A 50,888-nucleotide genomic window follows, 5' to 3' on the forward strand; every position below is an offset into this window, starting at 1 on the left:
TCCCATCAGGGTCCTCGATGCCCGGATATCAGGCGTTTCTCCTATTGCCATTAATAACCTCCAAGTGTAATCTAGCCAAATTTATGACTGGCCGATACTAGCACGTGATTCTTTTTAGACGTCCCATATTTGGGCAATGGATTAAAAAAAAAGTAAAAAAAATACCCCACCTATAAATCGTTGTCATTTTTAGGATAAAACCCCATGAACTTCAAAAGAGCTACAAATCAAACGCAAACGCAATAACAATACCACACCGTCATAACTGCTATCTGTACATATTTTACAATTATCGTGTTACGTCAAAACTTTAATGCAATAATTTAGTCCGTATAAATGCTTCCATTTCGTTTCCTTAGGGTTTTCTCTTGAAATGAGCTCTTACGTAGCCAACTCGTTGTTTAAGCAAACTCACGATGCGTCAGCTTTCGCTTTGCACAACCATGGCTACGGATCTAACCCTGACCTCAACGTGTCCGGCTACAGTGGTTATGGAGGGCATGATCACCGCGGGTCATTTGCGTCCCCACGGTCCTCGAGTTCCATTGGCATGGGAGAGATGAACACTGTGCTGCGTGGCAATCCTGGCGACCTTACACCACCGCCAGAGTCTTCCACAGGAGACGCTACCCAGAGACACCTCATGAACGAGCAGACAAGCGGCCAGGAATCTCTAAATCTGGGACTGTATCGTCGAAAACCGGTGATGAACTCAGATTTGAGCGAAATGCCCATCCGCAAGACACAAACAGGAGAGATCAAAGTCGGAACTTTGCAACCCGTCCAGCCAGTAACGCTAGCAAACCATTCGACTCAGCCACAAACCAGCGAGCAGCAACCGCAAATATATCCCTGGATGACTAAACTACACATGGGTCACGGTAAAGTTTGATGTTTCTTTTCGCTTTATTTTCTACAGAAGGGAAGTGTCCCTCTCACTCTCTCTCCTCCATGTGTTCTATCTGTTTTACCCTCTTGAGTCCATTCACACTTTTTATTCTATGAGTTTTATAGGTCGTATTCGTAAATAATAAAACTCGCAGTCATAAATTGTATGACAAAGGCATCAATTGCTCGTAAAACTGTCCTGTTACAACGAAGAGGCGATCTGCGTCCAAATTTATGACAGGGTAATTGGATAAGGGAGACACAAGTCTCTGCAAACCCTCAACAAACAATGTGTGCGTTCTATCTTTAGAACCAAAACAACGTAGTATGATAAACATGATCCTTATTTTCGAGGATATTTGAACTGAAGAGTGAAATTGTGGATTTCACTGTATAAACTTTAACTGAACGTTTCTAATGTAATAAAATATGTATATAGGCTACTGGCCTTGGCAAGTTATTGTTTGTTATACAACAGGGCACGTAGGCTACTTTAGAGGGGGAAAGGATATTTCTGTAACTGTAATGACTCTTTCCCTTGTTTTAGTTATTGTTAAAAATACACATTTGCTTTATAATAATAAAACTATTATTAGTCATAGGCCTAATAGTGATACAATCACTGTAGTTTCATTGAGTAAACCCGAATGGACACATTTTGGTAACTCATACAGCTCTATATTGATGATCATTTATCCAGCCATCCAGCCATCCAGCTATCCTTACGTTCATTAGGCCATACAGTAACTTTAAAACGTTAAAGTAATCTATTGACATGGGGATATAGTCACAGAATAGTGACTTACAGGCTGTGTTTTGCTATTCATTCGTATCTATTGGTAAACTGCAAGTCATTGCATGTCCATTGACAATTTAAGATATATTTTAAGTGATAATGTTTACTCTGTTTTTATATGAATATTCACATTTCCAGTGCGGTCACACATTTTCTCTCAATTACACCACAGAGGCTGACGGCAAAAGGTCAAGGACGAGTTACACACGCTACCAAACTCTGGAGTTGGAGAAAGAATTCCATTTCAACCGGTATCTGACGCGTCGTAGGCGCATCGAGATCGCGCATACGCTCTGTCTGAATGAGAGGCAAATCAAAATCTGGTTCCAGAACCGACGAATGAAGTGGAAGAAGGACTCAAAGCTTAAAATGAAAGAGTCCATCTAAAACAAGGGGGCATTTTCAAACGATATCAACGTTTCTGTTTGAGATTCAAAGACTCTCATCACTACCCGTTTCCAAACCGTGACTTTTGTGATGCGATGTTTCAGTGTGATAATAATGAACATTCTTCGATTATGGATCTGATGATGTAATATATCTGTCATTTTGTTTGAATATTGTACTGTTTTATTTTATACCTTGGAATATGAACTTGTTCAACAGAGTCCTATAGAACTTGTGAGAATGTAAACGCTTGAAATAGATTAATTATAGAAAATATTACTTTAATAATTTTAACGTTTCATCCCTTCCCCTCTTATTCCTTAAATTCATTTCAAGTTGAAAGTTATTGATATTATCGTATATTCCTGCTGTACTATCAACATTGTTTTCTCCGTGTGAGTTTTCTATTAATTTATATAAAACACAACCACGAAAGGTAAATTCATTGTAGTTAGCCTACTCTTCAAACTTCTTGTATATTTTTGTTCTGTTTGTGTTTTGTAGTTTTTTTTATCAGGCCCGTTTAAACATCCAGGGATCTTAAAATGTAACAGACACATTTTAGTAAATTGCGGGGACTATATCATTCTCAATGACGATATTGTATTTGAAATGTTCCACGTAAAATTGTTGATTTTGGCAATAGTGTCGTGAGAACAGTGAGATACTCGTACAATCTAAATAGTTTCGATAAAACATTAAACCTTACTATACATTTCGTAGTTAACATCTATATTGTGAATGGTTTCCTCATATGAAAGTTATATTGGAATACATAACTTGCCAGTCGGCAGGAGATTCATATTTGGGGGAATTTGGCTTGATTGTTGACTAAGATCTGACTCAATATGCCAAGTATGATCATGGGATGAGTTATTTTAGCCTCAGCATTACAGTTGTGACAAATCATTATTAACAATTTAGAATATATTTTGTAAAACACGAACAATGCATGTAATAGAGGATTTCTGCTGAGAATTGGACCAGTGTTCTGGTCATCCTACATTTCCTGCAAATGTCCCATTATTTTGGAACATGGAAAAATATACATTCATTTGCCCAATGTTTGAAAGTGAAGAACACAGAACAGGCCACCAACTAAGGTGAGATGTTGAGTTCACATAAATGTTGTCATGAGGCAGGAGGCTCATGTCCACAATGAGTAGCTCATGTCCACAATGAGTAGCTAACAATTAAACAATTTCCTTCTCACCCTCATTTCCAACGTCTGCCACAAAACAGTGTTATGTCAACCTTTTCTCATACTCTGCAGGGTTATAATTGCTCACAAAGAAAACGTTGAAGGCCTTGTAGGTAAAACGATTTCACATATTACAGTTCACATGTTCTTGTCAAATCCCTGTTTCACTTTGTGGAAATCTATTCAGTGGTAGAATGGGGGTTGATCCTCTGGAACAAAATGCACTGGAATTATTTAATGGCCTATTAATTCATCTAGAACAGTTAGCACCATGGTAGAGCCTATATTTTAAATTGCTCACCTTGTTTATTAGATAGCTGAATGAAGTGTTGTCTTTGAAGTGGACTGAAATCTTGAGAAGAAAGGCATTCGTTAATGTTTGTGTTTTAAATAATGAAATAAAGATGGGTGAACATGTGCTTCATACCACTGTCTTTTGACGATGTCACGGGGAAAACGGGCTGTGCTGGGGAAGTATAAGGCTATAGGCCTACTGGAATTTTGTGCAGCCAATTCAGTAGTCGTTTGATTACTCCAAGAAGTGGCTGCTTTTTTACTCTTTGGCCCTTAGCAATTCTCAACGTGGTCTCGGGTTTTGATCCCGGTTCTCTGCCAGCCTCTACTTCCTCAGTAATTATTTACAGTACAGTACAGACGGATGATGCCTGTAAAGCTTTATGGCCCTGACGCATCATAAAACTTTACTGCTCTCCCTAACACCTCTCAAACAACGACAATTGTTTAACTAAACAGATGCACATTCAGCACGACTCTTGAATCTGAATACATAAGAAAACGCTATTTCCATTGAATGTAGCCAATCTGTTCACTTAGATAAAATAATAAATGAATCACCCAAGGTTGATGAAATGAACATAATTTTCCCAAGGAAAAGTAAACTTTTAATCAAAATCCCAAGCTGCAGTTGAACTTTTGAAGTACTTTTAAAATACGTTCTACTCCTAGGCTATTTCCAGAAACATTAAACACAATATCTAGGCCTAACAAACTTACGTGATAATGTTTTCTTTAGTCGTTTTGAATGATCCATCAGCGGCAACCTTGTACCAGAAACGATAATTTATCCGTAATAATCAGTTCACACGACTACCGGTACTCAAAACAGGTCCAAACAGTTCTTCCACATGTTGTCCATATCTATGTTTCTGACAGAAATTTCTACACAACACACATTTCAGAAGCCACTTTGGATGGAAACGTCCACTAAACGTAACTTGTAAAGTTGAAACCGATGCATCGATCATTTTCAAAACCTCTGTTCAAAGTGAATTTTAGTTTGGTTAAATTTTTAGGGTCAACTACCATGTCGTTCCTGGAATAGTACCTACATGCCTTGCTTCCATGATGTCATTGGATGTGTCCTACACCGGGAGCAGTATGAAACCAAGTAAATCCCCTTAAGAGGAACTCTTGGAGCCGTCATCACACAGCATCAACCTTACTGTCTCCTCCGTATCAACACAGACAGGTAACAGTGCTGGACAACCCCACCCCACCCCACCCCTCTTCATGCCCTTTCACTTTTGAAGTAGCCTTTCCATTATACTAGACTAGAGGGAAAACTCTTGTCTAGTTATGCAGTCCTCTGCGACTTCTTGGTACAGTATTTCCCAAACACTATTTACACGTCAAAACCCCTGCTTCCACGTGAGAGAGAGAGAATGAAAAAAGCATTACTCACCGCTATGTTATTGTGGTTATAGTTCCTCAGGACGTCCTGCGTCTGACATCCCTCTCGGATATGTCAGTTGCAAGCTTACCGCATGGAGTAGGGTTGATTTGGTATTGGATACTTTTTTGTTTCCGTCTGTCTTTAAAAAAAAACTTTAAAACTTTTGGAGGTTGTGTATGCTGAAGGCCCTAGGGCGCTGACCCTGAGTGGCTCACGGAAAACACGTGATGTCATTAAAGTACATTTTATGGTTTGGGAGAGCTGACAAACCAGCCCTCAATATATTTACATCATATATAATCTTAACTGTCGTGAATCCCAGCTGTTGGGTCCTCTTATCTGAGTGGTCGGAGAAGTATGAGGCGTTTAGTGAGGATTATCTAGCCCCCAATGCTCTGCACTCACATCGTTCGACTCCGGAAAATTGTTCCCAGACGATGCAGTAAGTTAATAATCTTGTTTATCTTGCTTTATAATGAAATAGACACCTGCCTCTTGTAACACCCAGCTAAGATTAAATGAATGCTGTAATTTAATGTTAGCCTGAGAAATGCCTTGGTGGTCTGTCGCTAATGGTTCTCAATTAGGCTCTTGACATGTTGGCATTTTCTCTAAACTCAGATTACCTTTAAAAGTAGACTACTTGCTTGTGATATAGATGTGATGCTATGGGCGTTAACAGTTCAGTATAGGCCATGTGCGTTTCCTTCAGTTAGTGTAGCGTGTAGCATATCGGAAGCCCCCTGTGTTCTCCTGACATGTGTGTATATGTGTGGTTGTCATTACATAATTAGACTTCAACATTGCAATGTTTTTGTTGAGCATTTATACTGCATTTATACATAGGCAACTTGAACATAGAACAAAATTAAATTAAACATGAAAGCATGGCAATTGTAGGCTATCAATTGTTAGTTAATTGTAGGGGGGATGCCAGGACTCCAAAATTTGGGCTAGTTATAATTTCTTTGCACCTTCTGGTATGAGACAATAGCTCATACAATGTCGACTATAGACTATTAGGCTTAAGACTATAGACTATATTATTGTACTGAATAATCCAACCCAAAATGTGTTTAAAATGTGTATGATAATGGTTCGAATGTGAATGTGAATTTTGCAGCTGACAATTTTTGGAAATATTTCATACTTAAATTAAGTATTGACTTCAGTAGCAGAGTAAGCCTACGGCCATCCCCATCCGCAACGCCCAAGCAAGAAGCAAGCATACTTGATGGTAATAGCTCTCACCATTGCCCCTAGTGGGAATCTCCTCCTGGGCGAATGTCGAATACAGCACTGGATCTGGTGTGACTTGGCTGAGCAGGCGACTCAGAGATAACAATTATTCCCTCTCAAATTGTTTTAGCGAAGATAACAGCAGGTTGGACCATTAAACCCTGTGATGCCTGCCAGTATCGCGTGAACCCCATTCATTCATTAGAGACTCCTATACTGAACACAGGAACAGATTGTGTAACTCTAATTTTCCGGACCTCTCAATTTAACTTTAAAAAGTTCCAGGTGTGTTGGCTTCGTGGTTTCCTTGTGTTTTACGTTAGATGGCGGCTTGCTTTTAGTTCAATAGACAGTTTTCACAAATGGTAATTTGTTTAATTATTTGTTTCATGTTTGTTGTGAATTGTACCTTGAGTACCATAGATTAGGCTTCACCAGTAGCCTAAGAAATGTAGACACATGTTCCTAAGAGCTAATTTATGAATTAATTGAATATCAGCAAGCATTTAAATGTTTCTGGACTTAAAAATGTTACATGACAGATACAGTCAGAGCCAGATCCGGTGTACGGCTCAGGATATAACTTAGTTTAATTAGGTCACGATTGGGTCACGTGACGTCATGTCCGATTGACAGCTCTAACCAGACTGCTGCAACTCATGGCCTCATTGACATTACATTGGACTGGCACCTGTGATATTCAATATTATAATAGGTCTTAAAAAAGTCCACCGCTACAGGCCACCCCTACAGGCCACCGCTACAGGCCACCGCTATACATTCAGAATAATCTTGACTCTAAAAGGCGATGTTGAGTGTTTTATGAGGTTTCGCAGAAGTGTAACCTTTGTGTTCATATTGGGGATGTTAGCTATAGTGTTGTAAAATGTAACAAAAAAACTGCTGGCTTGATGTTTACTTGATCATGGCACTCAGCCTGTCTTCATGGCCATAATCACTGTTGGTCTCCTTAACTCTCTCTCTCTCTCTCTCTCAAATGTACCTGATTAATTAGGGTTCTCAATTGACTGGAAGGTGATAACCTGGTAACATAAGCCTTAAACATATGCTGATTGAATAGTAGGCTATGTAATGATAATAATAATACAACATCAGGCCTGAGACAATGCATCTTTGGTGCATGAGGTCAATAGTAGTTGGGTCACGTTTGATGAGATCTGGTAGGCCTAGCTATTCCATTGCTATTTGTGGGAGCTAAAGCAAATTGATATCGGATCTTGATAGCGACCATTCAACTGGAAGGAAAATGGCCTATGACTAGAAACAATGCCTCCCCTGTAGGACGGCCTTTTTTTAGAAGTAATTATCTCGCTACTTGGAGAGAAAGATCCTGGAATTTCAGGCAAGCGGGAACTCTGATGATTGAAAAAAGGCAGAGTGTATCTATTTAGTTTGCAAATATGATCATTCAAATTTTGCAACACATATAACTAGGATATTATTTAGTTATCATTCCATTAGGGAACTAAATGACATTTTACAACAAAATCCTGTTATCCACATTTTCAGAATCTTAATGCGGAAACAATTAAGAGTATATATCAATGTTGTATGTACTTCAAATGCCTGGCTACAGAACCCACTTCTGAAATTATTACATTGCTGATCCCACACCAAACGTATGATTACTGTGAATCAAAACTATTGCAGGGAGCTGTAACATCCTGACTAGAAGAATTTGAAAGTACCTTAGTCTTCCAACTTGATCAAACCGCATCGACGAGAACTGAAAATACATTACAAAACCTTGCCCTGGGATTTATAATCCATAATACGCCAATTACCTGCAAATGTCTTTGTTGGTTACCTTATTGTTTTTTTCTATCGCTGAAAGCTATGGCAACATGTGAAGGACTGCTCAGTCAGCTTGTCTGTTTGATTGAATAAAATGGCATGTCGTTGATCTATTACTGCAATAAATTGAAAGTGTGTTTCACCAGCAAGTCACAACGTTTTAGATAAATGGATAAATGTATAGTCCCTGCCCCGCACAGTACCCCCCTACCCGGGGATAACTGTGGAGGATTGCAGACAGAGTAGTGCTGATTTTTTCCAAAAGCATGCGTTGAGTTGAAGTAGCGTACATATTGCAACAGAGCCCATATAAATTCAAGGAACGTCATTTTGCCAAATCTAACACGATTTAAGATTAGTTTACTCAAGGGGTTAATTTTTCCATCTCTACCCATACTCAGTTATTGAGCGAGGTAACAGATCTAAATGGCATTTGTGTGGAGACTCATTTCATTGGTGATTCTTCATCAATAACTCCTTGGCAGTGAACTATTGGAACGAGTCAAATGCAAGAGGTGAAACACCAGTCAATCTGTCTAACTAATATTAAAATGAGCCTTCAGCGAGAGAGGGTGAGAGAGAAAGAGGACTGTGGGGGATGGGAAATAAAAACGATAGTCTTTCCCCCCCATAAGCCTATTGGAAGTAACTTCATAGTCACGGGACTCTCAGCCTATTCGTATCAAGCAGACTAAGGTTATCAAATATTAAATAAACACATATAGACGACGGCATATTACTTATTTTGTGAAAATGTTGATTACTGTTATTCTTCATATTAATATTGTTATTGCTCTTGAGGTTTATATTTTTTCATTGTAGCTTATATTCAATGTATTTTTTCTGGGGAGTTCACTTTTGATATCTTAGGCATAGGCATAGTCTATTGAGTACGTTCAGCGCGCCACACTCGGGTTACCCAACGGTCAGTATGGTAATGAAGAACACAATATACCTCGGGGATAATAGAAAGTTATTTTTCATCTCTACTGTCACGTGGCCCCTTTGTGTCCTCCGTTTTTCCAAACTGAATATTTATGATTAGGAAGGGGTACCCGCAAGGTTATATTCAGGGACATGTTGAATGACTTTTGATGATACATTTGACTTTTGCGCATGCATATTCACTTGTTTGTTGTGTGTTTTGGCTACTTCTCGAAGTTCCTTTGTGTAGCCTATACATTCTAGGTGGAGGCCAAACATAGGACATTCAGCTAAAGGCATACATTTTGTGCAATGAAAGATTTAAGTCTTGCCTCTGCTTAGTAATTTGTGGGTCTAATAGACACTTACCGCGTCTCACAGTGTGTTGCGGAAATTTCTCAAATGTTTTTTATTGTTGTGTGCATCATGTTTAGCTGACACTATGATGACAGAAATGTTAAATTCTATATAATTATTAACACTCTACCATCATGTGCACCCATTAATTAATAGCCTATAACATATTCAAGATATAGGCCACTATGTGGTGTGTTATGTGTATTGACGCTTCATAACCTATACGCTAGGCTGTGAGAAAGTTTCTACGAGCTGAATACTTGCTATCTCTAAAATATGCCCGCATGACATTGGTCTACTTATTATTCTGAGTGGGATTTGTTAACAGTTATTTCCAGTTTTCACAATCACAGCTTGCAGCATTGGAATGCAGTACAAGTCGTCTATATGCACCCTGTAGAACCGAATTTGTGTTTACAATTAACAACCGCAAATTCGCCTCTACGGGAATATATGGGCGATTTCAATACCTCTGTGTCAGATAGAACGTAGTAGCCCATCAAGAACATCTGATAATTCTTCAATGGATGTAAGCAAACGTCTAACATTTGGAAGATGGAGAAGGAGAGGGAAGGTGAAGAGAGAGTGGGAGAGACCGAGCGAGATAGAAACCTGGAGAGAGAATGTTCTAGGAAACCATAAAGCGGGCGTGCGAGCGGGAATCATTTGAAGCGATTGATTTACTGCATTTACAGCCTAATAAAACTCAAACAACAAGGGGGGTTCTAATAAATAAGCCATTCTAACTTTTATGTGTCGTTTTTATTTTTATTCAATAAAAACTGACACGGCAATGATGCCTGTTATTTAGGAAGTAGACAGTTAACCTGGAGGTTCAGCTCTCAGTCTCTCTGATATAGATCGTGAGGGGGACTCCGTCTGTAATTCGCCAGGCCATTATCACTCAAAGGGTCACTATACAACCATAACTGCTAATCCATTGCAACTACAGCTGCCAACTACTCCTTATTTTACCAGCAATACCACGACCTAATGCTATATTCTATTCTTCGGTTTACACAAGATTAAAAATTGCAATGGCAATATTGTTGTTGTTTTAACAAGCCTACAATAGGTTAGTAATGGCCTAATAGCCTACTAAGCATATTAGTGTAATTATTGGCCTATTCATATCGTGAAAATTAGCATTAGAAGTATTATATTATCATATTAGTAGCATTGTACTGGTAGCATCATCTCCATTGGTTTACAATGGTTGAATTGACCCTGTGCGCAATGGTCTCCAAACGATTGGCTTGTCAATGATCAATATGGCCCAATTAATTAGACGTGTGCTATCTAAGAATGTTGCCCTGTTTTCCCTAAATCCTCCTTTTCTTCAGATAGCTGTTATCTTATATCATTGTTAGGGTGTGATTGTGAATGCATTCTGCTGTCATGGTTTAAGAATAGAGTGGTTTATCTGTACTTAACCGCAAAGTTCACACCAATTTATGCCATTGTTACTTTGTTCTGTTTGTTTTGGTGTATATTTCTTGCTCTCCTCAGTCCCTGCCTGAGATGTGTGTATACATGACTGTCTGTTTCCTCACATAGCCTCCAACGGATCTTCGCCACTTTCTGCCCTATTCAATCATTTCATACTGATCTTGGTCGAAGAGCCGAGGCCTTGCCTGGAGAAAACACTCTCACACAAAGGCTACAAAAATATTCGAATAAATGTCTGGTTCCTTATCCGGTAACAACCTCGCCAGCTGCCATTGGACTGCTGTGTCACGTGGTTAAAGTAACTTTACAGGGTCGCTTGCTAGTAGGAGGGCTTTATGGACCAGAAAAACGACAAAGGTAGAAAATATATTTTTCACTCCAGAAATTAATGATCATGAGCTCGTATTTGATGGACTCTAGCTACATCGATCCGAAATTTCCTCCTTGCGAGGAATATTCACAAAATAGCTACATCCCAGAACACAGCCCTGAATACTACAGCCGCACGAGAGACACCGGCTACCAGCATCACCACCAGGAGTTGTATCCTCCGCGAGTGACCTACCAGGAGCGCCCGTATAACTGTGTAAGCATCCCCGAGCCCGAGCCCCAGACCGGCCATGGGCTCACACACTCGGGGAATCTGCTTGCGGGGAAGGCACATACATCTCCATGTGAACCCTTGCCACTGTTACCCACATCCCCTACCACCCCACCGATTGCGCCGGCTGCCTGCATCCAAGCCGCCCCGGAGCAACCCACCAGCTCTGCCTTGGCTAAGCAGCCTGTAGTGTACCCATGGATGAAGAAAATCCACGTCAGTATCGGTAGGCAATCTGTGTTGTTATTCTCTTTACTCGCTCTCCCTACCTCTCGTGCTCTCTCTTCCTCTCTTTCACCCTTATTTTACCTATATTGCCTGGCCTATAACCGGCTCGTGCTACGTACGTTGAGAGAGCAGCCCCTTTGAAATGGCACATATGATGTAGATTTACGAGTCAGCATTGGCAATTACACCCGCCATAAATTTTATAGCGGAGGCACTAGTCTGGACAGTTGTATTGCCATGTGGCTTTTTCTGTTATGTATGTGTCAGAGGGAGGAGAAAGTGAGCGAGGAAAAGAGGGCGAAGGATTTAAAAAAAAATATATAATGTAGAATAAATAATTCAGCTCCTCTCTCGCAGTGGAGAAAGTGCTACCCATTGTAGAGCCCACGAGTCGAGTCACTGTGAAATATTTGATTGGGGATTAGATAATAGTGATTTCATTCTCCATTCACATCGCTATTTCTTTTCATATTTCAATTCACGCCAATCTTGCTTCCCTCCTATTTCTCCTTCTTTTCCTTTCCCTTTCTCCTATCTTCTACTGACCTCTACAAACCTCTCAGTGAATCCCAATTACAATGGAGCAGACGCAAAGCGGTCCAGGACTGCTTACACTCGCCAGCAGGTCTTAGAATTGGAGAAGGAGTTCCACTATAACCGCTACCTAACTCGGCGAAGACGCATCGAGATCGCCCACACCCTGGTTCTCTCCGAGCGCCAGATTAAAATTTGGTTTCAGAACCGAAGAATGAAGTGGAAAAAAGACCATAGGCTACCCAACACGAAAGTGAGATCTTCCTCCTCATCCAACACTAGCGCGACCTCCGGGTCCAACACAGCGTCCACAACAGCCAGCACTCTCCCGCGTGCTGTGGGCTCCAACACCATGCCAGCTTCCCAGGAACTCTCTCGAGTGTCCGTAGTCGAACGAGACCAGGATATTACAAGGTTATAGACACAAAATAGTATCTGACAAAGAGGATGAAAAAACAACGGATTATTTATTTAACAAAAAAATATTTTCTTTTTATATATATATAATTGTTCCTATAGTGTTCTTGTGCGTAAACGGGTTTTTCTTCTCAGTCCACAGTTATTCAAGTATGCATGTTATATAGCATGGATTACTGCAGATACTGTGCCAACGGATTATTACGGTTATCAGGGTTTATTTATTTATTATATAATTTCAAAAAAAATGTTAGTAAGTTGTTCTGACGAATAATAATAGATATTATCAAAGTATTTGCCTGTGGCAGAATACGTAGCTGTCAGTAGACTTATACAAACACAATCGTTTTATTTATTCTCTGAAAAATAATGTTAGGGTAATCTATTTATTTAGGCTATTCATCTCAGAGGTGACAGTAACAATAGCCAGTTTTTATTTTTCAATACATGTGAATCAGTGAAATGTTGTGATTTATTTTTCAGCACAACCTCTTATCAAGCAAAGTCAGTGAGGGTAGTGTGTTTTGTGATTACATTTTGTGATTTAGATCTATTTTAATTGATCATTGTAAAATGCAACATAATAAGTTGAGTGTTTTTGTGATAATCGTAGTGTTCAATAAAACCGTGTCGAGTAGTTTAGAATACATTTGAGTCATCTTTATTTACGTATTCAGCATAAAAACCTATATTCTATTTACATGTGACCTACACCATGTTTTGAAAATGTATTAATGTAAGAGATGGGGAACCCTTGATAGTCCCCATTGCAAACGAAGAAGTGCTCGGACCTTAAAGTGGTAGTAGGCCTTGGCCTATATGTCATCGGAATAACTGATTGATAACTTCCCTTAGAGTAGTTCCATTATTCTATGAGTAAGAGGGGCAGAGGGTTTTCCGAGTCATCTCACATGAATAGCCCTTTCAGAGTTCACCAAAAGGTTGAACATGTTTTCCCCAAATTCAAATGCACATTATGCTTAGTTTAAACTTAAACTAATGACATAGAATGTGTTTGCAAACAAAGTTTGATTCATACGAGCACAGGTGACGTGTTCCAACCAGGCTACCAACAATGTTATGGACCTGTGTGCGCATTTCCATAAGCCTACGTGCAACTGTTTTGCGCATATGGACTATTAAACATAACTAGACCTATGAAAGCCTCAACAAATTGTGTATATGTGTATATTGTATTATGCTATTTCAAGACACATTTTTAATTGTAGAAAACAATTACAAATATTTTAATTGTAGAAAACACTGAAATCGTCTAATTATTCTATTTAAAAAAAGATTAATGCACACACAGTCGTACCTCAAATCAAACCAGCTAGTATGTCTCTTCAATCTAAAGTGATTTTAAAATGTATAGGTTAGACTGATATTAGCAGCGTTATAAAACTCACTGCAGCTTCGTAGCCTACAGATTCACTTTCAATCTACAATTTGCATGAGTTGTATTCCAAGCCATTTTCACATGCAAATAACACTTGATATCTTCTATAGGTTATCTGTAGTGCTCAATGGGATGACATTCCAAGCAAAAATACTTTTCAAAACTGTTTACAAAGTCTGATATGACAACAAAATCATAACTGTTTTGTTATAATATAAGTTAATAAGCATAAGTTAATAAGCAGCTAGATGTCTACAGATAGTGGCGTTAATTGCCTAAGGCCCAAATACTGCTAGTGAACATCACCATATAGACTGAAGTTGTAAGCCTTGATATCTTAAAGGATAAGTCTTAAGTCTTAAAGGAAAAAGTCTTAAGTCTTAAGTCTTAAGTCTTAAAGGAAAATACCACTCCAATATATTTTGGTATTTGTTTCATTAGTCCACCTTTGATACATTCCCCAAATGTTTTGCATGTCAGTAATTAGGTTTTCAAGATATAGAACTGTCAAAATACAGAAAAGGTGATGATGAGGTATGATGAGTTTTGCAGTTTTTGAGTGGAATATTTCTCTAATATACATGTTCCTATCTTAGCATGGATCTCTCAGCTCTTTCTTATAGAACAAAGCGACATGGGCCTTACTGAGTTTTACTTGGCCATGACTTTCGGGGAGAGTGGAACCCCTCCAGATCCACCCACCGTTCTGGCTGCCATTATACTCCCGGACACCGGTGAGAAATGAGGGTGTATGCATACCAAAATCACTGCCTCCCAGTGATCTGTTTTCTAAAGCCTACCACTCTGTCGCCCTATAGAGCGGCTGAAAAGGGCAATCGTATTGAATTCTTTTTCAGGCGGACGGTATAAAAGACGGGTTCAGGCGGGGGACACGTTTTCTGTGCCATTAGCTTAATTCCAGTCCGGGATGCTCGACCTTTTCAACGGCCTGACATGACCGGTCAAGGTCCCTCGACTTGTAACTTCGACTTGTAACTTGTGTGTATGTCTTCATGGGGTTGCCTTGATTGTGGATGTTTGTTCTACGTTAATTGACCCGTGGAGAGTGTGTGTGATGTGATTTGTTAATTGTCCTGATGCTGTAACCTATCTGTGACTAACTACAAATATGAAGCCTAAAATCTCATTATGCCGTAATACCGTAAATGCGTGAGTAATGTCTGAAATGAATAGCCTATAACAAAGCTTCGTTTACGATTATTAACATGTAATACACCTGAGGCTATTTAACACACAAAAAAAACGTATAGGCCTGTATAAAAATATACAAGGTTTATGGGGGGAAATTGGTCCTGTGCTGCAAGGTCAGCATCGTGGGTTCGATTCCCACTGGGATCACCCATACCAAAATGTTTCTAAGCACTATTGTAAGACACTTTAGATAAAAGTGTTTGCTAAATTACTGAAGTGTATTTTTAGGTCTATACACTGAGTGTACAAAACATTAGGAACACCTTCCTAATATTGTATTGCACACCCTTTTGCCCTCAGAACAGCCTCAATTTGTTGGGGCATAGAATCTACAACGTGTCGAAAGCGTTCCACAGGGATTCTGGCCCATGTTGACTCAATTCTTCCCACAGTTGTGTCAAGTTGGCTGGATGTCCATGGGTGGTCGACCGTTCTTGATACACACGGGAAACTGTTGAGCGTGAAAAACCGAGCAGCAGCTGCAGTTCTTGACACACTCAAACCGGTGCGTCTGGCACCTAATACCATACCCCGTTCAAAGGCACTTGAAACTTTGTTCTTGCCCATTTACCCACTGAATGGCACACATACACATTCCATGTCTCAAGGCTTAAAAAAACTTCTTTAACCTGTCCCCTCCCCTTCATCTACACTGACTGAAGTGAATTTAACAAGTGACATCAATAATGGATCATAGCATTCACCTGGATTCACCCGGTCAGTCTATGTCATGGAAAAAGTAGGTGTTCCTAATGTTTTGTACACAGTATATTTAGCATTAAATCGTTTTTTATTACTTTTGGTCAAATGATACATAGTACAGCTAGTAGCCTAGCTTTAAATTGTGTTTTTAAAATGCAAGATTTATCTCAATGTGTCATCCTCTCACTACAGGCGTTAGCCTACCAAATATATATCCGAGCATTTTAGCGTACCAAATATATCCACTATTTTCAATGGGCCTATAGGCAGCACACGTGTTCATCCATCTAGTAGCCTAAAACTTTTACAGTATCACCTCCTAATACTTCCCAAGTGTCTTTGACGGGACAGAGAGAGATGTGTGTCTGTCAGGCTGGAATTGAAAGGCTACATCATCGGGTTTCTGCACTGGGTTTCTGCACTGTGTTTACGTTGACATTTCTGAGCGGTCAGTGTCAGTGATGAATACACGTCCATTCCACATTCATATTGGCAAAAATAATCTATATATATGACTAACATCATTGCATGTGCTAATGAAAAGGCTGAGTCAGAAAAGTGTTAAGGAACAATTGATAGGTTGTCAAGTTAATTTCGATGTAAGCAGCAACTCCAACAACGAAAACACACAATTGTCGTGATAAGAGCCTAGAACATGCCTATTTTATCAAATACAACTATTTTATGTAACAAATACTTTACTAAAATGATGTTTGTATTAGCTTATTCTTTTTTACTTCAGTGAATCCTTAAGGGTTTCAGAATGTCTTGAAACGGAATTAGCCTTTTTTTGTTTTTGCATCTTTGGTAAGTGAACATAGGTGGGGTGTGAGGACTGCATGTTTCTGGCGGTAGGGTCAAGTCTCTGGATTTTTCTGCTGTTTGCGAGCAATTATAAATATTTAAACACCCAATGACATGTTTACTTGTTAGTTCGTGTCTGGCAACGAAAAGGGTCATGACCCTACTTGAGACAGGGATGGACACTTTAGAGGAGAGGGAGGAGAAGAGGTGCAGCAGAGACGCCCTCGGTGCTGTGGTATGGGTTATGGACCACTGGCTGTATTGGCATGGCACACGGACAGACATTTGCTCTCGGGTCAACGAATCCTTCATTCAGATATGATGCGAGGAGTTTTATTTTTTTTTTTTATTTTACCTTTATTTAACCAGGCAAGTCAGTTAAGAACAAATTCTTATTTTCAATGACGGCCTGGGAACAGTGGGTTAACTGCCTGTTCAGGGGCAGAACGACAGATTTGTACCTTGTCAGCTCGGGGGTTTGAACTCGCAACCTTCCGGTTACTAGTCCAACGCTCTAACCACTAGGCTACCCTGCCGCCCCAAGTGATGAAGGATTGGATCGAACTTTGTCTTTTTGTAAAAGGATTTAGCCTATGCCTATAAACAATATGTTTTTAACTTTTAAGTTTAAATTGATTTAGTAGTATGTAGTATTTTGACTTTTCGTGTAATTTGGTAGCCTACAAAAATCCTTGTGTAGGCTAGGGGCTAGAAATAAACCATTATTTCTTAAGCCTAAATTTCCCAATAGGGGTCTTTATGACGTGATATTGTCATATCTTAAACAATATATCCGTCTTTAATTCAGACAGCCTCATGTTGGCAAGCACCCTTGATAGTTTTGTGTCTATAGGCCTAAGGCCGTTTTAATAGGCTGAGAAAAGTGCGATCAAACTTGCAATTAGCTCTATAGGCCAATTGGTTTAACCATAAAATTACTCAAAACATTCTGCTTTGTGTAATTCAGTGGGTTTATATACAGCTTTCTGTGTCGCTGCATGCCTGGAGGAGTCCCCACCCCCTGGGCTGTTTTGGAACTGTGCAGTGTCTTTCCAGCATTCCTCCTTCTCATTCTGATTTATGGCAAGTTTTGCTCTCATGTCCCTCAAAAATGCGGAACTCTTCCACAAGACATGGAATGGTTTTGGAATAGGCCAGGCTATGTGGGAGGATATATAGGCTTACAGCTGCCTATACAGCCGTTTTGGTTAACTTTATCAAATGAGCAAGTTATTAGAATTTTTCTTTCTATAAATAGTTTACCATTTATATTTTACATTGGTAGCTTAGCTGATTCCATCTCTATTGGGAGTTTGCCGATGGTTTCATTGTGCAGGAGAGAGAGTATTGTGTGCATCATGGCGGTAGTATAGGAGCCCAGGGTTGAAAGAGAGGTCGTCTGGCTATTGAACAAAAAGGGAGGCACTCTCAATGGTGATGTGTTATAAATCTAGCCGCTTCCTTATTCAAACTCCGAAGCACAGCAGATGTTCCCCTCTCCCCGGATGCGTGCGTGCGCGCGCGTGCGTGCGTGTGTGTGTGTTTATTTGTATTTGTGTGTGTGCTTGTGCGTGCGTGTGTCGTTTCGGACCTCTCCCTGTAACCCATCACACGTGATGTGATGAAAAATTATTCTTTAGCCTACATGAAACAAAACGATTTGTATATTATCATGTGTTATCCGATGTACTTCACAGTGTAAGGAATACTTTTTGCGAAAGGTGACTAGTATTTTCATATAGGTCTACAAATCCCCTCACAAATCACATACACACTCGTAAGGAAGTTTTGCAAGTCAAATAATCTGGTGGCTGTGTCAACATGTTCTCTCATAAAATATGTGGTCTAAGAGAATGACAGATTTATATTACGTGCTACTTTCAAGTTTACAAAATTGTAAGTTATTCGCCAATAGCCCGTTTTAAGTCATGTGATGGATGACAAATAGGATACTATTGCAAAACAAACTACTTGGCCTATCTTCAATATCTTTCCATGTCAGTTGTCCTTAAGATTATATGCCTGTAGGCTAATTAAACACTTTGGTGGCATTTTATTTAGATCCATTTGTTAATTGTTTTATTTTGAGGACTCAATGGAATGCCAAACATAAGGAAATTCAGTCGCATGGTAGCCGCTGGTCGTTGGTATTCCCTCAATGGATCCTCTGTCCACAAATATACACTTTACACTACAACTTTGCTTGTGGGTAGGTTTATGGGTATACCATTATATTCAAAAAAGGATTGTTTACATGAGGGTGGAGGTTGTGCTTCCTGAACCTTAATTCCAATTTAATACGGCTTATTAGGAGGATCCACAATTATGCCTTGACAAATAAAGTCTTGTTTGACTCTCCCTCCAGGCCCATTGGTGGAGAATAATACCCAGTCCCATCTAGTCCAATGGACAAAACATTTTACTATTTGAGGAGGAGGAGAATATCAAATAGGAAATCTCTATGTGAATGAGCAATACAGTGAGGTCAGTCAGCCTATTCATCCTATCCCGTTACAGATGCAGTGTGAAATATGTCAAAGGAAAATGGCACTCATAAGATATTTCCACTTCAGATGTATGGGTGTCAACAGTAATCAACAGTAGGCCCGTGCTCTGATACATAAAGCTTTCCCCACACAAACAGTCATGACTGTTTCATCACCAGTGATTATTCTGTCTTGTCAAGAGATTGAATGAAGATGGTGTGTGTTCAAGGCTCCAGCAGTTACTATGACCTCATCATTAGATGGGACAGTAGGGCTAACAGGTTATGCTAATGTCTATCAACTAAGTTTATCTGGGTAACACACACACACACACACACACACACACACACACACACACACACACACACACACACACACACACACACACACACACACACACACACACACACACACACACACACACACACACACAGTGGTGGAAAAAGTACCCAATTGTCATACTTAAGTCAAAGTAAAGATACCCTAAAATAAAATGACTCAAGTAAAAGTGAAAGTCACCCAGTAAAATACTACTTGAGTAAAAGTCTAAAAGTATTTGTTTTTAAATGTACTTAAGTATCAAAAGTAGTCCTCTAATTGACTTGCAACAAATGGTCATACTATTCCTTCATATCACACACAAATATAACAATTTAGGTCATATTTAGGTCATATTTAGGTCATATACTGGTATAGGACAATGTAGGACCTTTCAGCTATCACAATAAACTCCAAACCTATAGCCAGGACATGAGATAATAGTCATGTAATAACTGTTAATGAGGCCATTTAGAATGCTTATCTAGGTTAAGTGTGGATAATACCTTGTCAAATTAAAACAGTCCCACTCTTCCACCTGTATAAAATTCCTGATGTGTTGTGAATATAATTGTGGGTGAAGATTTCAAATTGCCTAAACGCCCAATTTAAATTAGATAACTAATTAGCCTACATACATTTTTTATTATAATTTAAAACCTGTGCTGTCTTGAAACAAGGATCTGTCATCCTGCGAAACGGTCTATCACGTTATTATTGGTCCAACACAACAATTGGTCTCCTCAACCGTTAGCCAACTCAAACTTTTTTCTTTTACTCGGCGTTGTTTACAGCAATAGAATGCGATGGACTCATAAATCTTACCCTGACTGCACAGAGACAGCACCATTTGTATGCATGGTTCTAACCACTACCTACCTTGCCTATTCACGTCTCCCCAGCTCGCCTCTTGCCTGCTCTCACCCTCAGGTCAGTCTGTACCCTATATAGACTATCATACCATTTGACCCCAAGGAGAGTGACTGTGTTTGCCTGGGGCTGAATCAAAACGTCTTATTGATTGTTTGTATAGTTCATAAGTCACTATCTGCCTGATAAATTCACTAAACAAATGAATAATAAACTAATTGTAACATGTGAGCCTTTTGTCTTATTGACTACATGCCCATAGTTACCAGCAGCACACAGCCAGTTTGACTTATTTGATTCAAATCTTCTTCAATATTTAATTGCAGTATTTTTTCTAATTCCTTTTTATTGATATTTCTTCTCGATGTCCCCTAGACCAGCTTAAAGGCAGGACTAGACATTATAATGGTTTGACAGGGTGAGCTAACGGCAGGCGCGAGTGATGGGAGAGAGGAGAGTAAAAAATGATTTATTGTCGCCATCCCAGTTCACACAGAGTTCACGAGGAGCTGCAGCCTGCATGTGCATGAAAGGACAGGAAAGGCTTGAGCTAGTTTAGCTCTCTGAAGAAAGAGAAAAACAAAATAGAAAATATCTTTGCAAATTATTACAATTAAAATGTTAGTTTAATGGTGTCATACTCTGTAAGTAATAATAATATTATGAATAATAATAAATGTATAGTTTTTTGTCAGTGTGGTCAAGCAGAATTGAGAGTGATATGGCAGAGTAGTTTTGCTACTTGAATGAAGAGATTGCGGGTTAAATAATTGTACAATATTTGCATGATTTCTTTAAGAAATCCAAGTGTTCACTTTAACAATATGATATATTTATAAACTTTTGCAAAATGTCCGAAGGCTTTGAGAAGGCACAATTTTGCATAGAATTATAATTATTTGACATTTGAGTTCTGATAAGCTCAATGTTAGGCAAAATGCCAAGAAAATGACTTTGTTTAGGCTTGTCTTTTATGGTGTTCATGGCACGTCAGTTATGAAGATTATTTAACATGGGAAATTGCTGTCAAACTTGGGAAATTGCTGTCAAACTTGCCTCTGTTTTGTCCAGGCAGAAAATACTTGTGGGAAATGTATGCATGGGCAGGGCAATAGCAAGTGCAATATCATTTCAATTTAAAATTAAGAAGTGTTTGAGTTGTGTGATTAGCATATGTAAAGACTTTTTAGAATTAATTTGCATATTACTTCTGCATACTTCTCCATTTAACTATTTAGCCCATACCTGTCATTTAATTTGGAGCAATGTAGGCATATTGTCAGGGCTGTTGTTATTGTTTGACGAACTTCCTGGTATTGCTTTCCTAGTTTAAATAAACCTGCCCAGCTTGTACTTACTCACCTGTTCTATCTTGGCAACTTGCCAAAACTTTAGAAATCCAAATTAGGTCTACTGATTACAACAATAATACAAATCACAGCAAAATATGTACAGTAGAAGTCAGAAGTTTAAATACACTTAGGCTAATTGACATCATTTGAGTCAATTGGAGGTGTACCTGTAGATGTATTTCAAGGCCTACTTTTAAACTCAGTGCCACTTTGCTTGACATCATGGGGAAATCAAAATAAATCAGCCAAAACCTAAAAAAAAAGTGTAGACCTCCACAAGTCTGGTTCATCCCTGGGAGCAGCAAAGCACCCCCACAACATGATGCTGCCACCTCCGTGCTTCACGGTTGGGATGGTGTTCTTCGGCTTCCAAGCCTCCCCTTTTTTCCTCCAAACATAATGATGGTCATTATGGACAAACAGTTCTATTTTTGTTTTATCAGACCAGAGGACATTTCTCGAAAAAGTACGATCTTTGTCCCCATGTGCAGTTGCAAACCGTAGTCTGGCTTTTTTATGGTGGTTTTGGAGCAGTGGCTTCTTCCTTGCTGAGCGGCCTTTCAGGTTATATCGATATAGGACTTGATTTACTGTGGATTTAGATACTTTTGTACCTGTTTCCTCCAGCATCTTCACAAGGTCCTTTGCTGTAGGTTCTGGGATTGATTTTCCTTCCTGCGCGGTATGACGGCTGCGTGGTCCCATGGTGTTTATACTTGCATACTATTGTTTGTACAGATGAACGTGATACCTTCAGGCGTTTGGAAATTGCTCCCAAAGATGAACCAGACTTGGTGGACGTCGATAATTACTTTTCTGAGGTCTTGGCTGATTTATTTGAATTTTTCCATGATGTCAAGCAAAAAGGCACTGCGTTTGAAAGTAGGCCTTGAAATACATCCACAGATACACCTCCAATTGTCTCAAATGATGTCAATTACCCTATCAGAAACTTCTAAAGCCATGACATAATCTTCTGGAATTTTCCAAGCTGTTTAAAGGCACAGTCAACGTAGTGTATGTAAACTTCTGACCCACTGGAATTGTGATACAGTGAATTATAAGTGAAATAATCTGTCTGTAAAAAAATCCTTGTTTCATGCACAAAGTAGATGTCCTAACTGACTTGCCAAAACTCTAGTTTGTTAACAAGAAATTTGTGGACTCCAACCTAAGTGTATGTAAACTTCCGACTTCAACTGTAGCCGAGTCTTATTTTCTATATTAATGACTGTCATTGCCTATTTATGACTATGGGTAAAGGAATATTTCCTTCTGTTTATATTGTGTTTTATTACATTTGCATTATTGTAATAGGGCAGATGTTTGACTATGTATGACTGATGTCTCAGGCCATTACTAAACTAAATATTGTAGAGGGATATCTGTAAACACACCATTCCACCATTCCCATCCAAATGTGAAATAAATGCAATTTAAGTTTTTCAAGGTCTATGGTTATGCAAAGACAGAAAACATCCCTGAGTAGAATTGAATAATAATAATTTTTGCACTTTATATCAACAAAACATCCTTCAAACCACTTTAGGGACTAAGAGAGTATCCCATTCTCTTCAGTGTGGAGGCTCCAGACATTCTCTTCAGTGTGGAGGCTACATACATTCTCTTCAGTGTGGAGGATACAGACATTATCTTCAGTGTGGAGGCTACAGGCATTCTCTTCAGTGTGGAGGCTACAGACATTCTCTTCAGTGTGGAGGCTACAGGCATTCTCTTCAGTGTGGAGGCTACAGACATTCTCTTCAGTATGGAGGCTACAGGCATTCTCTTCAGTGTGGAGACTACAGGCATTCTCTTCAGTGTGGAGGCTACAGGCATTCTCTTCAGTATGGAGGCTACAGGCATTCTCTTCAGTGTGGAGACTACCTACAGGCATTCTCTTCAGTGTGGAGACTACCTACAGACATTCTCTTCAGTGTGGAGACTACCTACAGACATTCTCTTCAGTGTGGAGGATACAGGCATTCTCTTCAGTGTGGAGACTTCAGGCGTTTTCTTCAGTGCGGGGTCTATAGGTGTTTCCATTTACCTAACATTGTGACTCAGGGGGTGGAAGGCAAGCTATATGTGGCATGAAGTCTCCCAAATATGTACACAATAGTTGTATGAAAGTGGCAAAGCAGGGTAGCTTGTCCTCTAACTGTGGTGTTGGTTCAAGGCCCTGGATGGAAAAAAGTATTTCTAAATAACCTAACTAGAATGCTTTGTAAAATGTGAAAATGTCTGCAAATACAAATGTTATTTTCTTCTGTAATACAATTTTTACAGAAATTGTGTGCGAAGCATTGCGTTGCATTATGTCACCAAAATGGACTGATAGTCCATAATTTCTGGTTTTGTATATGTAACCTCAACCCTATGTGTTTTCTCCCCTGCTTTCTATCTCCCTAGGAATGTCACCTGAGAGGCAAAGTGAGGTGGATCCTGTTCAATGACAAAGACAGCAGATGAGCCTAGTTCACCTGTTCCTCTTGGACGGCCACAGGGATGGATGCTGTGAGGAACCTGGCTCTTGGGCTCCACCTTGATATGATTCTTTAAGGGAGAATATGACTGCAGCAGCACTTCACTCAGTGCTCTGACAAGGACCTAAGTGTAGAAGCTATGGCCTGCACCAACCTCACTCCTGCAGCAAATGGTGCATCCTCTGATCCCCTATAGTAAACAGTGCTTCAGCGTTGGGAAACAAGAGGAGCAAACAAGGCTGAACTCTAGAGCTTAACCCCCTTAAACTCGATCGTTGTTGGATCAGCAGTGATTTCGAATTAAGTGATGTTGTCCGTAAGCACATTAGGTTATGATTAGTGAGGGCTGTTGAGAGCAGAGTGCTACACCTCTGAGGACTGTTGTCGACCGGCATGCTAGTGAACTCTCCAGCTCCACGGATCCTTACCCATTCCAGTCAGGTTAATATGATATGTGATGCTACAGTTGGGGCCTCTCACTATGACAAGTACCTCTGATAAGATTGTTTTGAGGACACACACACACACAAAATATTTAGCTATTTTGCAAACTACCAATATCCCGAGGCACATTGTGATTCCTCAAGTGAGTTGTTTTCTCATTGCTAAAGTAGATGAATGCATTAATTGTATTTTGCTACAGTGTATAAAGATATTCATATTGAATACTGAAACAATTTATATGTTAAACATATGTATATGTGTTTTATACACCTGTGATAATGACACACCACCAAATATTATGGAAGCCATAAACTATGGAAAAAACAGATTGAAATTAAATTTGTTGTACAGATTGTGAAATTGTTTATTAAATGCTTTAATATGACAGATGATGGTATTCCTCTAGTTTGTGTCTTTTGAACTGAGCAATGTAAATGTGATGCATGTTCAAATTAGAAATGCAAATAATAAGATTACATACTGTGAAAGAGAGTGATTCATTACCAGTGGCAAATAGACAGTCTGTGTTCCTTGTTGTATGGAAAACACACTAAAAACACACAAAACACATCATTTCCTAGTCCATAATTTCAATGTGAATCATTCCCAAATTAGGAGAAAGAAGCGAGCCATGCCTTTGTCAGCAGACTGCTGTGAGATCAACACCATTTTCTTGCAAATCAAATGAAATGTTATTAGTCACATGCTTGGTGAACAACAGGTGAAATGGTGACACAGTGAAATGCTTACCAACGGCCCTTCCCAACAACGCAGAGTGAAAGAAAATAGAAAAATAAAACACGTAATTATAAAAGTAAAAATAAATACAGAATGAGTAACGATAACTTGGCTATATTGTATGTACATATAAGTAGGAATAAGAGATAATAAACAGTAGCAACCGCATATGTTTGTGCAAAACAGTTTGTGCAAAAAGGGTCAATGCAGATAGTTAAATAGTTATCCAAATAGCTACCCTGACTAAGTATTTATCAGTCTTACGGCTTGAGGGTAGAAGTTCTTTAGGATTCTGTTGGTTCCAGACTTGGTGCATCGGTGCTGTTTGCCGTGCAGTAGCAGAGAGAACAGTCTAGGACTGGAATCTTTGACAATTTCTAGGACCTTTCTCTGACACAGCTTGGTATAGAGGTCCTGGATGGCAGAGAGCTTGGCTCCAGTAATGTACTGGGCCGTACGCACTACCCTCTATAGCGCCTTGCGATGTTGTAGCAAGCAAGACGCTCTCAATGGGCCTCCCGGGTGGTGCAGTGGTTAAGGGAGACCCTGGGTTTGCGTCCAGGCTCTGTCGTAACCGTCCGCGACCGGGAGGTCCGTGGGGCGACGCACAATTGTCATAGCGTCGTCCGGGTTAGGGAGGGCTTGGCCGGTAGGGATATTCTTGTCTCATCGCTCACCAGCGACTCCTGTGGCGGGCCGGGCGTAGTGCACGCTAGCCACGGTTGCCAGGTGCACAGTGTTTCCTCCGACACATTGGTGTGGCTGGCTTCCGGGTTGGATGCACGCTGTGTTAAGAAGCAGTGCAGCTTGGTTGGGTTGTGTATCGGATGATGCATGACTTTCAACCTTCGTCTCTCCCGAGCCCGTACGGGAGTTGTAGCGATGAGACAAGATAGTAGCGACTAACAATTGGATACCACGAAATTGGGGAGAAAAAGGGGGTAAAATATATATATTTTTAAAAGATGCTCTCAATGGTGCAGCTGTAGAACTTTTATAGGATCTGAGGGCCCATGCCACATTTCTTCAGCCTCTTGACGGGGAAGAGGTGTTGTCGTGCCCTCTTTACGACTGTGTTGTTGTGTGTGGACCATGATAGATCCTTAGTGATGTGGACACTGAGGAACTTGAGTTCTCGACCCGCTACACTACAGACTGTCGATGTGAATGGGGGCGCACTCAGCCCTTAGTTTCCTGTAGTCCACGATTAGCACCTTTGTCTTGCTGACATTGAGGAATAGGTTGTTGTCCTTGCACCACACTGCCAGGTCTCTGACCTCCTCCCTATAGAACACAATGTTAGCTCCTGCATCAGTGCATAGTAACATTATCCCTGCATTGCAATCAAATCCTGCTTTGTCCTTCTGTTTTCTTCCTAGCTTAGTCTGTTACGCTTTGAGGTTAAAAGGTTTTTGCCAAATAATGACTACAGATTATAATAATAACATTTCTCAGAATATGTAAATAATTATTATCAAAGAATTACAGTGAAGTGTATTTGATGTTTGAAGTGTTTATTTTTTTCTCATCCATATTACTCTCTCATTCTTCCTACCCCTCTCTTTTTTTGTTCCTTTTCCCCTCAACCTCCCTCCCTCCCTGTCTCCCTCCCACCCGCCCTATCTGTCTCTCTGTCTGCTTCTCTGATGGTGTTTGCAGTGGCTGGCTGTATGCTGTGTACGCGGATGCTGTTATTGTAAAGACGCCACTGCATTATCATCTGTCACCCACAAAGTCAGAGCAGTGGGCTTAATGGTTAAGTTGGCCTGCCAATGGCCCCTGTTTGTGACAGTAGCAAATGCCAACTCTGTGCTACACGCCTCGCGCTCTGCCATTCTAATTCTGTTATTACTGTCATATGACTATTAATCACAGCCACAGGAGAACAAGAGGAGGGGGAGAAATACACCAGCACAATTAATGCAACTCAATCTACAAGAACCCAACACATGGAGACCCTCTCTTTATGCAGATTTCACATATGGAACTTGAGAACTTCAATTGAGGTCTTAGCGAATGGAGAATTCTAGAAATTGTGTTGAAATTACTCATTATTATTCATTGAAGGTTTTTCATAACCCTATAGTAAAAAAGAAATGAAAACTAGTCTACTATTGTGAATGACAATTATGTTTGTTTTTCCCTTCATCATTTAGCATTACCCTGAAGGCCCTGCACTGCAATACTGGAGTTACAAGATGGAGCAAACAGCATAACCCAATGACTCCAGAAGCCTCATCCAGACACTAGTGAAACAGCTTACCCTATGTTCTGTGTTACATTACCTGAAGGGGTCATGCTGGCGGCCCAAGTCATTGCTGAATAACGACATTTTGGTCTAATCACACTCAGATTGAAATTATGTAAATGTGGGAACAGATGCAGATGAGAGAGCATTTCGGCGACACATGGCTCCAAATCCCACGGCTATTACTCAAAGGAGGAACTCCAAGTACTGGCAGCAATGCTGGAGGAAAGACTCAATGACCCACAACAAACAAGTGGTTTCTCTGCTTGCCTGTTTTTGATTGTGTTTATTTGTTATTGCCTCTGGTGGTCCAACCAAGCCTGCTGTTCAAACTTCTCACTTTGTTCTTCCGTTTTTCTATTCTTCCCTGCATCAAGTAATGCTGTGGTTAAGAAATGTAGAGTGTGAATACGCTTAGTGATTTAATAATACTGTGTGTCTGTGTGTGTGTGTGACTTCTGAAGACGTATATACATATTATCATTAGCTCTATTTTATGCCTCCCAGATGTTGTCAAGAGCCTTCAAAAGATGTGGAAATCTCTCAGTGATTGAACAACAGCTGTTTACATGGAATATGTTGACATTAAATCAAGTAGTGCCTTGCAAAATAATCCCCTTGAAATTCAATCTCCTTGTGTGCACTTGACAAACACACACACACACACACACACACACACACACATACAGCTTTGCACACCAGTATCTCTACCTGCACATGACCATCTGATAATTTATCATTTATCATTTATCACATGACCATCTGATCATTTATCATGTGTTAATCTGCTGAATTGTAATTATTCGCCTACCTCCTCATGCCTTTTGCACACAATGTATATAGACTCTTTTTTTATTTGTATTTTTTTTATGTAATTTATTTTCCCTACTGTGTTATTGACTTGTTTATTGTTTACTCCATGTGTAACTCTGTGTTGCTGTCTGTTCACACTGCTATGCTTTATCTTGGCCAGGTCGCAGTTGTAAATGAGAACTTGTTCTCAACTAGCCTACCTGGTTAAATAAAGGTGAAATAAATAAATTAAAATAAATTAAAATTAAAGTCGGAAGTTTACATACACTTAGGTTGGAGTCATTAAAACTCTTTTTTAACCACTCCACAAATTTCTTGTTAACAAACTAGAGTTTTGGCAAGTCATCTACTTAGTGCATGACACAAGTCATTTTTCCTCACTGTATCACAATTCCAGTGGGTTAGAAGTTTAAATACACTAACTTGACTGTGCCTTCAAACAGAAAATTAGGTCATAGCTTTAGAAGCTTCTGATAGGCTAATTGACATCATTTGAGACAAGTGACATCATTTGAGATCATAATCCAAGATGGCGTAGCAGTGAAGACGTGTTTTTGTTCGTCCTCTCGTGTACCTTTGTATTTTTCGTATTTTTTTGTATATATTTCAATTTTATTTTCAATCTCTTTTCGATTCTTAATTCGATTATACCTTCCGGTAACCTGCCTCACCCAATGTGATACGAAATCGCTATTATTTTTAATTTTAGAACACATTCAAGAACCACCAGAAGCTAACCAGCTAATTAACTACAAGCTATTTAGTAATTGTTAGCCACTGCTAGCGGCTTTTACCTTCTGCACAGATACCAGCCCTGTTTTTAGCCTGGATAATACTCGCCAGTCTACTAGTATCGGACTGTCTCTCCACAACAACGCCGGATTCCTGCTGTAATCCCTGGACCACTACTTCTGATCTTCACAGCTAGCTTGCACTCACCGTGGCACCCATTACCGAAGCTATCTCTGAGGCCCACCTCCCGGCCTACTCAGCTGTTCACCCGAACCCCACTCATACACGGCTAGAGCCCAATACTCCACCGGATCCTTGCTGTTAACTCTGGACCTTGGCACCAGATCACCGCTGCTTTTGATTGGCTATAGTGACTAACGCCACTGCCACGAAGCTTGCACCAGTTAGCCGTGAGCCAGGCGCATCTCCCGGCTAGCAAGCTAAATTCTACAATACCTCTTTCGCCTTCTGGCTTGGATTCTCTATCGTCACGGCGCCCCGCCGCACCACCACGACTGGTCTGCCAACGAATACTCCATCCGCTGTGCCTTCAACCGGCCTCCGTAGGAGCAGACGCTTCTACTAGCCCCGGGCTACTAACTTTAAACGTTGTGTCGCCCGCGTGCTAGCATAGTGGCGGCTTCCCTGTTCCATCTACTGCTGCCCCCTGGACACCATGATCACTTGGCTACATAGCTGATCCCTGCTGGGCTGTCCATTAATCACGGTACTCCATTCTGTTTATTTATTTTTTATCTGTCGGCCCCAGCCGCAAACTCAGGTTCTGTGTGTAGTTAATCCGACCCTCTCTTGCTAGTCATCGCCATTTTACCTGCTGTTGTTGTGTTAGCTGATTAGCTGTTGTTGTCTCACCTGTTGTTTTAGCTAGCTCTCCCAATCAACACCTGCGATTTACTTTATGCCTCACTGTATGTCTCTCTCAAATGTCAATATGCCTTGTATACTGTTGTTCAGGTTAGTTATCATTGTTTTAGTTTACAATGGAGCCCCTAGTTCCACTCTTCATACCTCTGATACCTCCTTTGTCCCACCTCCCACACATGCGGTGACCTCCCCCATTACAACCAGCATGTCCAGAGATACAACCTCTCTTATCATCACTCAGTGCCTGGGCTTACCTCCGCTGTACCCGCACCCCACCATACCCCTGTCTGCACATTATGCCCTGAATATATTCTACACCCAGAAATCTGCTCCTTTTATTCTTTGTCCCCAATGCTCTAGGTGACCAGTTTTGATAGCCTTTAGCCGCACCCTCATCCTACTCCTCCTCTGTTCCGCGGGGGATGTGGAGGTAAACCCAGGCCCTGCATGTCCCCACGCACCCTCATTTGTTGACTTCTGTGATCCAAAAAGCCGTGGTTTCATGCATGTCAACATCAGAAGCCTCCTCCCTAAGTTTGTTTTACTCACTGCTTTAGCACACTCTGCCAACCCTGATGTCCTTGCCGTGTCTAAATCATGGCTTAGGAAAGCCATCAAAAATTCAGAGATTTCCATACCCAACTATAACATTTTCCGTCAAGATAGAACTGCCAAAGTGGGAGGAGTTGCATTATACTGCAGAGATAGCCTGCAAAGTAATGTCATACTTTCCAGGTCCATACCCATACAGTTCAAACTTCTAATTAAAACAATTAATCTCTCCAGAAATAAGTCTCTCACTGTTGCCGCCTGCTACCGACCCCCCTCAGCTCCCAGCTGTGCCCTGGACACCATTTGTGAATTGATCGCCCCCCATCTAGCTTCAGAGTTTGTTCTGTTAGGTGACCTAAACTGGGATATGCTTAACACCCCGGCAGTCCTACAATCTAAGCTAGATGCCCTCAATCTCACACAAATCATCAAGGAACCCACCAGGTACAACCCTAAATCTGTAAACATGGGCACCCTCATAGACATTATCCTGACCAACGGGCCCTCCAAATACACCTCCGCTGTCTTCAATCAGGATCTCAGCGATCACTGCCTCTTTGCCTGTATCCGCTACGGGTACGCGGTCAAATGACCACCCCTCATCACTGTCAAACGCTCCCTAAAACACTTCTGCGAGCAGGCCTTTCTGAACGACTGGCCCGGGTATCCTGGAAGGATGTTGACCTCATTCCGTCAGCTGAGGATGCCTGGTCATTCTTTAAAAGTAACTTCCTCACCATCTTAGATAAGCATGCTCCGTTCAAAAAAATGCAGAACTAAGAACAGATATAGCCCTTGGTTCACTCCAGACCTGACTGCCCTCGACCAGCACAAAAACATATTGTGACGGACTGCAATAGCATCGAATAGTCCCCGCGATATGCAACTGTTCAGTGAAGTCAGGAACCAATACACGCAGTCAGTCAGGAAAGCAAAGGCCAGCTTTTTTAAGCAGAAATGTGCATCCTGTATCTCCAAAAAGTTCTGGGACACTGTAAAGTCCATGGAGAACAAGAGCACCTCCTCCCAGCTGCCCACTCCACTGAGGCTAGGTAACACGGTCACCACCGATAAATCCATGATTATCGAAAACTTCAACAAGCATTTCTCAACGGCTGGCCATGCCTTCCTCCTGGCTACTCCAACCTCGACCAACAGCTCCACCCCCCCATAGCTACTTGCCCAGGCCTCCCCAGCTTCTCCTTTACCCAAATCCAGATAGCAGATGTTCTGAAAGAGCTGCAAAACCTGGACAAGTACAAATCAGCTGGGCTTGACAATCTGGACCCTCTATTTCTGAAAAAATCTGCCGCCATTGTCGCAACCCCTATTACCAGCCTGTTCAAACTCTCTTTCCTATCGTCTGAGATCCCCAAGGATTGGAAAGCTGCCGCGGTCATCCCCCTCTTCAAAGGGGGAGACACCCTGGACCCAAACTGTTACAGACATATATCAATCCTGCCCTGCCTATCTAAGGTCTTCGAAAGCCTAGTCATCAAACAGATCACTGACCATCTCGAATCCCACCGTACCTTCTCCGCTGTGCAATCCGGTTTCCGAGCCAGTCACGGGTGCACCTCAGCCACACTCAAGGTACTAAACGATACCATAACCGCCATCGATAAAAGACAGTACTGTGCAGCCGTCTTCATCGACCTGGCCAAGGCTTTCGACTCTGTCAACCACCATATTCTTATCGGCAGACTCAGTAGCCTCGGTTTTTCTAATGACTGCCTTGCCTGGTTCACCAACTACTTTGCAGACAGAGTTCAGTGTGTCAAATCGGAGGGCATGTTGTCCGGTCCTCTGGCAGTCTCTATGGGGGTACCACAGGGTTCAACTCTCGGGCCGACTCTTTCCTCTGTATATATCAATGATGTTGCTCTTGCTGCGGGCAATTCCCTGATCCACATCTATGCATACGACACCATTCTGTATACTTCTGGCCCTTCCTTGGACACTGTGCTATCTAACCTCCAAACGAGCTTCAATGCCATACAACACTCCTTCTGTGGCCTCTAACTGCTCTTAAACGCTAGTAAAACCAAATGCATGCTTTTCAACCATTCGCTGCCTGCACCCGCACGCCCGACTAGCATCACCACCCTGGATGGTTCCGACCTAGAATATGTGAACATCTATAAGTACCTAGGTGTCTGGCTAGACTGTAAACTATCCTTCCAGACTCATATCAAGCATCTCCAATCCAAAATCAAATCTAGAGTCAGCTTTTTATTTCGCAACAAAGCCTCCTTCACTCACGCCGCCAAACTTACCCTAGTAAAACTGACTATCCTACCGATCCTCGACTTCGGCGATGTCATCTACAAAATAGCTTCCAATACTCTACTCAGCAAACTAGATGCAGTTTATCACAGTGTCATCCGTTTTGTTACTAAAGCACCTTATACCACCCACCACTGCGACCTGTATGCTCTAGTCGGCTGGCCCTCGCTACATATTCGTCGCCAGACCCACTGGCTCCAGGTCATCTACAAGTCCATGCTAGGTAAAGCTCCGCCTTATCTCAGTTCACTGGTCACGATGGCAACACCCACCCGTAGCACGCACTCCAGCAGGTGTATCTCACTGATCATCCCTAAAGCCAACACCTAATTTGGCCGCCTTTCCTTCCAGTTCTCTGCTGCCTGTGACTGGAACGAATTGCAAAAATCGCTGAAGTTGGAGACTTTTATCTCCCTCACCAACTTTAAACATCTGCTATCTGAGCAGCTAACCGATCGCTGCAGCTGTACATAGTCCATCTGTAAATAACCCACCCAATTTACCTACCTCATCCCCATACTGTTTTTATTTATTTACTTTTCAGCTCTTTTGCACACCAGTATCTCTACTTGCACATGTTCATCTGATCATTTATCACTCCAGTGTTAATCTGCTAAATTGCAATTATTAACCTACCTCCTCATGCCTTTTGCACACAATGTATATAGACTCTTCTTTTTCTACTGTGTTATTGACTTGTTTATTGTTTACTCCATGTGTAACTCTGTGTTGTTGTCTGCTCACACTGCTATGCTTTATCTTGGCCAGGTCGCAGTTGTAAATGAGAACTTGTTCTCAACTAGCCTACCTGGTTAAATAAAGGTGAAACAAATCAAAGAAATAAAAATTGGAGGTGTACCTTTGGATGTATTTCAAGGCCTACCTTCAAACTCAGTGCCTCTTTGCTTGACATCATGGGAAAATCAAAAGAAATCAGCCAAGACCTCAGAAAAAAATTGCAGACCTCTACAAGTCTGGTTCATCCTTGGGAGCAATTTCCAAATGCCTGAAGGTACCACATTCATCAGTACAAACAATAGTAAGCAAGTATAAACACCATGGGACCACGCAGCCGTCATACTGCTCAGGAAGGAGACGCGTTCTGTCGTTAAGATGAACGTACTTTGTTGCGAAAAGTGCAAATCAATCCCAGAACAACAGCAAAGGACCCTGTGAAGATGCTGGAGGAAACAGGTACAAAAGTATCTATATCCACAGTAAAAACGAGTCCTATATCGCCATAACCTGAAAGGCAGCTCAGCAAGGAAGAAGCCACTGCTCTAAAACCACCATAAAAAGCCAGACTAGAGTTTGCAACTGCACATGGGGACAAAGATCATACTTTTTGTAGTAATGTCCTCTTGTCTGATGAAAAAAATATAACTGTTTGGCCATAATGACCATCGTTATGTTTGGAGTTGAAGTCGGAAGTTTACATACACCTTAGCCAAATACATTTAAACTCAGTTGTTCACAATTCCTGACATTTAATCCTAGTCAAAATTCCCTGTCTGAGGTCAGTTAGGATCACCACTTTATTTTAAGAATGTGAAATGTCAGAATAATAGTGGAGAGAATTACTTATTTCAGCTTTTATTTCTTTCATCACATTCCCAGTGGGTCAAAAGTTTACATGCACTTAATTAGTATTTGTTAGCATTGCCTTTAAATTGTTTAACTTGGGTCAAACGTTTCAGATAGCCTTCCACAAGCTTTCCAGAATAAATTGGGAGATTTTTGGCCCATTCCTCCTGACAGAGCTGGTGTAAATGAGTCAGGTTTGTAGGCCTCCTTGCTCGCATACACTTTTCAGTTCTTCCCACACATTGTCAATGGGATTGAGGTCAGGGCTTTGTGATGGCCACTCCAGTACCTTGACTTTGTTGTCCTTAAGCCATTTTGCCACAACTTTGGAAGTATGCTTGGGGTCATTGTCCATTTGGAAGACCCATATGCAACCAAGCTTTAACTTCCTGACTGATATATTGAGATGTTGGTTCAACATATCCACATAATTTACCTACCTCATGATGCCATCTATTTTGTGAAGTGCACCAGTCCCTCCTGCGGCAAAGCACCCCCACAACATGATGCTGCCACCCCCATGCTTCACAGTTGGGAAGGTGTTTTTCCGCTTGCAAGCCTCCCCCGTTTTCCTCCAAACATAACGATGGTTATTATGGTCAAACAGTTCTATTTTTGTTTCATCAGACCAGAGGACAAAAAGTACGATCTTTGTCCACATGTGCAGTTGCAACCCCTAGTCTGGATTTTTTATGGCGGTTTTGGAGCAGTGGCTTCTTCCTTGCTGAGCTGCCTTTCAGGTTATGTCGACATAGGACTCGTTTTACTGTGGATATAGATACTTTTGTACCTGTTTCCTCCAGAATCTTCCCAAGGTACTGTACTCTATACCATCTACTGCATCTTGCCATCTTGACGTAATAAATGTATCACTAGCCACTTTAAACAATGCCACTTTCATATGTTTACATACACTAGATTACTCATCTCATATGTATATACTGTACTCTATATCATCTACTGCATCTTGCCTATGCCGTTCTATACATCACTCATTCATATATTTTTTTATGTACATATTCTTATTCATTCCTTTACACTTGTGTGTATAAGGTAGTTGTTGTGAAGATGTTAGGTTAGATTACTCGTTGGATATTACTGCACGGTCGGAACTAGAAACACAAGTATTTCGCTACTCTCGCATTAATATATGCTAACCATGTGTATGTGACAAATCAAATTTGATTTGATTTGATTTTAGGTCCTTTGCTGTTGTTCTGGGATTGATTTGCACTTTTCACACCAAAGTACGTTCATCTCTAGGAGACAGAACGCGTCTCCTTCCTGAGCGGTATGACGGCTGAGCGGTCCCATGGTGTTAATACTTGCGTACTATTGTTTGTACAGATGAACGTGGTACCTTCAGGCGTTTGGAAATTGACCCCAAGGATGAACCAGACTTGTGGAGGTCTACAATTTTTTTCTGAGGTCTTGGCTGATTTCTTTTGATTTTCCCATGATGTCAAGCAAAGAGACACTGCGTTTGAAAGTCGGCCTTGAAATACATCCACAGGTACACCTCCAATTGACTCAAATTATTTCAATTAGCCTATCAGAAGCTTCTAAAGCCATGACATAATTTTCTGGAATTTTCCAAGCTGTTTAAAGGCACAGTCAACTTAGTGTATGTAAACTTCTGACCAACTGGAATTGTGATACAGTGAATTCTAAGTGAAATAATCTACTTGCCAGAACTCCAGTTTGTTAACAGGAAATTTGTGGAGTGGTTGAAAAATTAGTTTTAATGACTACAACCTAAGTGTATGTAAACTTCCGACTTCAACTTTATATGTACACTACCATTCAAAAGTTTGGGTTCACTTAGAAATGTCCTTGTTTTTTAAAGAAAAGCAATTTTTTTGTCCATTAAAATAACATCAAATTGATCAGAAATACAGTGAAGACATTGTTAATGTTTTAAATAGCTATTGGAGCAGGGAAACGGCTGATCTAGGCAGAGTTGCAAAGAAAAAGCAATATCTCAGACTGGCCAATAAAAAGAAAGGATTAAGATGGGTAAAAGAACACAGACACTGGACAGAGGAACTCTGCCTAGAAGGCCAGCCTTGCCTCTTCACTGTTGACGTTGAGACTGGTGTTTTGCGGGTACTATTTAATGTAGCTTCCAGTTGAGGACTTGTGAGGCATCAGTTGCTCAAACCAGACACTCTAATGTACTTATCCTCTTGTTCAGTTGTGCACCGGGGCCTCCCACTCCCCTTTCTATTCTGGTTAGAGCCAGTTTGCGCTCTTCTGTTAAGGGAGTAGTACACAGCTTTGTATGAGATCTTCAGTTTCTTGGCAATTTCTCGCATGAAATAGCCTTCATTTCCCAGAACAAGAATAGACTGACAAGTTTCAGAAGAAAGTTATTTGTTTCTTGCCATTTTGAGCCTGTAATCAAACCCACAAATGCTGATGCTCCAGAACCTCAACTGGTCTAAAGAATGCCAGTTTTATTGCTTCTTTAATCGGCGGTAGCCTAGTGGTTAGAGCATCGGACTAGTAACCAGGAGGTTGCAAGTTCAAACCACTTAGCTGACAAGGTACAAATCTGCTCCTAGGCCATCATTGAAAATAAGATTTGGTTCTTAACTGACTTGCCTAGTTAAATGAAGGTTAAAAAAATCAGAACAACAGTTTTCAGCTGTGCTAACATAATTGCAGAAAGGTTTTCTAATGATCAATTACCCTTTTAAAATTATAAACTTGGATTAGCTAAAACAATGGAACACAGGAGTGATGGTTGCTGATCATGGGCCTCTGTACTCCTATGTAGATATTCAATTTTTTTCTTTAAAATCCGTTTCCAGCTACAATAGTCATTTACAACATTGTATTTCTGATCAATTTGATGTTATTTTAATGGACAAAAAAATTGCTTTTCTTTCAAAAACACAGACATTTCTAAGTGGCCCTAAACTTTTGAACGGTAGTTTATATATATTTATATATATATTATATATTTATGTATCAAATTGGAAATATCAAGAAACATTTTCACTTATTTTTACTCATACTGAAAACCAACAGTTACATCAAGGTTTTTTTTTCAATGTCCCTGAGAGCAACACATTCTCTTGGTCAGATATTCCCTGGCTTGGTGAGACCCAATTCGTCTGCATCCACCAGAGCCTGTTTACTGGGGAATGTTAAATATCCCCTTTCCTTTGTCACCTTTACGGCTCTTATTTATTTGTCTGCTTTATTATAATGGTGTTGGGGACAGAGGCATCAGTAAGGTAGATGGGTCGTAACTCGTAACTCACCAAGGGACCATCAATCTGGGTAAGTTGACTCCCTGTATTGCTTACAACTGTTACTGTCATATTAAAGCAGCACATTATCAAAATCAATGAGGATTTAACTGCACTCCAGTTAAGCAGGTGATTGGTGCCATTTAAAGCAAAGAGGTACGAGGAGGCTACGGGTAAACACAAACAACAACTCCAAACACACAACTTAAGGGTCACTTGATTGTCATTGTTAATAAAACTGTCACCTAAATCAATAAAAATAAATTGTAAGATGCCATACACTTAGAAAAACGGTTCTGGATATATCCAAAAAGGTTATATTGTTTGCTTCATATATGGCACCCCTGAAGGTTCTATGTAGAACCCTTTTGTATGGTTATTTGATCAGAACCCCAGGGGTTATTCTTCACTGAACCAAAATTGGTTCCTTGGGTTTAATATAGGATTCTATATGGAGCCAATTTTGGGTTCTATATAGAACCTATAGGGGTGTCATATGAAGCAGGCATAGAACTGTTTTTGGTTATATCCAGAACCTTCCTTTCTAAGAGTGTGTGTTTGGTAATAGAGAATCATTTGGAATAACCTCTAAATATATATTTTTTCTTTGATTCAAGTAGCTGAATTTATTCTTGAAATCAATGCCTCGATAAAATATCCCTTGGATTTTAACTTGTGATATGAAATCCCTGTCAGTGTGTTAGATTATGACATGACACTCTCACTCAGCACCATACTATGCTTCCAGGCAGGTGTTGTCCACGGCACTGTCCATTTAGATGGAGTAAAAGATCCCTCTCTCCCTCTTGCTCTCTCTCCCACTCTCTCAGCACCACTCTATACTCTCACACAGGTTGGCATGTTTGAATGAAGCAAGTTTGCACCAATCATCCTCTCTCCACAGCCCAGGCAGCAGCCACGGCAGCACTAGCTCAACTTCAGCGGTGCTCACTGACCTCTCCTCTCTCCTCTCCTGGTGGTGACAGTCATCTGCCAGCACCAATTCCTCCCTCCGGCACTTCCAGGGTCGAGAGATGAACAAATAACAACGCCTTTCGCTCCTCTGCGGTAAAATGAGAGGCGTTTAGGGTGTTTGGTTCAGTTGTCTGGCAGTGCTTGTCTCCACAGTGTTTGAAGGGGTTTCAGCATGCATTGATTCATTACATGACAGCATTATCACTTGACCTATGGGTCACTTCACCTGAGTGCCAAGGTTGAACAGGCTCACCAAGACCCATAGTTCACCACTGCGCCAAGGCTCACCAATGCACTTAGCAGGTTTATCAAGACACCAGACTTATGTGATCTTATATGTTTATTAGACAGACAAGGGAAAAGGCCAATTTCCCAGTAAACTCAACTGCATGAGTAGGCTATGGACTGTTGGATGAGGTGCATGGAATCACTGAGACATGCACATTTATGATCCAATTTTAAACAAAGTTAATGGCGAGTAATTAATTATTTCATGAATTACAATGAGCTGAAAATGAGTTCAAACAAAAAAAAGGTATTATCCTCCAACCTAGGGAGTTGTGTATGTTGGCAAGATGCAGGTCGGTTTTAGAGGTATGCAGTGCTGAGTTAATTAAACAGAAAGGGAAGGATGAGGAAGGAAGGACACTTTTTTGTCCCCTACTCCAGATGCAGGCTATTACAAATACATGCTGTTTCCTGTGTGTCTCTGTGAGGCAGCTCCACTATCGACTGTGAGTAAATTAATATTCAGACGGTAAAAAAAAGCTACCCGTAGATGTATTAATCGAGCTCCGGGTGGGAGAAACAGTAGCGGGGAGGCAGGTGAACCCTGGACGACCCCAGGAGCTGTCACACAGACATATCTTCTTATTATGCAAATGTAAGGAGTGAGCTATTGATCCCAGCCTGTAGGATACCATTAGCCCGCCCAGCTGGGACCAGGGATATGTCTCAGTGTTGTACCCATGCATACTGCATATTGCTGATCATTTGCAAATGTATATCAAATCTGCATGAAACAGCCTCCAGACACTCAATGCAAACAGACCATAACCCATGATGGTGACACTGGGAGTAGGGGTGATGATGATGATGATAATGGCGATGAGGATATTGATAATGATTGTAATTCTACAATAACAATTTTCCAAGCAGTAAACACATTTTAATCATGTTTATTGATTATTAATTTCAGTGTCTGCAATGGTAATCAGGAATAGGGATCAAGTGTTATATATAAAAATATATTTAAAAAATAAAGTAGGCTACATACTGTATCTTAATTGGGTTCTCTACAGGTATTTATTGTATTCTCTCTAGCAGTCAAACACACAGGATTTGACCACAAGCAGAAGACAAATGCTAACACACTCAAATAAGTTTACAGAGGAGACAACACAGCTGGATGAAGAGGAGCACAGGCATGGCAATTCATTTACACTTGCCTGATTATTTTTCACCATCCAGGCCGCTCCACAACTGAACCACATCTTCCAGAGTTGCTCTTGCACTTGATCCCTACGGAAAACACACACATCAAAGGGTTACAGCAATTCAGCTATCAATCATAGGAATCACTGTGTGATCGGAAACAGACCCTGATCTGTTTATTATGAAGACTTATCTCTATTTGCACACGTTCTCTATCCATCTTTATCTAGCTACCATTTTCCATATCACCCAATCACATTAATCAATAATGAGAGTATACTGTGGTACTGCCTTGATGAAAAACTAACAGTAGCCAAAGAAAACAAAAGGAAGAATGGTGACAAAAGATATGTATATGTAAGATACATTATTTCTTCATACATTGTTGGTTGAATTCTAAGCTTTCCGACTGGACAAAACCTTGTTGAATCTATATTGTTTCCATGTCATTTCAACCCAAAATCTAACTTTCCCAAGTACAAATTCAGAGATCAATTAACACTGATGCTAGTGAATAGACACATTAGAAACACTCAAGTGTCAATGGCGTATACCGAATGCCCCTGTCTCTAGCCTACTACAACGCCTGATACCTGCTCTATGTGAGTGAAGACAGACATGGCATCTAAACACCATAATTAAGGTAAGTGGCTTACATAAAGAAGCTCTGTATATTTGTGAATTATTATGAGTATTAATAGACTGTGCTGGATATTTACAAATGAATGACTGTTATAAATGCATCCATTCTGTTGGAGCATGACATATTATTTGAAAAAGATCAAACATTCAGAAAAAAACAAGTTTCTCAAAACCTAAGTCAAATAATGATTAACCATATATTTTGAGATTATTTTTTAAAGGTTAAGCATAGTAGTAGCATGCTTCATCTCTATTTTCTGTTTTAATTTGTCTCTAAACGACATAGCAAACGAACAACAGCCACAATTGACCACATTAATCTGTCCACGTATTACCAAATTAATCCAATTTAAGATTTAGGCTACAGAAATGTGTGCTCATGATGAATTTTCAAGGTTTCTGTTCAGAATGTATGGAAGTCAGGAATTCCTATTATCAAAACGTGTTGACAACGTTCTGCAAAACTGAGAATGTTGAATCTCTTTTGCTAAATAGTTTGTTAATATAGATAGCTACCTTAATTTAATTGTGTTGCTAGGTCTCCTTCGATTTGAGGATGGATCTAGTGATTTCAGTAAAAACTGAGATTTTGATTGCTGTTTTTTACTCCGATAAAATGTTCTTTAGGCACATTCGAATGGTTCTCAAAACTAACTTTGAAAACATAAATGGTATAAATCCTAGATGCGCAGGGTATATTTTAAATGTTTTATGAATGTGCACCTCACAAAAAAAATATAAACACCACCAAAATATAATTTTGATCTTCCTTATCCTTACCATTCGAGCCCCCCCCGCATCATGCAGCTTGCGCAATTATCATTAGTCCATAATGAAGTCACTGGTCCACTATGGATTATACATGGTTTTAGATCACCTCAGTTATTCGGCAAATGGATTTTTCCGAGTTGATATACTTCCTTTGAATATTAGATATTCTAACAGAGCAAATACAAAGTTGAATCCTGTTGTTTTCATGATCATGAAAAACTTCCACAGAAGTTTTTACTAACTTAGGCCGTCATTGTAAAGAAATATTTATTCTTAACTGACTTGCCTAGTTAAATGAAGGTTAAATTAAAATGTAAAAAAATGTATTCGATCCTCAACTCGAAGCGAGGGGTAGGGTGCCATTGCAAGGACAAACCTAGGGACCCATCTAAGCAGGCTACGTCATCACAGGTCGGTGGATCAAATTACTTCTGAAATGTAGGAGAAAAAATAATGATAACAAAAAAATAAATGAAAAACCTTCTGAAATGTAGGCTGAGGTTGTGATTGAAGTCAGGCGCTTGACAGGCCAGCCTGTTTCAGGTAAACCTATGGAGGCGATAAGAAACCAATAGCTCTGGTTGTTTTTTATGTTTAAAAGAATATTTTAAACGAGGAGCTCTAAATCATGCATTGACGTCAATGGGTAGCCTAATGTGTGAAAATTCGAGTTACACACGTGCGTGCTCTAAGTTCCCTAACATAGTGGTCTCGTATAGGCTAACTAATTGGGTCAACTGTGCCCCATTACTATCAAATGAGCTGCTGTAAGAAGACACTTGGTCAGAGCAATCACGATAGAAATCACATTTGGAGCCATGTTGTCCAACTACAGGCTAAACCCAGTTCTAAGAGAGTTTAAGGGTAAGGTCTTCAAGAAACAATTGGCAGAGGTATATTTGTATTTTATTTATCTAGGCAAGTCAGTTAAGAACAGTCTTAATTACAATGATGGAAGACGCTGGGCCAATTGTGACTCCCAATCACGGCCGGTTGTGATACAGCGTGAAATTGAACCAGGGTTTGTAGGGAGGTCTTTAGCACTGAGGTGCAGTGCTTAGACCGCTGCGCCACTCAGGAGCCAAAATATATAAAGAGAGAGGACAAAGGTACTTGCTTTCAAGTAGTGTGACATGTTTGTCTAAACAGTGATAACATGTGAAGGCTTGGTGTTGTAAAAAGATGTTCTTCAATAGCCTATAAATGACATTACATTTTAGAAATGAATTTAGAGAAAATCGTAAGAGCCATAGTATTAGAGAGAGAGAGAGGGGGGTCACAAAGGACAGAATAAATGGATGGAGGAAGAGATAAAGAGTGAGGTTGAGGTAGCAAAGAAAGGGGAGATAAAATAAAGAGTTGGGGAGACAATTGAGAGAAAAAAAAGAGAGCACAGGTGATAGAGGGAAAGAAAAAAGGAGAAGATAAAGAAGAGCGAGATGGACCCAGAAAGAGAGATGGCTCTGTGTGCACGGGCCAATCCTATCATTTATCAGAGCACTGGAAGATCTACCATCAGAGCACCTCTGAGTGATGTTGCTCACTTGCCTCCGCCTCCGTCATACCAAACCTCAGTGGGCTATGACTGCAGTTTCACGAGCTGGGTCAATTTTCATAAAGCATCTCGGAGTGCTGATCTAGGGTCAGTTTTACCTTTTAGATCATAATAAATAAGAGGGGGGACCTGATCCCCATGTAGGCTAATAGAAAGCGCAGTAACAGGTCAGTAACATGAACATTTCAACAACTTTGGTAGTCAGTCAGCAAGGAATTGTTAGAATACAGATTTCATTATGTAGGCTAAATAAGGATGTACACCTTCAAAGCACTCAAAAACAAATGTAACATTAGGTAAAGGGTGTCAAAACGGTTATGCCACATTCGGCCAAGCACAAGATGTATGGACTTTTTATATCACCCATCATCACTTTTCTTATACATTGTTTTTGAAGCATCTATGTAGGTCTCGTGATGGGTTATGGTGGTTTCATTAAGCCCAAGAAGTTAAACATACATTTAAACGATCCTTTATAATACATTTTGATACAATGGAAATGTTTATTTCAAGCTGAACAAAGGTATAGGCGTTTCCTTCATATTCCCAATGTGTTCTCTATTACAGATGTCTTGCGGGTAACATCTTGAAAAAGATCTAAAAGCAGCTCCCGTGCGTGAAGAATGTCAGGAAAGAGTGGCACGTGCTGGTTATTTATGCAAAGGAAATTAGTTATCGTGTAGCCTAACACAATGACTAATGTTTTTTTGTGTGTTAAATAGCCCAGATAAACTATTGGCACAATACTTGGACAGGATAATAGGCTACATGGTAAACCCTTTCAATTAAATCCCATGGAAAAATGTGTTCGACACTGTACAAGTTCAATGCAATCGAAATGCATGCAGAATGGCATACGATGATTATTGTCTGATTATTGACCTCGACGTTCTGGTAATAAATATGCCTACATGTACGTGAGTAGGCCTACAGGCGGTTCTGTGAGATATTAGGACTGAGAAAATAATCAAATATATTAGGCTAGTGCAACTTGAGAGATATGATTTGGTAAAATTAGCATATCAACTCCTTACAATCTCAGAGCCTATATAATGACTAATATCTAAATAACGTAATTATGAAACTGGCCATTCAAAAAAACAAAAATTATCCCACTTTAACAACACACCAAAAAGGATAACACATCATCTTTAGCCAGTTCTATAACTGCCTACAAAGAAGTAGGCTACATTTAATTGACACAGCAAGTTCTGGTCTTGAAATTAATTTCCGATCATTTCTCGGTAGGTTGCATCACTTTTATCAGCAGTCATTCTGCTACAGAATTCAGTGAGCATCATGATTAAAGGAAAAAAGCAATTAGCCTAATTCAATTCAAAACGAACTACTTTCGAGGTTTAAGTGCAGCCAACAAAACATGTTTTAAAGTTGGGCTAGATCTATATTAACTTGTTCAACCGTGAAATATTTTTCCGTCTCTTAAATGAAGGTAAACACGGTAAATGACTGCTGGCAAGTTAATGTCGGCCATAAAAAAATGTGGATTATGGTGGAAAACAACAATTGACTAGTCACTATTGATTTCCGCATTATGCTGACATGTTTTGGGGGAAACAAGGGAGAAAAGTGAGAACGATAGTGAGTGGGGAGACATCTGGTACGTTCAGAATCTGAAAGTGGCTAACATTTGTCAGATATTGCTTGAAAAATAAACAATTAAAGGGCAAAACAACGATATCAGAACGCTGAAGTATAGGCTGCACGTTTAAAAAAAAACACGTTAAGAAAATACAAATGTAAGAAAATAGGTTTCTGCTGCATCGGAATGAATTAGATTAAATTCAGGCAAAAGTGGGGATAATGTTATTAACAGTTTTACAGATCATTTCAAATATGTATTTTTTCACTCGTTGCAAATTCACTTCAATTAGAAACATCAAATTGCATGTTTACTGGTGTTTACAGCTCTTCACTTACTCCTCGACTACATTGCTTTCCTTGGGTGATTGGAACTTGCTCCACATTTCAACTTCGACCTTTTAACCCCTGACTCGCCTTGGGCTGACTCGGTCACCGGGTTGGAGAGGCAACACTCAGTTGACTAAATATTTAAAAAATTCTCTCAATCGATTACCAACAAACCACTCCAACTCCACTTATCTGTCACAGGCTATACTGCAAATTGAAATCGGCCTGGCGTGAAGTTGAATAAGTTATGTTATTTTGTAGAATAGGAACTTGCACATTTAACAATGATGCGTGCCCCCTTTTTTTACTAACTTTGAAATTCAGGTGTTCATTTATTTTTGTATAAGATTGAAAACATGAAAAATCATAAATATTATTATTATTAACATATTAATAAAATAATGTTTGTTTATAAATTAAACTATATTATTATCATGACAATTGTATGTTGTTGTAATGTGTAATTAATATGAGCAGGTATATTATTCACATTAATTTTAATTAGCCTTAGTTCACCTGGTGATCCTTGGCATTAAGTGCAGGGACACATATCAATATACTTTTAATGAATTGACTCGAACTTTAGTTTGTTAATGGACAAATCACTTTGTATAAGGGCTGGTCCCGCTATTTACAGAACCACGAGCTTGGGTCTGAAACAATCGATGTTAGCGAAATAGAAGATTAATGAGCACCCGGTTACATTAAGATCATTGATGGTATACGCCTATACTTTTTATTTATCGTTTAGGGAGGGCACTTCAAAATATCAACTTGGAGAGATCCGTTATTTTAACGTGACCGTCATAACACAAGGCTGCCGAAATAAAGGTAAGAGAGCTCCCTTACAGTTTATCCTCAATGTTGTGTAACATAGTAGATATAACAGGCCTGCATGCCTGATTCATGTAGACGACAAATTAAAATGAATGATTCTTTCCATCTGAACAGCCTATGCAGAAACAAAGGGCCCATAATACTGGGCTATTCAAACTCTTCTCGTTCTTTGTCTACCATATTGTAGATGTAAAGTAACGTATGGAGTGGGTACTCTCGTACGTACTCTAAATGGAGTGGGACGGATTTTAATAAAATATAATAGCCTATGTTTAGTTGTGAGACCACAGCCAGCGGTACAGAGGCTTCAATCTAGAGCGAGCTGATGTTGCAAGTCTGTGGGAGAGTGAAACATTGTTTTCAGTCTGATTGAACGCAAACATGCAGCATCTCTCTGCCAGAAGTTAACGTCTCTGCAGTATAAAATATCAGCATTCAAACGCATAATTGCCTAATCCGTATTTAAGTGTTTTGCCTTGTTATAACCACAAAATTCAATAGGAAATAAGAATATAACCTCAAGAACAATGTGGTCAGTATTTGCTAATACATGACGGCATACCTGTTTATGTTCTGGTATTGATACTTACTCAGTAGTAAACCTCTGTTAAACGTAATACTGGATGAACTACACTGGGAAATCCTAGTGGGATATAGGCTATCCAGCCAATGCTTTCTATTTATGGAGATTCTATCCGAGATTGGGGGCACCATTGCGTGTGTTCAATGTCTGCTGTTCATAGCGGAATTATTCTGTTGATGGTGTGTTTTTTCATCAACCTACTAAAGAAGTTCTATGTTTCATGGTGAATGATGGGTTTTCGTTGCACTCTCTGTTCCGACACTGTATGCCTGGAAGCCTTTTCCAGCACCAGCCGCCAACTCGGAGTCCACACCCACTACGCCACGTGCACTGTTACGCAGGCCTTCAGGCTGCGTAATCTTGAACGAGCACGTCGAGAGCAACAAGCAGTTCGCAAACAACTTTTGCCAGCATAGTATTTTAACATGTTTCAAGATTGTATGCATAGTAAAGGGTCGCCTATTTGGTTATTGACTATGACAACTACCCGACATCTGACGTTAATAAAAGTATACCATTTTTGGTGAATCTTCCTTTAATTTCGGCGATAGATTATGCTACCTTGTGTGTAGAGAGAGCCTTTCGGCTTATCAATGGAGGTGAATATTCGGGCTATTATTATAGTTGAGGTTAAGCACATTTTGCGTATTAGCAAATGCTCATGTTTCATTGTCAGTCTATACTCATGTTTCACTATCAACAGATTTTTAAAAAATCGACTCCGGTGGGACTCGAACCCACAACCTTTGAATCACCACGATCTTTAACCTAGAAGTCCAATGCGCTATCCATTGCGCCACGGAGCCGCTGACGTTCTAGAGAAGTAGTTTCAAATACGACCATTCGCCTTGAAACATGCCCATCTTTTCACCTACACGTTATTCTGTCGATGTTAGGGCAGTTATGAAATAGGCTGCACACGGTTTGAAGAAAAATCTTTCAAAAATCCATCAAACGTTTTTATTTTGGGAGGTTTCAAAATAGATGACCCAAGCTGTAGCCTACAATATCTCAAGTTTTCTGGTCACATATTATTAGGCTACATAGGCCCATTATAAACTCAACACAACTGTCACATCACTCCAGCACAGTCACAGTACCATCTCTTACATATTAGAAAATTGATGGTCTTTCGGTACAATATTGTACTGGCGGTTAGAGAGTCAGTCGAGGACATTTCTAGTAGCGAAAACCAATCATATCCCTGATCCTACCAAGAAGTTACGAAGAATTGCCCTCACCAACCAAACAGAGACGGCACCGCTACCAAGACGTTACCATGAATTGGCCAATGAGAACAGAGCTGTTGAACACTACTGATGACCGCTGGCCTTGGCGCGGTTCATGACGCTTCCACATAAAATTGGCTTATCAGAGTAAAAGTAGATAGATATTTGGTTGAGTGAGGTTCCCATTTATTGCATGATATAACATACATAGTTTCCCTGCAAAAGATGACCTTAGAAAGGATGCAGAGACGTGTATTCCATGTTGTTCTAGTGAGGCGGTAAGAACCGTATGCTCTCCTCTCACCTGTGCTATACTTGTATACATACATACCCAGGCTACATACAGTCAGGTAAAAATGATTGGCACCCTCGATAAAGATGAGCAAAAAAGACTATGAAATAAATATTTCAAATACTGAGCTATGAGCTATGAAGAAGGGTACATTTAGTAGGCCTAAACACCGCAGGAGTTAAATCTTGTTTATCCCAGTTTTAGAGAAAGGGCTTAATCTATAAATGTAATACCATGATCCCATCGAAAACGTAATGTTGGCTAAGTTATTTTGATTGTAAATCAAGGAAGTAATTGAAGACAACATAATTGGAGGAAGATGTGAGAATGACAAATATACTCTAATTTGTTTTTTAATCAGTGCACAGCACACACTCAGGAAAATTAAATAGTTTATACAATGGCACATTCAAAGACTGACATTAACTGATCAGAATGTAATTACAGCATTCAGCTAAGGGGTTTTGGGCTCAGAGTAAATTAAGAGGAAGGGGAGAATACTGTTGACTAATACATCAATGAAAAATGATGCTGTATAAGCTTGAAAAATAGAGGATCAGCCGGGGACAGGTGTGGAGGTCATAAACACCACAGAGGGACAAACAATTGAACACAAATAATTACAATTTTGTATAATTACCTTAAAATGGAGAGAGACTGATTGTTGGCTCCAATCAGAATGCCCAGCCCGTAAGGAACAGAGGACAAGGAGCTGACTGAAGGACAGCCAAGCATAGATGTGGAGAATGGACAGAGGCCCAGCCGGGCACAGGTGTGGAGGTCACAGACAGAGACCCAGCCAGGCACAGGTGTGGAGGTCATAAACTCTCAATTCAATTCCATTACACGTAAGAGTCATTGGACGTAGGCGTATTCTGTAGGGAAGTTGTTAAGAGCCCCGGAGTTCGGTCTGAACATTAACACGCACCGCTTGCAGTACGGTTTTGTAAGCATAAGGACCTTATCTTTCAAATACAAAACAAAAAACAAAAGGTTAAATTGATACACACCTTTATGGTGTTAGTCTTACCACAGGGCCATATCTCCATGTTACAGCATGTGTTTGCCAGTGGCGACCCGTCATTCAGGGCAGGTGGGGCAGAGCAAATAAAAACATTTAAGAAATAAAGTGCTTTCTGTGGTGGTGGGGCAAGCCAGCAGAAAATATGGAGCATTGCGCCGTGATTGGCGCAGTGTTCTGTCAATCATGGGGACACTACGTCACCACCAAGTCTAAGGGTAGAGCTCGAAAATGTAAACCCCTATGGTGCTGCCATAGAGTTACATGAGAAGTGCCCATCCAAGAAAGCTCAAGGTCATTGGCCAAAGATAAAATGACATCAAATCACGTTATATCTACAGTAGCTTTCTTACTTTCAAAATCTTAGCTAGCAGTCATCATCATGAATCAAGTCGACAATCTACTGGCAAATCCTTTTTAATCCTTGTCATATGAAGATAAATAATTAAGTGAAATTATAAATAAAACGTATCGGTGCTCATCGGCCATAAACATTACAAAACAAGTTGGATATCGCAAATTCAACAATTAGTAGTTTGGAAGGAATCAGTGGCTAACTGCAAGCATTGCAAAGCAATCATTAGCCTGCTATTCAGTGGAGTGGCTGTGTGGTCCCAAGTCTAAGATTAAGGGTCTCTTTTCCTTGTTTAAAATGATTGACATTCCACATTGGACATGTTGTCAATGAAGCATGATTTGTGCCGCGCTCAAAACAACTGTTAACTCGGAACTGCAAAACCTGACTTTAGTGCGTTAAAAACAACTGGGAACTTGGGAAAAATGAGCTACGACTGGGAAAATACGTTTGAACTTTAATCCAACTCGGGAATTGTAAATCGGGAACTCTGGCCTCTTTCTAGAGCTACGACTTGAAGATCACTGACGTCATCATGATTCAACCTTTTTTTAAAAACTTAGAGTTCCCAGTTGTCTTGAAAGCACCATGAATCCAGAGAATGCCAGACTTTGATGACAAAATTTGCCCACGAAGGACTGCTGCACCACCTTCCTGTTCAAGTGAGCACAGCACAACAACGTGAGTCCAAAAATATATTGTACTGTATGCTGCTGCATAAACAATGTAATATGCCAGGGAGATACAGTGCCTTGCGAAAGTATTCGGCCCCCTTGAACTCTGCGACCTTTTGCCACATTTCAGGCTTCAAACATAAAGATATAAAACTGTATTTTTTTGTGAAGAATCAACAACAAGTGGGACACAATCATGAAGTGGAACGACATTTATTGGATATTTCAAACTTTTTGAACAAATCAAAAACTGAAAAATGGGGCGTGCAAAATTATTCAGCCCCCTTAAGTTAATACTTTGTAGCGCCACCTTTTGCTGCGATTACAGCTGTAAGTCGCTTGGGGTATGTCTCTATCAGTTTTGCACATCGAGAGACTGAAATTTTTTCCCATTCCTCCTTGCAAAACAGCTCGAGCTCAGTGAGGTTGGATGGAGAGCATTTGTGAACAGCAGTTTTCAGTTCTTTCCACAGATTCTCGATTGGATTCAGGTCTGGACTTTGACTTGGCCATTCTAACACCTGGATATGTTTATTTTTGAACCATTCCATTGTAGATTTTGCTTTATGTTTTGGATCATTGTCTTGTTGGAAGACAAATCTCCGTCCCAGTCTCAGGTCTTTTGCAGACTCCATCAGGTTTTCTTCCAGAATGGTCCTGTATTTGGCTCCATCCATCTTCCCATCAATTTTAACCATCTTCCCTGTCCCTGCTGAAGAAAAGCAGGCCCAAACCATGATGCTGCCACCACCATGTTTGACAGTGGGGATGGTGTGTTCAGCTGTGTTGCTTTTACGCCAAACATAACGTTTTGCATTGTTGCCAAAAAGTTCAATTTTGGTTTAATCTGACCAGAGCACCTTCTTCCACATGTTTGGTGTGTCTCCCAGGTGG

The 50,888-nt window shown here is 40.2% G+C and overlaps 2 protein-coding genes and 1 non-coding gene across 4 annotated transcripts; 2 read left to right on the forward strand and 1 right to left on the reverse strand.

The window, feature by feature from the left end:
• Window positions 1-222: 222 nt before the first annotated feature.
• LOC110528207 (homeobox protein Hox-C5) lies at window positions 223-24,263 on the forward strand. Of its 2 annotated transcripts, none has more exons than XM_090241433.1 (2): window positions 223-881; window positions 24,085-24,263. In XM_090241433.1, exons 1-2 carry the CDS (start codon window positions 374-376, stop codon window positions 24,126-24,128), a joined length of 552 nt encoding a protein of 183 aa, XP_090097559.1. In that variant the 5' UTR covers window positions 223-373; the 3' UTR covers window positions 24,129-24,263. The 2 variants fall into 2 exon arrangements, with proteins under 2 accessions (XP_090097559.1, XP_021465741.1); XM_021610066.3 differs by lacking the exon at window positions 24,085-24,263 and adding an exon at window positions 1,857-3,696.
• On the forward strand, window positions 9,698-13,174 carry LOC110528205 (homeobox protein Hox-C4a). The gene is made up of 2 exons (XM_021610064.3): window positions 9,698-11,576; window positions 12,142-13,174. The coding sequence occupies exons 1-2, from the start codon at window positions 11,138-11,140 to the stop codon at window positions 12,531-12,533; spliced, it is 831 nt and encodes a 276-aa protein (XP_021465739.1). The 5' UTR covers window positions 9,698-11,137; the 3' UTR covers window positions 12,534-13,174.
• A 22,876-nt stretch (window positions 24,264-47,139) lies between the features above and the next one.
• On the reverse strand, window positions 47,140-47,229 carry trnar-ucu (transfer RNA arginine (anticodon UCU)). Its single transcript is given in 2 exon segments — window positions 47,140-47,175; window positions 47,193-47,229. It is a non-coding gene; the product is annotated as a tRNA-Arg (tRNA).
• Window positions 47,230-50,888: the final 3,659 nt, after the last annotated feature.

The sequence above is a fragment of the Oncorhynchus mykiss genome, chromosome 7 (genome assembly GCF_057628025.1).
Source record: "Oncorhynchus mykiss isolate SJ-2025 chromosome 7, ASM5762802v1, whole genome shotgun sequence".
NCBI classification, from domain to species: Eukaryota; Metazoa; Chordata; class Actinopteri; order Salmoniformes; family Salmonidae; genus Oncorhynchus; species Oncorhynchus mykiss.

Excerpts from the sequence above, each read along its gene's own strand:
- LOC110528207 (XM_021610066.3), top strand. The coding sequence starts at position 374 with ATGAGCTCTTACGTAGCCAACTCGTTGTTTAAGCAAACTCACGATGCG. Across the intron at positions 882-1,856 it reads TAAACTACACATGGGTCACG|AGGCTGACGGCAAAAGGTCA; the intron begins GTAAAGTTTGAT and ends ATTACACCACAG.
- LOC110528205 (XM_021610064.3), top strand. The coding sequence starts at position 11,138 with ATGATCATGAGCTCGTATTTGATGGACTCTAGCTACATCGATCCGAAA. Across the intron at positions 11,577-12,141 it reads GAAAATCCACGTCAGTATCG|TGAATCCCAATTACAATGGA; the intron begins GTAGGCAATCTG and ends CAAACCTCTCAG.